The following is a 72,089-nucleotide window of genomic DNA, read 5'->3' as shown; positions in this document are numbered from 1 at the left end:
TATTACGCTTAGCAAATTTACAACACAAATGGTTTGGTCTAGACCAACGTTTGGGTCAAGTTTCGTCGAATTCTGAGACCGTTCAAAATTTAGTTGTTTTGCACGGTTTTATTAAATCAAATTTGTTTCCCTTTTATACTAACTTGTAGTATTATTACGATTAGCAAATTTACAACACAAATGCTTGGGTCTAGACCTGCGACTGGGTCAAGTTTCGTCGAATTCTAAGAACGTTCAAAAGTTAGTTGTTTTGCACGATTTTATTAAAACAAGTTTGTTTACCTTTTATACTAACTTGTAGTTATTATTACGATTATCAAATTTACAACACAAATGCTTGGGTCTAGACCTGCGAATGGGTCAAGATCTAATGAGGGACACTGTTGTAATATACTTCTCTTTTTTTTTTTAATGAAAATTACACTTACCCTAAAAAAAAAAAGTTTCGTCGAATTCTGAAAACGTTCATAAGTTAGCTGTTTTACACGGTTTTATTAAAACAAGTTTGTTTCCCTTTTATATTAACTTGTAGTTATTATTACACTTAGGAACTTTAACACACAAATTCTTGGGTCTAGACCTACGTTTGGATCAAGTTTAGTCGAATTCTGAGAATGCTCAAAATTTAGCTGTTTTGCACGGTTTTATTAAAACAAGTTTGTTTCCCTTTTATACTAACTTGTACTTATTATTACGCTTAGAAAATTTACCACAGATATTCTAGGGTCTAGACCTACGATTGGGTCAAGTTTCGTCGAATTTTGAGAACGTTCAAAAGTTAGCTGCTTTGGACGGTTTTATTGAAATAAGTTTTTTTCCTTTTTATACTAACTTGTAGTTATTATTACGCTTGGCAATTTTCCAATAAAAATGCTTGGGTGTAGACCTGGGATTGGGTCAAGTTTCGTTGAATTCTGAGAACGTTCAAATATTAGCTGTTTTCCTCGGTATTATTAAAACAAGTTTGTTTCCCTTTTACACTAACTTGTAGTTATTATTACGCTTAGAAAATTTACCACACAAATGCTTGTGTCTAGCTCAACGTTTGAGATAGGTTTCGTCGAATTCTGAGAACGTTCAAAATTTAGCTGTTTTGCACGGTTTTATTAAAACAAGTTTGTTTCCCTTTTATACTAACTTGTAGTTATTATTACACTTAGCAAATTTACAACACAAATGTTTTGGTCTAGACCAACGTTTGGGTCAAGTTTCGTCGAATTCTGAGACCGTTCAAAATTTAGCTGGTTTGCACGGGTTTATTAAAACAAGTTTGTTTTCCTTTTATACTAACTTGTAGTTATTATTACGATTAGCAAATTTACAACACAAATGCTTGGGTCTAGACCTGCGATTGGGTCAAGTTTCGTCGAATTCTGAGAACGTTCATTAGTTAGCGGTTTTACACGGTTTTATTAAAACAAGTTTGTTTCCCTTTTATATTAACTTGTTGTTATTATTACCCTTAGGAAATTTAACACACAATTCTTGGGTCTAGACCTACGTTTGGATCAATTTTCGTCGAATTCTGAGAATGCTCAAAATTTAGCTGTTTTGCACGGTTTTATTAAAACAAGTTTGTTCCCTTTTATACTAACTTGTAGTTATTATTACACTTAGCAAATTTACCACACAAATGCTTGGGTGTAGACCAACGTTTGGGACAGGCTATTCGAATTCTGAGAATGTTCAAAATTTAGCAGTTTTGCACGGTTTTATTAAAGCAAGTTTGTTTTCGTTTTATACTGACTTGTAGTTATTATAACACTTAGCAAATGTATAACACAAATGCTTGGGTCTAGATCTATGTTTGGTTCAAGTTTCGTAAAATTTTGAGAATGTTCAAAATTTAGCTGTTCTGCATGGTTTTATTAAAGTAAGTTTGTTTCCCTGTTATACTAACTTATAATTATTATTATACTTAGAAATTTAACACACAAATTCTTGGATCTAGACCTACGTTTGGGTCAAGTTTCGTCGAATTCTAAGAATGTTCAAAAGTTAGTTGTTTTGCACGATTTTATTATAACAAGTTTGTTTACCTTTTATACTAACTTGTAGTTATTATTACGATTAGCAAATTTACAACACAAATGCTTGGGTCTAGACCTGCGAATGGGTCAAGATCTAATGAGGGACACTGTTGTAATATACTTCTCTTTTTTTTTTTTAATGAAAATTACACTTACCCAAAAAAAAAAAAGTTTCGTCGAATTCTGAAAACGTTCATAAGTTAGCTATTTTACACGGTTTTATTAAAACAAGTTTGTTTCCCTTTTATATTAACTTGTAGTTATTATTACACTTAGGAAATTTAACACACAAATTCTTGGGTCTAGACCTACGTTTGGATCAAGTTTAGTTGAATTCTGAGAATGCTCAAAATTTAGCTGTTTTGCACGATTTTATTAAAACAAGTTTGTTTCCCTTTTATACTAACTTGTAGTTATTATTACGCTTAGAAAATTTACCACAGATATTCTAGGGTCTAGACCTACGATTGGGTCAAGTTTTGTCGAATTTTGAGAACGTTCAAAAGTTAGCTGTTTTGGACGGTTTTATTGAAATAAGTTTTCTTCCTTTTTATACTAACTTGTAGTTATTATTACGCTTGGCAATTTTCCAATAAAAATGCCTGGGTCTAGACCTGGGATTGGGTCAAGTTCGTTGAATTCTGAGAACGTTCAAATATTAGCTGTTTTCCTCGGTATTATTAAAACAAGTTTGTTTCCCTTTTACACTAACTTGTAGTTATTATTACGCTTAGAAAATTTACCACACAAATGCTTGTGTCTAGCTCAACGTTTGAGATAGGTTTCGTCGAATTCTAAGAACGTTCAAAATTTAGCTGTTTTGCACGGTTTTATTAAAACAATTTTGTTTCCCTTTTATACTAACTTGTAGTTATTATTACGCTTAGCAAATTTACAACACAAATGCTTTGGTCTAGACCAACGTTTGGGTCAAGTTTCGTCGAATTCTGAGACCGTTCAAAATTTAGCTGGTTTGCACGGGTTTATTAAAACAAGTTTGTTTTCCTTTTATACTAACTTGTAGTTATTATTAGGATTAGTAAATTTACAACACAAATGCTTGGGTCTAGACCTGCGATTGGGTCAAGTTTCGTCGAATTCTAAGAACGTTCAAAAGTTAGTTGTTTTGCATGGTTTTATTAAAACAAGTTTGTTTTCCTTTTATACTAACTTGTAGTTATTATTGCGATTAGCAAATTTACAACACAAATGCTTGGGTCTAGACCTGCGATTGGGTCAAGTTTCGTCGAATTCTGAGAACGTTCATTAGTTAGCGGTTTTACACGGTTTTATTAAAACAAGTTTGTTTCCCTTTTATATTAACTTGTTGTTATTATTACCCTTAGGAAATTTAACACACAATTCTTGGGTCTAGACCTACGTTTGGATCAATTTTCGTCGAATTCTGAGAATGCTCAAAATTTAGCTGTTTTGCACGGTTTTATTAAAACAAGTTTGTTCCCTTTTATACTAACTTGTAGTTATTATTACACTTAGCAAATTTACCACACAAAAGCTTGGGTGTAGACCAACGTTTGGGACAGGCTATTCGAATTCTAAGAACGTTCAAAATTTAGCAGTTTTGCACGGTTTTATTAAAGCAAGTTTGTTTTCGTTTTATACTGACTTGTAGTTATTATAACGCTTAGCAAATGTATAACACAAATGCTTGGGTCTAGTTCTATGTTTGGTTCAAGTTTCGTAAAATTTTGAGAATGTTCAAAATTTAGCTGTTCTGCATGGTTTTATTAAAGTAAGTTTGTTTCCCTGTTATACTAACTTATAATTATTATTATACTTAGAAATTTAACACACAAATTCTTGGATCTAGACCTACGTTTGGGTCAAGTTTCGTCGAATTCTGAGAATGCTCAAAATTTAGCTGTTTTGAACAGTTTTATTAAAACAATTTTGTTTCCCTTTTATACTAACTTGTAGTTATTATTACGCTTAGCAAATTTACAACACAAATGGTTTGGTCTAGACCAACGTTTGGGTCAAGTTTCGTCGAATTCTGAGACCGTTCAAAATTTAGTTGTTTTGCACGGTTTTATTAAATCAAGTTTGTTTCCCTTTTATACTAACTTGTACTATTATTACGATTAGCAAATTTACAACACAAATGCTTGGGTCTAGACCTGCGATTGGGTCAAGTTTCGTCGAATTCTAAGAACGTTCAAAAGTTAGTTGTTTTGCACGATTTTATTAAAACAAGTTTGTTTACCTTTTATACTAACTTGTAGTTATTATTACGATTAGCAAATTTACAACACAAATGCTTGGGTCTAGACCTGCGAATGGGTCAAGATCTAATGAGGGACACTGTTGTAATATACTTCTCTTTTTTTTTTTTAATGAAAATTACACTTACCCCAAAAAAAAAAGTTTCGTCGAATTCTGAAAACGTTCATAAGTTAGCTATTTTACACGGTTTTATTAAAACAAGTTTGTTTCCCTTTTATATTAACTTGTAGTTATTATTACACTTAGGAAATTTAACACACAAATTCTTGGGTCTAGACCTACGTTTGGATCAAGTTTAGTTGAATTCTGAGAATGCTCAAAATTTAGCTGTTTTGCACGGTTTTATTAAAACAAGTTTGTTTCCCTTTTATACTAACTTGTAGGTATTATTACGCTTAGAAAATTTACCACAGATATTCTAGGGTCTAGACCTACGATTGGGTCAAGTTTTGTCGAATTTTGAGAATGTTCAAAAGTTAGCTGTTTTGGACGGTTTTATTGAAATAAGTTTTCTTCCTTTTTATACTAACTTGTAGTTATTATTACGCTTGGCAATTTTCCAATAAAAATGCTTGGGTCTAGACCTGGGATTGGGTCAAGTTCGTTGAATTCTGAGAACGTTCAAATATTAGCTGTTTTACTCGGTATTATTAAAACAAGTTTGTTTCCCTTTTACACTAACTTGTAGTTATTATTACGCTTAGAAAATTTACCACACAAATGCTTGTGTCTAGCTCAACGTTTGAGATAGGTTTCGTCGAATTCTAAGAACGTTCAAAATTTAGCTGTTTTGCACGGTTTTATTAAAACAATTTTGTTTCCCTTTTATACTAACTTGTAGTTATTATTACGCTTAGCAAATTTACAACACAAATGCTTTGGTCTAGACCAACGTTTGGGTCAAGTTTCGTCGAATTCTGAGACCGTTCAAAATTTAGCTGGTTTGCACGGGTTTATTAAAACAAGTTTGTTTTCCTTTTATACTAACTTGTAGTTATTATTAGGATTAGCAAATTTACAACACAAATGCTTGGGTCTAGACCTGCGATTGGGTCAAGTTTCGTCGAATTCTAAGAACGTTCAAAAGTTAGTTGTTTTGCATGGTTTTATTAAAACAAGTTTGTTTTCCTTTTATACTAACTTGTAGTTATTATTACGATTAGCAAATTTACAACACAAAGGCTTGGTTCTAGACCTGCGATTGGGTCAAGTTTCGTCGAATTCTGAGAACGTTCATAAGTTAGCTGTTTTACACGGTTTTATTAAAACAAGTTTGTTTCCCTTTTATATTAACTTGTTGTTATTATTACATTTAGGAAATTTTACACACAATTCTTGGGTCTAGACCTACGTTTGGATCAATTTTCATCGAATTCTGTGAATGCTCAAAATGTAGCTGTTTTGCACGGTTTTATTAAAACAAGTTTGTTCCCTTTTATACTAACTTGTAGTTATTATTACACTTAGCAAATTTACCACACAAATGCTTGGGTGTAGACCAACGTTTGGGACAGGCTATTCGAATTCTGAGAATGTTCAAAATTTAGCTGTTCTGCACGGTTTTATTAAAGTAAGTTTGTTTCCCTGTTATACTAACTTATAATTATTATTATGCTTAGAAATTTTACACACAAATTCTTGGATCTAGACCTACGTTTGGGTCAAGTTTCGTCGAATTCTGAGAATGCTCAAAATTTAGCTGTTTTGAACAGTTTTATTAAAACAATTTTGTTTCCCTTTTATACTAACTTGTAGTTATTATTACGCTTAGCAAATTTACAACACAAATGGTTTGGTCTAGACCAACGTTTGGGTCAAGGTTCGTCGAATTCTGAGACCGTTCAAAATTTAGCTGTTTTGCACGGTTTTATTAAATCAAGTTTGTTTCCCTTTTATACTAACTTGTAGTATTATTACGATTAGCAAATTTACAACACAAATGCTTGGGTCTAGACCTGCGATTGGGTCAAGTTTCGTCGAATTCTAAGAACGTTCAAAAGTTAGTTGTTTTGCACGATTTTATTAAAACAAGTTTGTTTACCTTTTATACTAACTTGTAGTTATTATTACGATTAGCAAATTTACAACACAAATGCTTGGGTCTAGACCTGCGAATGGGTCAAGATCTAATGAGTGACACTGTTGTAATATACTTCTCTTTTTTTTTTTAATGAAAATTACACTTACCCCAAAAAAAAAAAGTTTCGTCGAATTCTGAAAACGTTTATAAGTTAGCTGTTTTACACGGTTTTATTAAAACCAGTTTGTTTCCCTTTTATATTAACTTGTAGTTATTATTACACTTAGGAAATTTAACACACAAATTCTTGAGTCTAGACCTACGTTTGGATCAAGTTTAGTCGAATTCTGAGAATGCTCAAAATTCAGCTGTTTTGCACGGTTTTATTAAAACAAGTTTGTTTCCCTTTTATACTAACTTGTAGTTATTATTACACTTAGAAAATTTACCACAGATATTCTAGGGTCTAGACCTACGATTGGGTCAAGTTTCGTCGAATTTTGAGAACGTTCAAAAGTTAGCTGTTTTGGACGGTTTTATTGAAATAAGTTTTTTTCCTTTTTATACTAACTTGTAGTTATTATTACGCTTGGCAATTTTCCAATAAAAATGCTTGGGTCTAGACCTGGGATTGGGTCAAGTTCGTTGAATTCTGAGAACGTTCAAATATTAGCTGTTTTCCTCGGTATTATTAAAACAAGTTTGTTTCCCTTTTACACTAACTTGTAGCTATTATTACGCTTAGAAAATTTACCACACAAATGCTTGTGTCTAGCTAAACGTTTGAGATAGGTTTCGTCAAATTCTGAGAACGTTCAAAATTTAGCTGTTTTGCATGGTTTTATTAAAATAAGTTTGTTTCCCTTTTATACTAACTTGTAGTTATTATTACGCTTAGCAAATTTACAACACAAATGCTTTGGTCTAGACCAACGTTTGGGTCAAGTTTCGTCGAATTCTGAGACCGTTCAAAATTTAGCTGGTTTGCACGGGTTTGTTAAAACAAGTTTGTTTTCATTTTATACTAACTTGTAGTTATTATTACGATTAGCAAATTTACAACACAAATGCTTGGGTTTAGACCTGCGATTGGGTCAAGTTTCGTCGAATTCTAAGAACGTTCAAAAGTTAGTTGTTTTGCATGGTTTTATTAAAACAAGTTTGTTTTCCTTTTATACTCACTTCTGTTATTATTACGATTAGCAAATTTACAACACAAAGGCTTGGTTCTAGACCTGCGATTGGGTCAAGTTTCGTCGAATTCTGAGAACGTTCATAAGTTAGCTGTTTTACACGGTTTTATTAAAACAAGTTTGTTTCCCTTTTATATTAACTTGTTGTTATTATTACACTTAGGAAATTTAACACACAATTCTTGGGTCTAGACCTACGTTTGGATCAATTTTCGTCGAATTCTGAGAACGTTCAAAATTTAGCTGTTTTGCATGGTTTTATTAAAGCAAGTTTGTTTTCGTTTTATACTGACCTGTAGTTATAATAACGCTTAGCAAATGTATAACACAAATGCTTGGGTCTAGATCTATGTTTGGTTCAAGTTTCGTAAAATTTTGAGAATGTTCAAAATTTAGCTGTTCTGCACGGTTTCATTAAAGTATGTTTGTTTCCCTGTTATACTAACTTATTATTATTATTATGCTTAGAAATTTAACACACAAATTCTTGGATCTAGACCTACGTTTGGGTCAAGTTTCGTAGAATTCTGAGAATGCTCAAAATTTAGCTGTTTTGAACAGTTTTATTAAAACAATTTTGTTTCCCTTTTATACTAACTTGTAGTTATTATTACGCTTAGCAAATTTACAACACAAATGCTTTGGTCTAGACCAACGTTTGGGTCAAGTTTCGTCGAATTCTGAGACCGTTCAAAATTTAGTTGTTTTGCACGGTTTTATTAAATCAAGTTTGTTTCCCTTTTATACTAACTTGTAGTATTATTACGATTAGCAAATTTACAACACAAATGCTTGGGTCTAGACCTGCGATTGGGTCAAGTTTCGTCGAATTCTAAGAACGTTCAAAAGTTAGTTGTTTTGCACGATTTTATTAAAACAAGTTTGTTTACCTTTTATACTAACTTGTAGTTTTTATTACGATTAGCAAATTTACAACACAAATGCTTGGGTCTAGACCTGCGAATGGGTCAAGATCTAATGAGGGACACTGTTGTAATATACTTCTCTTTTTTTTTTAATGAAAATTACACTTACCCCAAAAAATAAAAGTTTCGTCGAATTCTGAAAACGTTCATAAGTTAGCTATTTTACACGGTTTTATTAAAACAAGTTTGTTTCCCTTTTATATTAACTTGTAGTTATTATTACACTTAGGAAATTTAACACACAAATTCTTGGGTCTAGACCTACGTTTGGATCAAGTTTAGTTGAATTCTGAGAATGCTTAAAATTTAGCTGTTTTGCACGGTTTTATTAAAACAAGTTTGTTTCCCTTTTATACTAACTTGTAGTTATTATTACGCTTAGAAAATTTACCACAGATATTCTAGGGTCTAGACCTACGATTGGGTCAAGTTTTGTCGAATTTTGAGAACGTTCAAAAGTTGGCTGTTTTGGACGGTTTTATTGAAATAAGTTTTCTTCCTTATTATACTAACATGTAGTTATTATTACGCTTGGCAATTTTCCAATAAAAATGCTTGGGTCTAGACCTGGGATAGGGTCAAGTTCGTTGAATTCTGAGAACGTTCAAATATTAGCTGTTTTCCTCGGTATTATTAAAACAAGTTTGTTTCCCTTTTACACTAACTTGTAGTTATTATTACGCTTAGAAAATTTACCACACAAATGCTTGTGTCTAGCTCAACGTTTGAGATAGGTTTCGTCGAATTCTAAGAACGTTCAAAATTTAGCTGTTTTGCACGGTTTTATTAAAACAATTTTGTTTCCCTTTTATACTAACTTGTAGTTATTATTACGCTTAGCAAATTTACAACACAAATGCTTTGGTCTAGACCAACGTTTGGGTCAAGTTTCGTCGAATTCTGAGACCGTTCAAAATTTAGCTGGTTTGCACGGGTTTATTAAAACAAGTTTGTTTTCCTTTTATACTAACTTGTAGTTATTATTAGGATTAGCAAATTTACAACACAAATGCTTGGGTCTAGACCTGCGATCGAGTCAAGTTTCGTCGAATTCTAAGAACGTTCAAAAGTTAGTTGTTTTGCATGGTTTTATTAAAACAAGTTTGTTTTCCTTTTATACTAACTTGTAGTTATTATTACGATTAGCAAATTTACAACACAAAGGCTTGGTTCTAGACCTGCGATCGGGTCAAGTTTCGTCGAATTCTGAGAACGTTCATAAGTTAGCTGTTTTACACGGTTTTATTAAAACAAGTTTGTTTCCCTTTCATATTAACTTGTTGTTATTATTACATTTAGGAAATTTTACACACAATTCTTGGGTCTAGACCTACGTTTGGATTAATTTTCGTCGAATTCTGAGAATGCTCAAAATTTAGCTGTTTTGCACGGTTTTATTAAAACAAGTTTGTTCCCTTTTATACTAACTTGTAGTTATTATTACACTTAGCAAATTTACCACACAAATGCTTGGGTGTAGACCAACGTTTGGGACAGGCTATTCGAATTCTGAGAATGTTCAAAATTTAGCTGTTCTCCACGGTTTTGTTAAAGTAAGTTTGTTTCCCTGTTATACTAACTTATAATTATTATTATGCTTAGAAATTTAACACACAAATTCTTGGATCTAGACCTACGTTTGGGTCAAGTTTCGTCGAATTCTGAGAATGCTCAAAATTTAGCTGTTTTGAACAGTTTTATTAAAACAATTTTGTTTCCCTTTTATACTAACTTGTAGTTATTATTACGCTTAGCAAATTTACAACAAAAATGCTTTGGTCTAGACCAACGTTTGGGTCAAGTTTCGTCGAATTCTGAGACCGTTCAAAATTTAGCTGGTTTGCACGGGTTTATTAAAACAAGTTTGTTTTCCTTTTATACTAACTTGTAGTTATTATTACGATTAGTAAATTTACAACACAAATGCTTGGGTCTAGACCTGCGATTGGGTCAAGTTTCGTCGAATTCTAAGAACGTTCAAAAGTTAGTTGTTTTGCATGGTTTTATTAAAACAAGTTTGTTTTCCTTTTATACTAACTTGTAGTTATTATTACGATTAGCAAATTTACAACACAAAGGCTTGGTTCTAGACCTGCAATTGGGTCAAGTTTCGTCGAATTCTGAGAACGTTCATAAGTTAGCTGTTTTACACGGTTTTATTAAAACAAGTTTGTTTCCCTTTTATATTAACTTGTTGTTATTATTACACTTAGGAAATTTAACACACAATTCATGGGTCTAGACCTACGTTTGGATCAATTTTTGTCGAATTCTGAGAATGCTCAAAATTTAGCTGTTTTGCACGGTTTTATTAAAACAAGTTTGTTCCCTTTTATACTAACTTGTAGTTATTATTACACTCAGCAAATTTACCACACAAATGCTTGGGTGTAGACCAACGTTTGGGACAGGCTATTCGAATTCTGAGAACGTTAAAAATTTAGCTGTTTTGCACGGTTTTATTAAAGCAAGTTTGTTTTCGTTTTATACTGACTTGTAGTTATTATAACGCTTAGCAAATGTATAACACAAATGCTTGGGTCTAGATCTATGTTTGGTTCAAGTTTCGTAAAATTTTGAGAATGTTCAAAATTTAGCTGTTCTGCACGGTTTTATTATAGTAAGTTTGTTTCCCTGTTATACTAACTTATAATTATTATTATGCTTAGAAATTTTACACACAAATTCTTGGATCTAGACCTACGTTTGGGTCAAGTTTCGTCGAATTCTGAGAATGCTCAAAATTTAGCTGTTTTGAACAGTTTTATTAAAACAATTTTGTTTCCCTTTTATACTAACTTGTAGTTATTATTACGCTTAGCAAATTTACAACACAAATGCTTTGGTCTAGACCAACGTTTGGGTCAAGTTTCGTCGAATTCTGAGACCGTTCAAAATTTAGCTGTTTTGCACGGTTTTATTAAATAAAGTTTGTTTCCCTTTTATACTAACTTGTAGTATTATTACGATTAGCAAATTTACAACACAAATGCTTGGGTCTAGACCTGCAATTGGGTCAAGTTTCGTCGAATTCTAAGAACGTTCAAAAGTTAGTTGTTTTGCACGATTTTATTAAAACAAGTTTGTTTACCTTTTATACTAACTTGTAGTTATTATTACGATTAGCAAATTTACAACACAAATGCTTGGGTCTAGACCTGCGAATGGGTCAAGATCTAATGAGGGACACTGTTGTAATATACTTCTCTTTTTTTTTTTAATGAAAATTACACTTACCCCAAAAAAAAAAAGTTTCGTCGAATTCTGAAAACGTTCATAAGTTAGCTGTTTTACACGGTTTTATTAAAACAAGTTTGTTTTCCTTTTATATTAACTTGTAGTTATTATTACACTTAGGAAATTTAACACACAAATTCTTGGGTCTAGACCTACGTTTGGATCAAGTTTAGTCGAATTCTGAGAATGCTCAAAATTTAGCTGTTTTGCACGGTTTTATTAAAACAAGTTTGTTTCCCTTTTATACTAACTTGTAGTTATTATTACGCTTAGAAAATTTACCACAGATATTCTAGGGTCTAGACCTACGATTGGGTCAAGTTTCGTCGAATTTTGAGAACGTTCAAAAGTTAGCTGTTTTGGACGGTTTTATTGAAATAAGTTTTTTTCCTTTTTATACTAACTTGTAGTTATTATTACGCTTGGCAATTTTCCAATAAAAATGCTTGGGTCTAGACCTAGGATTGGGTCAAGTTTCGTTGAATTCTGAGAACGTTCAAATATTAGCTGTTTTCCTCGGTATTATTAAAACAAGTTTGTTTCCCTCTTATACTAACTTGTAGTTATTATTACGCTTAGAAAATTTACCACACAAATGCTTGTGTCTAGACCAACGTTTGAGATAGGTTTCGTCGAATTCTGAGAACGTTCAAAATTTAGCTGTTTTGCACGGTTTTATTAAAACAAGTTTGTTTCCCTTTTATACTAACTTGTAGTTATTATTACGCTTAGCAAATTTACAACACAAATGCTTTGGTCTAGACCAACGTTTGGGTCAAGTTTCGTCGAATTCTGAGACCGTTCAAAATTTAGCTGGTTTGCACGGGTTTATTAAAACAAGTTTGTTTTCCTTTTATACTAACTTGTAGTTATTATTACGATTAGCAAATTTACAACACAAATGCTTGGGTCTAGACCTGTGATTGGGTCAAGTTTCGTCAAATTCTAAGAACGTTCAAAAGTTAGTTGTTTTGCATGGTTTTATTAAAACAAGATTGTTTTCCTTTTATACTAACTTGTAGTTATTATTACGATTAGCAAATTTACAACACAAATGCTTGGTTCTAGACCTGCGATTGGGTCAAGTTTCGTCGAATTCTGAGAACGTTCATAAGTTAGCTGTTTTACACGGTTTTCTTAAAACAAGTTTGTTTCCCTTTTATATTAACTTGTTGTTATTATTACACTTAGGAAATTTAACACACAATTCATGGGTCTAGACCTACGTTTGGATCAATTTTTGTCGAATTCTGAGAATGCTCAAAATTTAGCTGTTTTGCACGGTTTTATTAAAATAAGTTTGTTCCCTTTTATACTAACTTGTAGTTATTATTACACTCAGCAAATTTACCACACAAATGCTTGGGTGTAGACCAACGTTTGGGACAGGCTATTCGAATTCTGAGAACGTTCAAAATTTAGCTGTTTTGCACGGTTTTATTAAAGCAAGTTTGTTTTCGTTTTATGCTGACTTGTAGTTATTATAACGCTTAGCAAATGTATAACACAAATTCTTGGGTCTAGACCTACGTTTGGATCAAGTTTAGTCGAATTATGAGAATGCTCAAAATTTAGCTGTTTTGCACGGTTTTATTAAAACAAGTTTGTTTCCCTTTTATACTAACTTGTAGTTATTATTACGCTTAGAAAATTTACCACAGATATTCTAGGGTCTAGACCTACGATTGGGTCAAGTTTCGTCGAATTTTGAGAACGTTCAAAAGTTAGCTGTTTTGGACGGTTTTATTGAAATAAGTTTTTTTCCTTTTTATACTAACTTGTAGTTATTATCATGCTTGGCAATTTTCCAATAAAAATGCTTGGGTCTAGACCTAGGATTGGGTCAAGTTTCGTTGAATTCTGAGAACGTTCAAATATTAGCTGTTTTCCTCGGTATTATTAAAACAAGTTTGTTTCCCTCTTATACTAACTTGTAGTTATTATTACGCTTAGAAAATTTACCACACAAATGCTTGTGTCTAGACCAACGTTTGAGATAGGTTTCGTCGAATTCTGAGAACGTTCAAAATTTAGCTGTTTTGCACGGTTTTATTAAAACAAGTTTGTTTCCCTTTTATACTAACTTGTAGTTATTATTACGCTTAGCAAATTTACAACACAAATGCTTTGGTCTAGACCAACGTTTGGGTCAAGTTTCGTCGAATTCTGAGACCGTTCAAAATTTAGCTGGTTTGCACGGGTTTATTAAAACAAGTTTATTTTCCTTTTATACTAACTTGTAGTTATTATTACGATTAGCAAATTTACAACACAAATGCTTGGGTCTAGACCTGTGATTGGGTCAAGTTTCGTCGAATTCTAAGAACGTTCAAAAGTTAGTTGTTTTGCATGGTTTTATTAAAACAAGTTTGTTTTCCTTTTATACTAACTTGTAGTTATTATTACGATTAGCAAATTTACAACACAAAGGCTTGGTTCTAGACCTGCGATTGGGTCAAGTTTCGTCGAATTCTGAGAACGTTCATAAGTTAGCTGTTTTACACGGTTTTCTTAAAACAAGTTTGTTTCCCTTTTATATTAACTTGTTGTTATTATTACACTTAGGAAATTTAACACACAATTCATGGGTCTAGACCTACGTTTGGATCAATTTTTGTCGAATTCTGAGAATGCTCAAAATTTAGCTGTTTTGCACGGTTTTATTAAAATAAGTTTGTTCCCTTTTATACTAACTTGTAGTTATTATTACACTCAGCAAATTTACCACACAAATGCTTGGGTGTAGACCAACGTTTGGGACAGGCTATTCGAATTCTGAGAACGTTCAAAATTTAGCTGTTTTGCACGGTTTTATTAAAGCAAGTTTGTTTTCGTTTTATACTGACTTGTAGTTATTATAACGCTTAGCAAATGTATAACACAAATTCTTGGGTCTAGACCTACGTTTGGATCAAGTTTAGTCGAATTCTGAGAATGCTCAAAATTTAGCTGTTTTGCACGGTTTTATTAAAACAAGTTTGTTTCCCTTTTATACTAACTTGTAGTTATTATTACGCTTAGAAAATTTACCACAGATATTCTAGGGTCTAGACCTACGATTGGGTCAAGTTTCGTCGAATTTTGAGAACGTTCAAAAGTTAGCTGTTTTGGACGGTTTTATTGAAATAAGTTTTTTTCCTTTTTATACTAAGTTGTAGTTATTATTACGCTTGGCAATTTTCCAATAAAAATGCTTGGGTCTAGACCTAGGATTGGGTCAAGTTTCGTTGAATTCTGAGAACGTTCAAATATTAGCTGTTTTCCTCGGTATTATTAAAACAAGTTTGTTTCCCTCTTATACTAACTTGTATTTATTATTACGCTTAGAAAATTTACCACACAAATGCTTGTGTCTAGACCAACGTTTGAGATAGGTTTCGTCGAATTCTGAGAACGTTCAAAATTTAGCTGTTTTGCACGGTTTTATTAAAACAAGTTTGTTTCCCTTTTATACTAACTTGTAGTTATTATTACGCTTAGCAAATTTACAACACAAATGCTTTGGTCTAGACCAACGTTTGGGTCAAGTTTCGTCGAATTCTGAGACCGTTCAAAATTTAGCTGGTTTGCACGGGTTTATTAAAACAAGTTTATTTTCCTTTTATACTAACTTGTAGTTATTATTACGATTAGCAAATTTACAACACAAATGCTTGGGTCTAGACCTGTGATTGGGTCAAGTTTCGTCGAATTCTAAGAACGTTCAAAAGTTAGTTGTTTTGCATGGTTTTATTAAAACAAGTTTGTTTTCCTTTTATACTAACTTGTAGTTATTATTACGATTAGCAAATTTACAACACAAAGGCTTGGTTCTAGACCTGCGATTGGGTCAAGTTTCGTCGAATTCTGAGAACGTTCATAAGTTAGCTGTTTTACACGGTTTTCTTAAAACAAGTTTGTTTCCCTTTTATATTAACTTGTTGTAATTATTACACTTAGGAAATTTAACACACAATTCTTGGGTCTAGACCTACGTTTGGATCAATTTTTGTCGAATTCTGAGAATGCTCAAAATTTAGCTGTTTTGCACGGTTTTATTAAAACAAGTTTGTTCCCTTTTATACTAACTTGTAGTTATTATTACACTCAGCAAATTTACGACACAAATGCTTGGGTGTAGACCAACGTTTGGGACAGGCTATTCGAATTCTGAGAACGTTCAAAATTTAGCTGTTTTGCACGGTTTTATTAAAGCAAGTTTGTTTTCGTTTTATACTAACTTGTAGTTATTATAACGCTTAGCAAATGTATAACACAAATTCTTGGGTCTAGACCTACGTTTGGATCAAGTTTAGTCGAATTCTGAGAATGCTCAAAATTTAGCTGTTTTGCACGGTTTTATTAAAACAAGTTTGTTTCCCTTTTATACTAACTTGTAGTTATTATTACGCTTAGAAAATTTACCACAGATATTCTAGGGTCTAGACCTACGATTGTGTCAAGTTTCGTCGAATTTTGAGAACGTTCAAAAGTTAGCTGTTTTGGACGGTTTTATTGAAATAAGTTTTTTTCCTTTTTATACTAACTTGTAGTTATTATTACGCTTGGCAATTTTCCAATAAAAATGCTTGGGTCTAGACCTAGGATTGGGTCAAGTTTCGTTGAATTCTGAGAACGTTCAAATATTAGCTGTTTTCCTCGGTATTATTAAAACAAGTTTGTTTCCCTCTTATACTAACTTGTAGTTATTATTACGCTTAGAAAATTTACCACACAAATGCTTGTGTCTAGACCAACGTTTGAGATAGGTTTCGTCGAATTCTGAGAACGTTCAAAATTTAGCTGTTTTGCACGGTTTTATTAAAACAAGTTTGTTTCCCTTTTATACTAACTTGTAGTTATTATTACGCTTAGCAAATTTACAACACAAATGCTTTGATCTAGACCAACGTTTGGGTCAAGTTTCGTCGAATTCTGAGACCGTTCAAAATTTAGCTGGTTTGCACGGGTTTATTAAAACAAGTTTATTTTCCTTTTATACTAACTTGTAGTTATTATTACGATTAGCAAATTTACAACACAAATGCTTGGGTCTAGACCTGTGATTGGGTCAAGTTTCGTCGAATTCTAAGAACGTTCAAAAGTTAGTTGTTTTGCATTGTTTTATTAAAACAAGTTTGTTTTCCTTTTATACTAACTTGTAGTTATTATTACGATTAGCAAATTTACAACACAAAGGCTTGGTTCTAGACCTGCGATTGGGTCAAGTTTCGTCGAATTCTGAGAACGTTCATAAGTTAGCTGTTTTACACGGTTTTCTTAAAACAAGTTTGTTTCCCTTTTATATTAACTTATTCTTATTATTACACATAGAAAATTTAACACACAATTCTTGGGTCTAGACCTACGTTTGGATCAATTTTTGTCGAATTCTGAGAATGCTCAAAATTTAGCTGTTTTGCACGGTTTTATTAAAACAAGTTTGTTCCCTTTTATAATAACTTGTAGTTATTATTACACTCAGCAAATTTACGACACAAATGCTTGGGTGTAGACCAACGTTTGGGACAGGCTATTCGAATTCTGAGAACGTTCAAAATTTAGCTGTTTTGCACGGTTTTATTAAAGCAAGTTTGTTTTCGTTTTATACTGACTTGTAGTTATTATAACGCTTAGCAAATGTATAACACAAATGCTTGGGTCTAGATCTATGTTTGGTTCAAGTTTCGTAAAATTTTGAGAATGTTCAAAATTTAGCTGTTCTGCACGGTTTTATTATAGTAAATTTGTTTCCCTGTTATACTAACTTATAATTATTATTATGCTTAGAAATTTTACACACAAATTCTTGGATCTAGACCTACGTTTGGGTCAAGTTTCGTCGAATTCTGAGAATGCTCAAAATTTAGCTGTTTTGAACAGTTTTATTAAAACAATTTTGTTTCCCTTTTATACTAACTTGTAGTTATTATTACGCTTAGCAAATTTACAACACAAATGCTTTGGTCTAGACCAACGTTTGGGTCAAGTTTCGTCGAATTCTGAGACCGTTCAAAATTTAGCTGTTTTGCACGGTTTTATTAAATAAAGTTTGTTTCCCTTTTATACTAACTTGTAGTATTATTACGATTAGCAAATTTACAACACAAATGCTTGGGTCTAGACCTGCAACTGGGTCAAGTTTCGTCGAATTCTAAAAACGTTCAAAAGTTAGTTGTTTTGCACGATTTTATTAAAACAAGTTTGTTTACCTTTTATACTAACTTGTAGTTATTATTACGATTAGCAAATTTACAACACAAATGCTTGGGTCTAGACCTGCGAATGGGTCAAGATCTAATGAGGGACACTGTTGTAATATACTTCTCTTTTTTTTTTTAATGAAAATTACACTTACCCCAAAAAAAAAAACTTTCGTCGAATTCTGAAAACGTTCATAAGTTAGCTGTTTTACACGGTTTTATTAAAACAAGTTTGTTTCCCTTTTATATTAACTTGTAGTTATTATTACACTTAGGAAATTTAACACACAAATTCTTGGGTCTAGACCTACGTTTGGATCAAGTTTAGTCGAATTCTGAGAATGCTCAAAATTTAGCTGTTTTGCACGGTTTTATTAAAACAAGTTTGTTTCCCTTTTATACTAACTTGTAGTTATTATTACGCTTAGAAAATTTACCACAGATATTCTAGGGTCTAGACCTACGATTGGGTCAAGTTTCGTCGAATTTTGAGAACGTTCAAAAGTTAGCTGTTTTGGACGGTTTTATTGAAATAAGTTTTTTTCCTTTTTATACTAACTTGTAGTTATTATTACGCTTGGCAATTTTCCAATAAAAATGCTTGGGTCTAGACCTAGGATTGGGTCAAGTTTCGTTGAATTCTGAGAACGTTCAAATATTAGCTGTTTTCCTCGGTATTATTAAAACAAGTTTGTTTCCCTCTTATACTAACTTGTAGTTATTATTACGCTTAGAAAATTTACCACACAAATGCTTGTGTCTAGACCAACGTTTGAGATAGGTTTCGTCGAATTCTGAGAACGTTCAAAATTTAGCTGTTTTGCACGGTTTTATTAAAACAAGTTTGTTTCCCTTTTATACTAACTTGTAGTTATTATTACCTTAGCAAATTTACAACACAAATGCTTTGGTCTAGACCAACGTTTGGGTCAAGTTTCGTCGAATTCTGAGACCGTTCAAAATTTAGCTGGTTTGCACGGGTTTATTAAAACAAGTTTGTTTTCCTTTTATACTAACTTGTAGTTATTATTACGATTAGCAAATTTACAACACAAATGCTTGGGTCTAGACCTGTGATTGGGTCAAGTTTCGTCAAATTCTAAGAACGTTTAAAAGTTAGTTGTTTTGCATGGTTTTATTAAAACAAGTTTGTTTTCCTTTTATACTAACTTGTAGTTATTATTACGATTAGCAAATTTACAACACAAAGGCTTGGTTCTAGACCTGCGATTGGGTCAAGTTTCGTCGAATTCTGAGAACGTTCATAAGTTAGCTGTTTTACACGGTTTTCTTAAAACAAGTTTGTTTCCCTTTTATATTAACTTGTTGTTATTATTACACTTAGGAAATTTAACACACAATTCATGGGTCTAGACCTACGTTTGGATCAATTTTTGTCGAATTCTGAGAATGCTCAAAATTTAGCTGTTTTGCACGGTTTTATTAAAATAAGTTTGTTCCCTTTTATACTAACTTGTAGTTATTATTACACTCAGCAAATTTACCACACAAATACTTGGGTGTAGACCAACGTTTGGGACAGGCTATTCGAATTCTGAGAACGTTCAAAATTTAGCTGTTTTGCACGGTTTTATTAAAGCAAGTTTGTTTTCGTTTTATACTGACTTGTAGTTATTATAACGCTTAGCAAATGTATAACACAAATTCTTGGGTCTAGACCTACGTTTGGATCAAGTTTAGTCGAATTCTGAGAATGCTCAAAATTTAGCTGTTTTGCACGGTTTTATTAAAACAAGTTTGTTTCCCTTTTATACTAACTTGTAGTTATTATTACGCTTAGAAAATTTACCACAGATATTCTAGGGTCTAGACCTACGATTGGGTCAAGTTTCGTCGAATTTTGAGAACGTTCAAAAGTTAGCTGTTTTGGACGGTTTTATTGAAATAAGTTTTTTTCCTTTTTATACTAACTTGTAGTTATTATTACGCTTGGCAATTTTCCAATAAAAATGCTTGGGTCTAGACCTAGGATTGGGTCAAGTTTCGTTGAATTCTGAGAACGTTCAAATATTAGCTGTTTTCCTCGGTATTATTAAAACAAGTTTGTTTCCCTCTTATACTAACTTGTATTTATTATTACGCTTAGAAAATTTACCACACAAATGCTTGTGTCTAGACCAACGTTTGAGATAGGTTTCGTCGAATTCTGAGAACGTTCAAAATTTAGCTGTTTTGCACGGTTTTATTAAAACAAGTTTGTTTCCCTTTTATACTAACTTGTAGTTATTATTACGCTTAGCAAATTTACAACACAAATGCTTTGGTCTAGACCAATGTTTGGGTCAAGTTTCGTCGAATTCTGAGACCGTTCAAAATTTAGCTGGTTTGCACGGGTTTATTAAAACAAGTTTATTTTCCTTTTATACTAACTTGTAGTTATTATTACGATTAGCAAATTTACAACACAAATGCTTGGGTCTAGACCTGTGATTGGGTCAAGTTTCGTCGAATTCTAAGAACGTTCAAAAGTTAGTTGTTTTGCATGGTTTTATTAAAACAAGTTTGTTTTCCTTTTATACTAACTTGTAGTTATTATTACGATTAGCAAATTTACAACACAAAGGCTTGGTTCTAGACCTGCGATTGGGTCAAGTTTCGTCGAATTCTGAGAACGTTCATAAGTTAGCTGTTTTACACGGTTTTCTTAAAACAAGTTTGTTTCCCTTTTATATTAACTTATTCTTATTATTACACTTAGGAAATTTAACACACAATTCTTGGGTCTAGACCTACGTTTGGATCAATTTTTGTCGAATTCTGAGAATGCTCAAAATTTAGCTGTTTTGCACGGTTTTATTAAAACAAGTTTGTTCCCTTTTATACTAACTTGTAGTTATTATTACACTCAGCAAATTTACGACACAAATGCTTGGGTGTAGACCAACGTTTGGGACAGGCTATTCGAATTCTGAGAACGTTCAAAATTTAGCTGTTTTGCACGGTTTTATTAAAGCAAGTTTGTTTTCGTTTTATACTAACTTGTAGTTATTATAACGCTTAGCAAATGTATAACACAAATGCTTGGGTCTAGATCTATGTTTGGTTCAAGTTTCGTAAAATTTTGAGAATGTTCAAAATTTAGCTGTTCTGCACGGTTTTATTATAGTAAATTTGTTTCCCTGTTATACTAACTTATAATTATTATTATGCTTAGAAATTTTACACACAAATTCTTGGATCTAGACCTACGTTTGGGTCAAGTTTCGTCGAATTCTGAGAATGCTCAAAATTTAGCTGTTTTGAACAGTTTTATTAAAACAATTTTGTTTCCCTTTTATACTAACTTGTAGTTATTATTACGCTTAGCAAATTTACAACACAAATGCTTTGGTCTAGACCAACGTTTGGGTCAAGTTTCGTCGAATTCTGAGACCGTTCAAAATTTAGCTGTTTTGCACGGTTTTATTAAATAAAGTTTGTTTCCCTTTTATACTAACTTGTAGTATTATTACGATTAGCAAATTTACAACACAAATGCTTGGGTCTAGACCTGCAACTGGGTCAAGTTTCGTCGAATTCTAAAAACGTTCAAAAGTTAGTTGTTTTGCACGATTTTATTAAAACAAGTTTGTTTACCTTTTATACTAACTTGTAGTTATTATTACGATTAGCAAATTTACAACACAAATGCTTGGGTCTAGACCTGCGAATGGGTCAAGATCTAATGAGGGACACTGTTGTAATATACTTCTCTTTTTTTTTTTAATGAAAATTACACTTACCCCAAAAAAAAAAACTTTCGTCGAATTCTGAAAACGTTCATAAGTTAGCTGTTTTACACGGTTTTATTAAAACAAGTTTGTTTCCCTTTTATATTAACTTGTAGTTATTATTACACTTAGGAAATTTAACACACAAATTCTTGGGTCTAGACCTACGTTTGGATCAAGTTTAGTCGAATTCTGAGAATGCTCAAAATTTAGCTGTTTTGCACGATTTTATTAAAACAAGTTTGTTTACCTTTTATACTAACTTGTAGTTATTATTACGATTAGCAAATTTACAACACAAATGCTTGGGTCTAGAACTGCGAATGGGTCAAGATCTAATGAGGGACACTGTTGTAATATACTTCTCTTTTTTTTTTTAATGAAAATTACACTTACCCCAAAAAAAAAAGTTTCGTCGAATTCTGAAAACGTTCATAAGTTAGCTGTTTTACACGGTTTTATTAAAACAAGTTTGTTTCCCTTTTATATTAACTTGTAGTTATTATTACACTTAGGAAATTTAACACACAAATTCTTGGGTCTAGACCTACGTTTGGATCAAGTTTAGTCGAATTCTGAGAATGCTCAAACTTTAGCTGTTTTGCACGGTTTTATTAAAACAAGTTTGTTTCCCTTTTATACTAACTTGTAGTTATTATTACGCTTAGAAAATTTACCACAGATATTCTAGGGTCTAGACCTACGATTGGGTCAAGTTTCGTCGAATTTTGAGAACGTTCAAAAGTTAGCTGTTTTGGACGGTTTTATTGAAATAAGTTTTTTTCCTTTTTATACTAACTTGTAGTTATTATTACGCTTGGCAATTTTCCAATAAAAATGCTTGGGTCTAGACCTGGGATTGGGTCAAGTTTCGTTGAATTCTGAGAACGTTCATATATTAGCTGTTTTCCTCGGTATTATTAAAACAAGTTTGTTTCCCTCTTATACTAACTTGTAGTTATTATTACGCTTAGAAAATTTACCACACAAATGCTTGTGTCTAGACCAACGTTTGAGATAGGTTTCGTCGAATTCTGAGAACGTTCAAAATTTAGCTGTTTTGCACGGGTTTATTAAAACAAGTTTGTTTTCCTTTTATACTAACTTGTAGTTATTATTACGATTAGCAAATTTACAACACAAATGCTTGGGTCTAGACCTGTGATTGGGTCAAGTTTCGTCGAATTCTAAGAACGTTCAAAAGTTAGTTGTTTTGCATGGTTTTATTAAAACAAGTTTGTTTTCCTTTTATACTAACTTGTAGTTATTATTACGATTAGCAAATTTACAACACAAAGGCTTGGTTCTAGACCTGCGATTGGGTCAAGTTTCGTCGAATTCTGAGAACGTTCATAAGTTAGCTGTTTTACACGGTTTTCTTAAAACAAGTTTGTTTCCCTTTTATATTAACTTGTTCTTATTATTACACTTAGGAAATTTAACACACAATTCTTGGGTCTAGACCTACGTTTGGATCAATTTTTGTCGAATTCTGAGAATGCTCAAAATTTAGCTGTTTTGCACGGTTTTATTAAAACAAGTTTGTTCCCTTTTATACTAACTTGTAGTTATTATTACACTCAGCAAATTTACCACACAAATGCTTGGGTGTAGACCAACGTTTGGGACAGGCTATTCGAATTGTGAGAACGTTCAAAATTTAGCTGTTTTGCACGGTTTTATTAAAGCAAGTTTGTTTTCGTTTTATACTGACTTGTAGTTATTATAACGCTTAGCAAATGTATAACACAAATGCTTGGGTCTAGATCTATGTTTGGTTCAAGTTTCGTAAAATTTTGAGAATGTTCAAAATTTAGCTGTTCTGCACGGTTTTATTATAGTAAGTTTGTTTCCCTGTTATACTAACTTATAATTATTATTATGCTTAGAAATTTTACACACAAATTCTTGGATCTAGACCTACGTTTGGGTCAAGTTTCGTCGAATTCTGAGAATGCTCAAAATTTAGCTGTTTTGAACAGTTTTATTAAAACACTTTTGTTTCCCTTTTATACTAACTTGTAGTTAATATTACGCTTAGCAAATTTACAACACAAATGCTTTGGTCTAGACCAACGTTTGGGTCAAGTTTCGTCGAATTCTGAGACCGTTCAAAATTTAGCTGTTTTGCACGGTTTTATTAAATAAAGTTTGTTTCCCTTTTATACTAACTTGTAGTATTATTACGATTAGCAAATTTACAACACAAATGCTTGGGTCTAGACCTGCAATTGGGTCAAGTTTCGTCGAATTCTAAGAACGTTCAAAAGTTAGTTGTTTTGCACGATTTTATTAAAACAAGTTTGTTTACCTTTTATACTAACTTGTAGTTATTATTACGATTAGCAAATTTACAACACAAATGCTTGGGTCTAGACCTGCGAATGGGTCAAGATCTAATGAGGGACACTGTTGTAATATACTTCTCTTTTTTTTTTTTAATGAAAATTACACTTACCCCAAAAAAAAAAAGTTTCGTCGAATTCTGAAAACGTTCATAAGTTAGCTGTTTTACACGGTTTTATTAAAACAAGTTTGTTTCCCTTTTATATTAACTTGTAGTTATTATTACACTTAGAAAATTTAACACACAAATTCTTGGGTCTAGACCTACGTTTGGATCAAGTTTAGTCGAATTCTGAGAATGCTCAAAATTTAGCTGTTTTGCACGGTTTTATTAAAATAAGTTTGTTTCCCTTTTATACTAACTTGTAGTTTTTATTACGCTTAAAAAATTTACCACAGATATTCTAGGGTCTAGACCTACGATTGGGTCAAGTTTCGTCGAATTTTGAGAACGTTCAAAAGTTAGCTGTTTTGGACGGTTTTATTGAAATAAGTTTTTTTTCCTTTTTATACTAACTTGTAGTTATTATTACGCTTGGCAATTTTCCAATAAAAATGCTTGGGTCTAGACCTAGGATTGGGTCAAGTTTCGGTTAATTCTGAGAACGTTCAAATATTAGCTGTTTTCCTCGGTATTATTAAAACAAGTTTGTTTCCCTCTTATACTAACTTGTAGTTATTATTACGCTTAGAAAATTTACCACACAAATGCTTGTGTCTAGACCAACGTTTGACATAGGTTTCGTCGAATTCTGAGAACGTTAAAAAATTAGCTGTTTTGCACGGTTTTATTAAAACAAGTTTGTTTCCCTTTTATACTAACTTGTAGTTATTATTACACTCAGCAAATTTACGACACAAATGCTTGGGTGTAGACCAACGTTTGGGACAGGCTATTCGAATTCTGAAAACGTTCAAAATTTAGCTGTTTTGCACGGTTTTATTAAAGCAAGTTTGTTTTCGTTTTATACTGACTTGTAGTTATTATAACGCTTAGCAAATGTATAACACAAATGCTTGGGTCTAGATCTATGTGGTTCAAGTTTCGTAAAATTTTGAGAATGTTCAAAATTTAGCTGTTCTGCACGGTTTTATTATAGTAAGTTTGTTTCCCTGTTATACTAACTTATAATTATTATTATGCTTAGAAATTTTACACACAAATTCTTGGATATAGACCTACGTTTGGGTCAAGTTTCGTCGAATTCTGAGAATGCTCAAAATTTAGCTGTTTTGAACAGTTTTATTAAAACAATTTTGTTTCCCTTTTATACTAACTTGTAGTTATTATTACGCTTAGCAAATTTACAACACAAATGCTTTGGTCTAGACCAACGTTTGGGTCAAGTTTCGTCGAATTCTGAGACCGTTCAAAATTTAGCTGTTTTGCACGGTTTTATTAAATAAAGTTTGTTTCCCTTTTATACTAACTTGTAGTATTATTACGATTAGCAAATTTACAACACAAATGCTTGGGTCTAGACCTGCAACTGGGTCAAGTTTCGTCGAATTCTAAAAACGTTCAAAAGTTAGTTGTTTTGCACGATTTTATTAAAACAAGTTTATTTACCTTTTATACTAACTTGTAGTTATTATTACGATTAGCAAATTTACAACACAAATGCTTGGGTCTAGACCTGCGAATGGGTCAAGATCTAATGAGGGACACTGTTGTAATATACTTCTCTTTTTTTTTTAATGAAAATTACACTTACCCCAAAAAAAAAAAGTTTCGTCGAATTCTGAAAACATTCATAAGTTAGCTGTTTTACACGGTTTTATTAAAACAAGTTTGTTTCCCTTTTATATTAACTTGTAGTTATTATTACACTTAGGAAATTTAACACACAAATTCTTGGGTCTAGACCTACGTTTGGATCAAGTTTAGTCAAATTCTGAGAATGCTCAGAATTTAGCTGTTTTGCACGGTTTTATTAAAACAAGTTTGTTTCCCTTTTATACTAACTTGTAGTTATTATTACGCTTAGAAAATTTACCACAGATATTCTAGGGTCTAGACCTACGATTGGGTCAAGTTTCGTCGAATTTTGAGAACGTTCAAAAGTTAGCTGTTTTGGACGGTTTTATTGAAATAAGTTTTTTTCCTTTTTATACTAACTTGTAGTTATTATTACGCTTGGCAATTTTCCAATAAAAATGCTTGGGTCTAGACCTAGGATTGGGTCAAGTTTCGTTGAATTCTGAGAACGTTCAAATATTAGCTGTTTTCCTCGGTATTATTAAAACAAGTTTGTTTCCCTCTTATACTAACTTGTAGTTATTATTACGCTTAGAAAATTTACCACACAAATGCTTGTGTCTAGACCAACGTTTGAGATAGGTTTCGTCGAATTCTGATAACGTTCAAAATTTAGCTGTTTTGCACGGTTTTATTAAAACAAGTTTGTTTCCCTTTTATACTAACTTGTAGTTATTATTACACTCAGCAAATTTACGACACAAATGCTTTGGTCTAGACCAACGTTTGGGTCAAGTTTCGTCGAATTCTGAGACCGTTCAAAATTTAGCTGGTTTGCACGGGTTTATTAAAACAAGTTTGTTTTCCTTTTATACTAACTTGTAGTTTTTATTACGATTAGCAAATTTACAACACAAATGCTTGGGTCTAGACCTGTGATTGGGTCAAGTTTCGTCGAATTCTAAGAACGTTCAAAAGTTAGTTGTTTTGCATGGTTTTATTAAAACAAGTTTGTTTTCCTTTTATACTAACTTGTAGTTATTATTACGATTAGCAAATTTACAACACAAAGGCTTGGTTCTAGACCTGCGATTGGGTCAAGTTTCGTCGAATTCTGAGAACGTTCATAAGTTAGCTGTTTTACACGGTTTTCTTAAAACAAGTTTGTTTCCCTTTTATATTAACTTATTCTTATTATTACACTTAGGAAATTTAACACACAATTCTTGGGTCTAGACCTACGTTTGGATCAATTTTTGTCGAATTCTGAGAATGCTCAAAATTTAGCTGTTTTGCACGGTTTTATTAAAACAAGTTTGTTCCCTTTTATACTAACTTGTAGTTATTATTACACTCAGCAAATTTACGACACAAATGCTTGGGTGTAGACCAACGTTTGGGACAGGCTATTCGAATTGTGAGAACGTTCAAAATTTAGCTGTTTTGCACGGTTTTATTAAAGCAAGTTTGTTTTCGTTTTATACTGACTTGTAGTTATTATAACGCTTAGCAAATGTATAACACAAATGCTTGGGTCTAGATCTATGTTTGGTTCAAGTTTCGTAAAATTTTGAGAATGTTCAAAATTTAGCTGTTCTGCACGGTTTTATTATAGTAAGTTTGTTTCCCTGTTATACTAACTTATAATTATTATTATGCTTAGAAATTTTACACACAAATTCTTGGATCTAGACCTACGTTTGGGTCAAGTTTCGTCGAATTCTGAGAATGCTCAAAATTTAGCTGTTTTGAACAGTTTTATTAAAACAATTTTGTTTCCCTTTTATACTAACTTGTAGTTATTATTACGCATAGCAAATTTACAACACAAATGCTTTGGTCTAGACCAACGTTTGGGTCAAGTTTCGTCGAATTCTGAAACCGTTCAAAATTTAGCTGTTTTGCACGGTTTTATTAAATCAAGTTTGTTTCCCTTTTATACTAACTTGTAGTATTATTACGATTAGCAAATTTACAACACAAATCCTTGAGTCTAGACCTGCGATTGGGTCAAGTTTCGTCGAATTCTAAGAACGTTCAAAAGATAGTTGTTTTGCACGATTTTATTAAAACAAGTTTGTTTACCTTTTATACTAACTTGTAGTTATTATTACGATTAGCAAATTTACAACACAAATGCTTGGGTCTAGACCTGCGAATGGGTCAAGATCTAATGAGGGACACTGTTGTAATATACTTCTCTTTTTTTTTTTAATGAAAATTACACTTACCCCAAAAAAAAAAAGTTTCGTCGAATTCTGAAAACGTTCATAAGTTAGCTGTTTTACACGGTTTTATTAAAACAAGTTTGTTTCCCTTTTATATTAACTTGTAGTTATTATTACACTTAGGAAATTTAACACACAAATTCTTGGGTCTAGACCTACGTTTGGATCAAGTTTAGTCGAATTCTGAGAATGCTCAAAATTTAGCTGTTTTGCACGGTTTTATTAAAACAAGTTTGTTTCCCTTTTATACTAACTTGTAGTTATTATTACGCTTAGAAAATTTACCACAGATATTCTAGGGTCTAGACCTACGATTGGGTCAAGTTTCGTCGAATTTTGAGAACGTTCAAAAGTTAGCTGTTTTGGACGGTTTTATTGAAATAAGTTTTTTTCCTTTTTATACTAACTTGTAGTTATTATTACGCTTGGCAATTTTCCAATAAAAATGCTTGGGTCTAGACCTAGGATTGGGTCAAGTTTCGGTTAATTCTGAGAACGTTCAAATATTAGCTGTTTTCCTCGGTATTATTAAAACAAGTTTGTTTCCCTCTTATACTAACTTGTAGTTATTATTACGCTTAGAAAATTTACCACACAAATGCTTGTGTCTAGACCAACGTTTGAGATAGGTTTCGTCGAATTCTGAGAACGTTAAAAAATTAGCTGTTTTGCACGGTTTTATTAAAACAAGTTTGTTTCCCTTTTATACTAACTTGTAGTTATTATTACACTCACCAAATTTACGACACAAATGCTTGGGTGTAGACCAACGTTTGGGACAGGCTATTCGAATTCTGAGAACGTTCAAAATTTAGCTGTTTTGCACGGTTTTATTAAAGCAAGTTTGTTTTCGTTTTATACTGACTTGTAGTTATTATAACGCTTAGCAAATGTATAACACAAATGCTTGGGTCTAGATCTATGTGGTTCAAGTTTCGTAAAATTTTGAGAATGTTCAAAATTTAGCTGTTCTGCACGGTTTTATTATAGTAAGTTTGTTTCCCTGTTATACTAACTTATAATTATTATTATGCTTAGAAATTTTACACACAAATTCTTGGATATAGACCTACGTTTGGGTCAAGTTTCGTCGAATTCTGAGAATGCTCAAAATTTAGCTGTTTTGAACAGTTTTATTAAAACAATTTTGTTTCACTTTTATACTAACTTGTAGTTATTATTACGCTTAGCAAATTTACAACACAAATGCTTTGGTCTAGACCAACGTTTGGGTCAAGTTTCGTCGAATTCTGAGACCGTTCAAAATTTAGCTGTTTTGCACGGTTTTATTAAATAAAGTTTGTTTCCCTTTTATACTAACTTGTAGTATTATTACGATTAGCAAATTTACAACACAAATGTTTGGGTCTAGACCTGCAATTGGGTCAAGTTTCGTCGAATTCTAAGAACGTTCAAAAGTTAGTTGTTTTGCACGATTTTATTAAAACAAGTTTGTTTACCTTTTATACTAACTTGTAGTTATTATTACGATTAGCAAATTTACAACACAAATGCTTGGGTCTAGACCTGCGAATGGGTCAAGATCTAATGAGGGACACTGTTGTAATATACTTCTCTTTTTTTTTTAATGAAAATTACACTTACCCCAAAAAAAAAAAGTTTCGTCGAATTCTGAAAACGTTCATAAGTTAGCTGTTTTACACGGTTTTATTAAAACAAGTTTGTTTCCCTTTTATATTAACTTGTAGTTATTATTACACTTAGGAAATTTAACACACAAATTCTTGGGTCTAGACCTACGTTTGGATCAAGTTTAGTCAAATTCTGAGAATGCTCAAAATTTAGCTGTTTTGCACGGTTTTATTAAAACAAGTTTGTTTCCCTTTTATACTAACTTGTAGTTATTATTACGCTTAGAAAATTTACCACAGATATTCTAGGGTCTAGACCTACGATTGGGTCAAGTTTCGTCGAATTTTGAGAACGTTCAAAAGTTAGCTGTTTTGGACGGTTTTATTGAAATAAGTTTTTTTCCTTTTTATACTAACTTGTAGTTATTATTACGCTTGGCAATTTTCCAATAAAAATGCTTGGGTCTAGACCTAGGATTGGGTCAAGTTTCGTTGAATTCTGAGAACGTTCAAATATTAGCTGTTTTCCTCGGTATTATTAAAACAAGTTTGTTTCCCTCTTATACTAACTTGTAGTTATTATTACACTCAGCAAATTTACCACACAAATGCTTGGGTGTAGACCAACGTTTGGGACAGGCTATTCGAATTCTGAGAACGTTCAAAATTTAGCTGTTTTGCACGGTTTTATTAAAGCAAGTTTGTTTTCGTTTTATACTGACTTGTAGTTATTATAACGCTTAGCAAATGTATAACACAAATGCTTGGGTCTAGATCTATGTTTGGTTCAAGTTTCGTAAAATTTTGAGAATGTTCAAAATTTAGCTGTTCTGCACGGTTTTATTATAGTAAGTTTGTTTCCCTGTTATACTAACTTATAATTATTATTATGCTTAGAAATTTTACACACAAATTCTTGGATCTAGACCTACGTTTGGGTCAAGTTTCGTCGAATTCTGAGAATGCTCAAAATTTAGTTGTTTTGAACAGTTTTATTAAAACAATTTTGTTTCCCTTTTATACTAACTTGTAGTTATTATTACGCATAGCAAATTTACAACACAAATGCTTTGGTCTAGACCAACGTTTGGGTCAAGTTTCGTCGAATTCTGAAACCGTTCAAAATTTAGCTGTTTTGCACGGTTTTATTAAATCAAGTTTGTTTCCCTTTTATACTAACTTGTAGTATTATTACGATTAGCAAATTTACAACACAAATCCTTGAGTCTAGACCTGCGATTGGGTCAAGTTTCGTCGAATTCTAAGAACGTTCAAAAGATAGTTGTTTTGCACGATTTTATTAAAACAAGTTTGTTTACCTTTTATACTAACTTGTAGTTATTATTACGATTAGCAAATTTACAACACAAATGCTTGGGTCTAGACCTGCGAATGGGTCAAGATCTAATGAGGGACACTGTTGTAATATACTTCTCTTTTTTTTTTTAATGAAAATTACACTTACCCAAAAAAAAAAAAGTTTCGTCGAATTCTGAAAACGTTCATAAGTTAGCTGTTTTACACGGTTTTATTAAAACAAGTTTGTTTCCCTTTTATATTAACTTGTAGTTATTATTACACTTAGGAAATTTAACACACAAATTCTTGGGTCTAGACCTACGTTTGGATCAAGTTTAGTCGAATTCTGAGAATGCTCAAAATTTAGCTGTTTTGCACGGTTTTATTAAAACAAGTTTGTTTCCCTTTTATACTAACTTGTAGTTATTATTACGCTTAGAAAATTTACCACAGATATTCTAGGGTCTAGACCTACGATTGGGTCAAGTTTCGTCGAATTTTGAGAACGTTCAAAAGTTAGCTGTTTTGGACGGTTTTATTGAAATAAGTTTTTTTCCTTTTTATACTAACTTGTAGTTATTATTACGCTTGGCAATTTTCCAATAAAAATGCTTGGGTCTAGACCTAGGATTGGGTCAAGTTTCGTTGAATTCTGAGAACGTTCAAATATTAGCTGTTTTCCTCGGTATTATTAAAACAAGTTTGTTTCCCTCTTATACTAACTTGTAGTTATTATTACGCTTAGAAAATTTACCACACAAATGCTTGTGTCTAGACCAACGTTTGAGATAGGTTTCGTCGAATTCTGAGAACGTTACAAAATTAGCTGTTTTGCACGGTTTTATTAAAACAAGTTTGTTTCCCTTTTATACTAACTTGTAGTTATTATTACGCTTAGCAAATTTACAACACAAATGCTTTGGTCTAGACCAACGTTTGGGTCAAGTTTCGTCGAATTCTGAGACCGTTCAAAATTTAGCTGGTTTGCATGGGTTTATTAAAACAAGTTTGTTTTCCTTTTATACTAACTTGTAGTTATTATTACGATTAGCAAATTTACAACACAAATGCTTGGGTCCAGACCTGTGATTGGGTCAAGTTTCGTCGAATTCTTAGAACGTTCAAAAGTTAGTTGTTTTGCATGGTTTTATTAAAACAAGTTTGTTTTCCTTTTATACTAACTTGTAGTTATTATTACGATTAGCAAATTTACAACACAAAGGCTTGGTTCTAGACCTGCGATTGGGTCAAGTTTCGTCGAATTCTGAGAACGTTCATAAGTTAGCTGTTTTACACGGTTTTCTTAAAACAAGTTTGTTTCCCTTTTATATTAACTTGTTGTTATTATTACACTTAGGAAATTTAACACACAATTCTTGGGTCTAGACCTACGTTTGGATCAATTTTTGTCGAATTCTGAGAATGCTCAAAATTTAGCTGTTTTGCACGGTTTTATTAAAACAAGTTTGTTCCCTTTTATACTAACTTGTAGTTATTATTACACTCAGCAAATTTACCACACAAATGCTTCGGTGTAGACCAACGTTTGGGACAGGCTATTCGAATTCTGAGAACGTTCAAAATTTAGCTGTTTTGCACGGTTTTATTAAAGCAAGTTTGTTTTCGTTTTATACTGACTTGTAGTTATTATAACGCTTAGCAAATGTATAACACAAATGCTTGGGTCTAGATCTATGTTTGGTTCAAGTTTCGTAAAATTTTAAGAATGTTCAAAATTTAGCTGTTCTGCACGGTTTTATTATAGTAAGTTTGTTTCCCTGTTATACTAACTTATAATTATTATTATGCTTAGAAATTTTACACACAAATTCTTGGATCTAGACCTACGTTTGGGTCAAGTTTCGTCGAATTCTGAGAATGCTCAAAATTTAGCTGTTTTGAACAGTTTTATTAAAACAATTTTGTTTCCCTTTTATACTAACTTGTAGTTATTATTACGCATAGCAAATTTACAACACAAATGCTTTGGTCTAGACCAACGTTTGGGTCAAGTTTCGTCGAATTCTGAAACCGTTCAAAATTTAGCTGTTTTGCACGGTTTTATTAAATCAAGTTTGTTTCCCTTTTATACTAACTTGTAGTATTATTACGATTAGCAAATTTACAACACAAATGCTTGAGTCTAGACCTACGATTGGGTCAAGTTTCGTCGAATTCTAAGAACGTTCAAAACATAGTTGTTTTGCACGATTTTATTAAAACAAGTTTGTTTACCTTTTATACTAACTTGTAGTTATTATTACGATTAGCAAATTTACAACACAAATGCTTGGGTCTAGACCTGCGAATGGGTCAAGATCTAATGAGGGACACTGTTGTAATATACTTCTCTTTTTTTTTTTAATGAAAATTACACTTACCCCAAAAAAAAAAAGTTTCGTCGAATTCTGAAAACGTTCATAAGTTAGCTGTTTTACACGGTTTTATTAAAACAAGTTTGTTTCCCTTTTATATTAACTTGTAGTTATTATTACACTTAGGAAATTTAACACACAAATTCTTGGGTCTAGACCTACCTTTGGATCAAGTTTAGTCGAATTCTGAGCATGCTCAAAATTTAGCTGTTTTGCACGGTTTTATTAAAACAAGTTTGTTTCCCTTTTATACTAACTTGTAGTTATTATTACGCTTAGAAAATTTACCACAGATATTCTAGGGTCTACACCTACGATTGGGTCAAGTTTCGTCGAATTTTGAGAACGTTCAAAAGTTAGCTGTTTTGGACGGTTTTATTGAAATAAGTTTTTTTCCTTTTTATACTAACTTGTAGTTATTATTACGCTTGGCAAGTTTCCAATAAAAATGCTTGGGTCTAGACCTGGGATTGGGTCAAGTTTCATTGATTTCTGAGAACGTTCAAATATTAGCTGTTTTCCTCGGTATTATTAAAACAAGTTTGTTTCCCTCTTACACTAACTTGTAGTTATTATTACGCTTAGAAAATTTACCACACAAATGCTTGTGTCTAGACCAACGTTTGAGATAGGTTTCGTCGAATTCTGAGAACGTTCAAAATTTAGCTGTTTTGCACGGTTTTATTAAAACAAGTTTGTTACCCTTTTATACTAACTTGTAGTTATTATTACGCTTAGCAAATTTACAACAGAAATGCTTTGGTCTAGACCAACGTTTGGGTCAAGTTTCGTCGAATTATGAGACCGTTCAAAATTTAGCTGGTTTGCACGAGTTTATTAAAACAAGTTTGTTTTCCTTTTATACTAACTTGTAGTTGTTATTACGATTAGCAAATTTACAACACAAATGCTTGGGTCTAGACCTGCGATTGGGTCAAGTTTCGTCGAATTCTAAGAACGTTCAAAAGTTAGTTGTTTTGCATGGTTTTATTAAAACAAGTTTGTTTTCCTTTTATACTAACTTGTAGTTATTATTACGATTAGCAAATTTACAACACAAAGGCTTGGTTCTAGACCTGCGATTGGGTCAAGTTTCGTCGAATTTTGAGAACGTTCTTAAGTTAGCTGTTTTACACGGTTTTATTAAAACAAGTTTGTTTCCCTTTTATATTAACTTGTTGTTATTATTACACTTAGAAAATTTAACACACAATTCCAAGTCTAGACCTACGTTTGGATCAATTTTCGTCGAATTCTGAAAATGCTCAAAATTTAGCTGTTTTGCACGGTTTTATTAAAACAAGTTTGTTCCCTTTTATACTAACTTGTAGTTATTATTACACTTAGCAAATTTACCACACAAATGCTTGGGTGTAGACCAACGTTTGGGACAGGCTATTCGAATTCTGAGAACGTTCAAAATTTAGCTGTTTTGCACGGTTTTATTAAAGCAAGTTTGTTTTCTTTTTATACTGACTTGTAGTTATTATAACGCTTATCAAATGTATAACACAAATGCTTGGGTCTAGATCTATGTTTGGTTCAAGTTTCGTAAAATTTTGAGAATGTACAAAATTTAGCTGTTCTGCACGTTTTTATTAAAGTAAGTTTGTTTCCCTGTTATACTAACTTATAATTATTATTATGCTTAGAAATTTTACACACAAATTCTTGGATCTAGACCTACGTTTGGGTCAAGTTTCGTCGAATTATGAGAATGCTCAAAATTTAGCTGTTTTGAACAGCTTTATTAAAACAATTTTGTTTCCCTTTTATACTAACTTGTAGTTATTATTACGCTTAGCAAATTTACAACACAAATGCTTTGGTCTAGACCAACGTTTGGGTCAAGTTTCGTCGAATTCAGAGACCGTTCAAAATTTAGCTGTTTTGCACGGTTTTATTAAATCAAGTTTGTTTCCCTTTTATACTAACTTGTAGTATTATTACGATTAGCAAATTTACAACACAAATGCTTGGGTCTAGACCTGCGATTGGGTCAAGTTTCGTCGAATTCTAAGAACGTTCAAAAGTTAGTTGTTTTGCACGATTTTATTAAAACAAGTTTGTTTACCTTTTATACTAACTTGTAGTTATTATTACGATTAGCAAATTTACAACACAAATGCTTGGGTCTAGACCTGCGAATGGGTCAAGATCTAATGAGGGACACTTTTGTAATATACTTCTCTTTTTTTGTTTTAATCAAAATTACACTTACCCCAAAAAAAAAAAGTTTCGTCGAATTCTGAAAACGTTCATAAGTTAGCTGTTTTACACGGTTTTATTAAAACAAGTTTGTTTCCCTTTTATATTAACTTGTAGTTATTATTACACTTAGGAAATTTAACACACAAATTCTTGGGTCTAGACCTACGTTTGGATCAAGTTTAGTCGAATTCTGAGAATGCTCAAAATTTAGCTGTTTTGCACGGTTTTATTAAAACAAGTTTGTTTCCCTTTTATACTAACTTGTAGTTATTATTACGCTTAGAAAATTTACCACAGATATTCTAGGGTCTAGACCTACGATTGGGTCAAGTTTCGTCGAATTTTGAGAACGTTCAAAAGTTAGCTGTTTTGGACGGTTTTATTGAAATAAGTTTTTTTCCTTTTTATACTAACTTGTAGTTATTATTACGCTTGGCAATTTTCCAATAAAAATGCTTGGGTCTAGACCTGGGATTGGGTCAAGTTTCGTTGAATTCTGAGAACGTTCATATATTAGCTGTTTTCCTCGGTATTATTAAAACAAGTTTGTTTCCCTCTTACACTAACTTGTAGTTATTATTACGCTTAGAAAATTTACCACACAAATGCTTGTGTCTAGACCAACGTTTGAGATAGGTTTCGTCGAATTCTGAGAACGTTCAAAATTTAGCTGTTTTGCACGGTTTTATTAAAACAAGTTTGTTTCCCTTTTATACTAACTTGTAGTTATTATTACGCTTAGCAAATTTACAACAGAAATGCTTTGATCTAGACCAACGTTTGGGTCAAGTTTCGTCGAATTATGAGACCGTTCAAAATTTAGCTGGTTTGCACGGGTTTATTAAAACAAGTTTGTTTTCCTTTTATACTAACTTGTAGTTGTTATTACGATTAGCAAATTTACAACACAAATGCTTGGGTCTAGACCTGCGATTGGGTCAAGTTTCGTCGAATTCTAAGAACGTTCAAAAGTTAGTTGTTTTGCATGGTTTTATTAAAACAAGTTTGTTTTCCTTTTATACTAACTTGTAGTTATTATTACGATTAGCAAATTTACAACACAAAGGCTTGGTTCTAGACCTGCGATTGGGTCAAGTTTCGTCGAATTCTGAGAACGTTCTTAAGTTAGCTGTTTTACACGGTTTTATTAAAACAAGTTTGTTTCCCTTTTATATTAACTTGTTGTTATTATTACACTTAGAAAATTTAACACACAATTCCAAGTCTAGACCTACGTTTGGATCAATTTTCGTCGAATTCTGAAAATGCTCAAAATTTAGCTGTTTTGCACGGTTTTATTAAAACAAGTTTGTTCCCTTTTATACTAACTTGTAGTTATTATTACACTTAGCAAATTTACCACACAAATGCTTGGGTGTAGACCAACGTTTGGGACAGGCTATTCGAATTCTGAGAACGTTCAAAATTTAGCTGTTTTGCACGGTTTTATTAAAGCAAGTTTGTTTTCTTTTTATACTGACTTGTAGTTATTATAACGCTTAGCAAATGTATAACACAAATGCTTGGGTCTAGATCTATGTTTGGTTCAAGTTTCGTAAAATTTTGAGAATGTACAAAATTTAGCTGTTCTGCACGTTTTTATTAAAGTAAGTTTGTTTCCCTGTTATACTAACTTATAATTATTATTATGCTTAGAAATTTTACACACAAATTCTTGGATCTAGACCTACGTTTGGGTCAAGTTTCGTCGAATTATGAGAATGCTCAAAATTTAGCTGTTTTGAACAGCTTTATTAAAACAATTTTGTTTCCCTTTTATACTAACTTGTAGTTATTATTACGCTTAGCAAATTTACAACACAAATGCTTTGGTCTAGACCAACGTTTGGGTCAAGTTTCGTCGAATTCAGAGACCGTTCAAAATTTAGCTGTTCTGCACGGTTTTATTAAATCAAGTTTGTTTCCCTTTTATACTAACTTGTAGTATTATTACGATTAGCAAATTTACAACACAAATGCTTGGGTCTAGACCTGCGATTGGGTCAAGTTTCGTCGAATTCTAAGAACGTTCAAAAGTTAGTTGTTTTGCACGATTTTATTAAAACAAGTTTGTTTACCTTTTATACTAACTTGTAGTTATTATTACGATTAGCAAATTTACAACACAAATGCTTGGGTCTAGACCTGCGAATGGGTCAAGATCTAATGAGGGACACTTTTGTAATATACTTCTCTTTTTTTGTTTTAATCAAAATTACACTTACCCCAAAAAAAAAAAGTTTCGTCGAATTCTGAAAACGTTCATAAGTTAGCTGTTTTACACGGTTTTATTAAAACAAGTTTGTTTCCCTTTTATATTAACTTGTAGTTATTATTACACTTAGGAAATTTAACACACAAATTCTTGGGTCTAGACCTACGTTTGGATCAAGTTTAGTCGAATTCTGAGAATGCTCAAAATTTAGCTGTTTTGCACGGTTTTATTAAAACAAGTTTGTTTCCCTTTTATACTAACTTGTAGTTATTATTACGCTTAGAAAATTTACCACAGATATTCTAGGGTCTAGACCTACGATTGGGTCAAGTTTCGTCGAATTTTGAGAACGTTCAAAAGTTAGCTGTTTTGGACGGTTTTATTGAAATAAGTTTTTTTCCTTTTTATACTAACTTGTAGTTATTATTACGCTTGGCAATTTTTCAATAAAAATGCTTGGGTCTAGACCTGGGATTGGGTCAAGTTTCGTTGAATTCTGAGAACGTTCAAATATTAGCTGTTTTCCTCGGTATTATTAAAACAAGTTTGTTTCCCTCTTACACTAACTTGTAGTTATTATTACGCTTAGAAAATTTACCACACAAATGCTTGTGTCTAGACCAACGTTTGAGATAGGTTTCGTCGAATTTTGAGAACGTTCAAAATTTAGCTGTTTTGCACGGTTTTATTAAAACAAGTTTGTTACCCTTTTATACTAACTTGTAGTTATTATTACGCATAGCAAATTTACAACACAAATGCTTTGGTCTAGACCAACGTTTGGGTCAAGTTTCGTCGAATTCTTAGACCGTTCAAAATTTAGCTGGTTTGCACGGGTTTATTAAACCAAGTTTGTTTTCCTTTTATACTAACTTGTAGTTATTATTACGATTAGCAAATTTACAACACAAATGCTTGGGTCTAGACCTGCGATTGGGTCAAGTTTCGTCGAATTCTAAGAACGTTCAAAAGTTAGTTGTTTTGCATGGTTTTATTAAAATAAGTTTGTTTTCCTTATATACTAACTTGTAGTTATTATTACGATTAGCAAATTTACAACACAAAGGCTTGGTTCTAGACCTGCGATTGGGTCAAGTTTCGTCGAATTCTGAGAACGTTCATAAGTTAGCTGTTTTACACGGTTTTATTAAAACAAGTTTGTTTCCCTTTTATATTAACTTGTTGTTATTATTACACTTAGGAAATTTAACACACAATTCTTGGGTTTAGACCTACGTTTGGATCAATTTTCATCGAATTCTGAGAATGCTCAAAATTTAGCTGTTTTGCACGGTTTTATTAAAACAAGTTTGTTCCCTTTTATACTAACTTGTAATTATTATTATACTTAGCAAATTTACCACACAAATGCTTGGGTGTAGACTAACGTTTGGGACAGGCTATTCGAATTCTGAGAACGTTCAAAATTTAGCTGTTTTGCACGGTTTTATTAAAGCAAGTTTGTTTTCGTTTTATACTGACTTGTAGTTAATATAACGCTTAGCAAATGTATAACACAAATGCTTGGGTCTAGATCTATGTTTGGTTCAAGTTTCGTAAAATTTTGAGAATGTACAAAATTTAGCTGTTCTGCACGGTTTTATTAAAGTAAGTTTGTTTCCCTGTTATACTAACTTATAATTATTATTATGCTTAGAAATTGAACACACAAATTCTTGGATCTAGACCTACGTTTGGGTCAAGTTTCGTCGAATTCTGAGAATGCTCAAAATTTAGCTGTTTTGAACAGTTTTATTAAAACAATTTTGTTTCCCTTTTATACTAACTTGTAGTTATTATTACGCTTAGCAAATTTACAACACAAATGCTTTGGTCTAGACCAACGTTTGGGTCAAGTTTCGTCGAATTCTGAGACCGTTCAAAATTTAGCTGTTTTGCACGGTTTTATTAAATCAATTTTTTTTTCCTTTTATACTAACTTGTAGTATTATTACGATTAGCAAATTTACAACACAAATGCTTGGGTCTAGACCTGCGATTGGGTCAAGTTTCGTCGAATTCTAAGAACGTTCAAAAGTTAGTTGTTTTGCAGGATTTTATTAAAACAAGTTTGTTTACCTTTTATACTAACTTGTAGTTATTATTACGATTAGCAAATTTACAACACAAAGGCTTGGTTCTAGACCTGCGATTGGGTCAAGTTTCGTCGAATTCTGAGAACGTTCATAAGTTAGCTGTTTTACACGGTTTTATTAAAACAAGTTTGTTTCCCTTTTATATTAACTTGTTGTTATTATTACACTTAGAAAATTTAACACACAATTCCAAGTCTAGACCTACGTTTGGATCAATTTTCGTCGAATTCTGAAAATGCTCAAAATTTAGCTGTTTTGCACGGTTTTATTAAAACAAGTTTGTTCCCTTTTATACTAACTTGTAGTTATTATTACACTTAGCAAATTTACCACACAAATGCTTGGGTGTAGACCAACGTTTGGGACAGGCTATTCGAATTCTGAGAACGTTCAATATTTAGCTGTTTTGCACGGTTTTATTAAAGCAAGTTTGTTTTCTTTTTATACTGACTTGTAGTTATTATAACGCTTAGCAAATGTATAACACAAATGCTTGGGTCTAGATCTATGTTTGGTTCAAGTTTCGTAAAATTTTGAGAATGTACAAAATTTAGCTGTTCTGCACGTTTTTATTAAAGTAAGTTTGTTTCCCTGTTATACTAACTTATAATTATTATTATGCTTAGAAATTTTACACACAAATTCTTGGATCTAGACCTACGTTTGGGTCAAGTTTCGTCGAATTATGAGAATGCTCAAAATTTAGCTGTTTTGAACAGCTTTATTAAAACAATTTTGTTTCCCTTTTATACTAACTTGTAGTTATTATTACGCTTAGCAAATTTACAACACAAATGCTTTGGTCTAGACCAACGTTTGGGTCAAGTTTCGTCGAATTCTGAGACCGTTCAAAATTTAGCTGTTTTGCACGGTTTTATTAAATCAAGTTTGTTTCCCTTTTATACTAACTTGTAGTATTATTACGATTAGCAAATTTACAACACAAATGCTTGGGTCTAGACCTGCGATTGGGTCAAGTTTCGTCGAATTCTAAAAACGTTCAAAAGTTAGTTGTTTTGCACGATTTTATTAAAACAAGTTTGTTTACCTTTTATACTAACTTGTAGTTATTATTACGATTAGCAAATTTACAACACAAATGCTTGGGTCTAGACCTGCGAATGGGTCAAGATCTAATGAGGGACACTGTTGTAATATACTTCTCTTTTTTTTTTTAATGAAAATTACACTTACCCCAAAAAAAAAAAAGTTTCGTCGAATTCTGAAAACGTTCATAAGTTAGCTGTTTTACACGGTTTTATTAAAACAAGTTGTAGTTATATTAACTTGTAGTTATTATTACACTTAGGAAATTTAACTCACAAATTCTTGGGTCTAGACCTACCTTTGGATCAAGTTTAGTCGAATTCTGAGCATGCTCAAAATTTAGCTGTTTTGCACGGTTTTATTAAAACAAGTTTGTTTCCCTTTTATACTAACTTGTAGTTATTATTACGCTTAGAAAATTTACCACAGATATTCTAGGGTCTACACCTACGATTGGGTCAAGTTTCGTCGAATTTTGAGAACGTTCAAAAGTTAGCTGTTTTGGACGGTTTTATTGAAATAAGTTTTTTTCCTTTTTATACTAACTTGTAGTTATTATTACGCTTGGCAATTTTCCAATAAAAATGCTTGCGTCTAGACCTGGGATTGGGTCAAGTTTCGTTGAATTCTGAGAACGTTCAAATATTAGCTGTTTTCCTCGGTATTATTAAAACAAGTTTGTTTCCCTCTTACACTAACTTGTAGTTATTATTACGCTTAGAAAATTTACCACACAAATGCTTGTGTCTAGACCAACGTTTGAGATAGGTTTCGTCGAATTTTGAGAACGTTCAAAATTTAGCTGTTTTGCACGGTTTTATTAAAACAAGTTTGTTACCCTTTTATACTAACTTGTAGTTATTTATTACGCATAGCAAATTTACAACACAAATGCTTTGGTCTAGACCAACGTTTGGGTCAAGTTTCGTCGAATTCTGAGACCGTTCAAAATTTAGCTGGTTTGCACGGGTTTATTAAACCAAGTTTGTTTTCCTTTTATACTAACTTGTAGTTATTATTACGATTAGCAAATTTACAACACAAATGCTTGGGTCTAGACCTGCGATTGGGTCAAGTTTCGTCGAATTCTAAGAACGTTCAAAAGTTAGTTGTTTTGCATGGTTTTATTAAAATAAGTTTGTTTTCCTTATATACTAACTTGTAGTTATTATTACGATTAGCAAATTTACAACACAAAGGCTTGGTTCTAGACCTGCGATTGGGTCAAGTTTCGTCGAATTCTGAGAACGTTCATAAGTTAGCTGTTTTACACGGTTTTATTAAAACAAGTTTGTTTCCCTTTTATATTAACTTGTTGTTATTATTATACTTAGGAAATTTAACACACAATTCTTGGGTTTAGACCTACGTTTGGATCAATTTTCATCGAATTCTGAGAATGTTCAAAATTTAGCTGTTTTGCACGGTTTTATTAAAACAAGTTTGTTCCCTTTTATACTAACTTGTAATTATTATTATACTTAGCAAATTTACCACACAAATGCTTGGGTGTAGACCAACGTTTGGGACAGGCTATTCGAATTCTGAGAACGTTCAAAATTTAGCTGTTTTGCACGGTTTTATTAAAGCAAGTTTGTTTTCGTTTTATACTGACTTGTAGTTAATATAACGCTTAGCAAATGTATAACACAAATGCTTGGGTCTAGATCTATGTTTGGTTCAAGTTTCGTAAAATTTTGAGAATGTACGGTTTTATTAAAGTAAGTTTGTTTCCCTGTTATACTAACTTATAATTATTATTATGCTTAGAAATTGAACACACAAATTCTTGGATCTAGACCTAGGTTTGGGTCAAGTTTCGTCGAATTCTGAGAATGCTCAAAATTTAGCTGTTTTGAACAGTTTTATTAAAACAATTTTGTTTCCCTTTTATACTAACTTGTAGTTATTATTACGCTTAGCAAATTTACAACACAAATGCTTTGGTCTAGACCAACGTTTGGGTCAAGTTTCGTCGAATTCTGAGACCGTTCAAAATTTAGTTGTTTTGCACGGTTTTATTAAATCAAGTTTTTTTTCCTTTTATACTAACTTGTAGTATTATTACGATTAGCAAATTTACAACACAAATGCTTGGGTCTAGACCTGCGATTGGGTCAAGTTTCGTCGAATTCTAAGAACGTTCAAAAGTTAGTTGTTTTGCAGGATTTTATTAAAACAAGTTTGTTTACCTTTTATACTAACTTGTAGTTATTATTACGATTAGCAAATTTACAACACAAAGGCTTGGTTCTAGACCTGCGATTGGGTCAAGTTTCGTCGAATTCTGAGAACGTTCATAAGTTAGCTGTTTTACACGGTTTTATTAAAACAAGTTTGTTTCCCTTTTATATTAACTTGTTGTTATTATTACACTTAGAAAATTTAACACACAATTCCAAGTCTAGACCTACGTTTGGATCAATTTTCGTCGAATTCTGAAAATGCTCAAAATTTAGCTGTTTTGCACGGTTTTATTAAAACAAGTTTGTTCCCTTTTATACTAACTTGTAGTTATTATTACACTTAGCAAATTTCCACACAAATGCTTGGGTGTAGACCAACGTTTGGGACAGGCTATTCGAATTCTGAGAACGTTCAAAATTTAGCTGTTTTGCACGGTTTTATTAAAGCAAGTTTGTTTTCTTTTTATACTGACTTGTAGTTATTATAACGCTTAGCAAATGTATAACACAAATGCTTGGGTCTAGATCTATGTTTGGTTCAAGTTTCGTAAAATTTTGAGAATGTACAAAATTTAGCTGTTCTGCACGTTTTTATTAAAGTAAGTTTGTTTCCCTGTTATACTAACTTATAATTATTATTATGCTTAGAAATTTTACACACAAATTCTTGGATCTAGACCTACGTTTGGGTCAAGTTTCGTCGAATTATGAGAATGCTCAAAATTTAGCTGTTTTGAACAGCTTTATTAAAACAATTTTGTTTCCCTTTTATACTAACTTGTAGTTATTATTACGCTTAGCAAATTTACAACACAAATGCTTTGGTCTAGACCAACGTTTGGGTCAAGTTTCGTCGAATTCTGAGACCGTTCAAAATTTAGCTGTTTTGCACGGTTTTATTAAATCAAGTTTGTTTCCCTTTTATACTAACTTGTAGTATTATTACGATTAGCAAATTTACAACACAAATGCTTGGGTCTAGACCTGCGATTGGGTCAAGTTTCGTCGAATTCTAAGAACGTTCAAAAGTTAGTTGTTTTGCACGATTTTATTAAAACAAGTTTGTTTACCTTTTATACTAACTTGTAGTTATTATTACGATTAGCAAATTTACAACACAAATGCTTGGGTCTAGACCTGCGAATGGGTCAAGATCTAATGAGGGACACTGTTGTAATATACTTCTCTTTTTTTTTTTTAATGAAAATTACACTTACCCCAAAAAAAAAAAGTTTCGTCGAATTCTGAAAACGTTCATAAGTTAGCTGTTTTACACGGTTTTATTAAAACAAGTTTGTTTCTCTTTTATATTAACTTGTAGTTATTATTACACTTAGGAAATTTAACACACAAATTCTTGGGTCTAGACCTACCTTTGGATCAAGTTTAGTCGAATTCTGAGCATGCTCAAAATTTAGCTGTTTTGCACGGTTTTATTAAAACAAGTTTGTTTCCCTTTTATACTAACTTGTAGTTATTATTACGCTTAGAAAATTTACCACAGATATTCTAGGGTCTACACCTACGATTGGGTCAAGTTTCGTCGAATTTTGAGAACGTTCAAAAGTTAGCTGTTTTGGACGGTTTTATTGAAATAAGTTTTTTTCCTTTTTATACTAACTTGTAGTTATTATTACGCTTGGCAATTTTCCAATAAAAATGCTTGGGTCTAGACCTGGGATTGGGTCAAGTTTCGTTGAATTCTGAGAACGTTCAAATATTAGCTGTTTTCCTCGGTATTATTAAAATAAGTTTGTTTCCCTCTTACACTAACTTGTAGTTATTATTACGCTTAGAAAATTTACCACACAAATGCTTGTGTCTAGACCAACGTTTGAGATAGGTTTCGTCGAATTTTGAGAACGTTCAAAATTTAGCTGTTTTGCACGGTTTTATTAAAACAAGTTTGTTACCCTTTTATACTAACTTGTAGTTATTATTACGCATAGCAAATTTACAACACAAATGCTTTGGTCTAGACCAACGTTTGGGTCAAGTTTCGTCGAATTCTGAGACCGTTCAAAATTTAGCTGGTTTGCACGGGTTTATTAAACCAAGTTTGTTTTCCTTTTATACTAACTTGTAGTTATTATTACGATTAGCAAATTTACAACACAAATGCTTGGGTCTAGACCTGCGATTGGGTCAAGTATCGTCGAATTCTAAGAACGTTCAAAAGTTAGTTGTTTTGCATGGTTTTATTAAAATAAGTTTGTTTTCCTTATATACTAACTTGTAGTTATTATTACGATTAGCAAATTTACAACACAAAGGCTTGGTTCTAGACCTGCGATTGGGTCAAGTTTCGTCGAATTCTGAGAACGTTCATAAGTTAGCTGTTTTACACGGTTTTATTAAAACAAGTTTGTTTCCCTTTTATATTAACTTGTTGTTATTATTACACTTAGGAAATTTAACACACAATTCTTGGGTTTAGACCTACGTTTGGATCAATTTTCATCGAATTCTGAGAATGCTCAAAATTTAGCTGTTTTGCACGGTTTTATTAAAACAAGTTTGTTCCCTTTTATACTAACTTGTAGTTATTATTATACTTAGCAAATTTACCACACAAATGCTTGGGTGTAGACCAACGTTTGGGACAGGCTATTCGAATTCTGAGAACGTTCAAAATTTAGCTGTTTTGCACGGTTTTATTAAAGCAAGTTTGTTTTCGTTTTATACTGACTTGTAGTTAATATAACGCTTAGCAAATGTATAACACAAATGCTTGGGTCTAGATCTATGTTTGGTTCAAGTTTCGTAAAATTTTGAGAATGTACAAAATTTAGCTGTTCTGCACGGTTTTATTAAAGTAAGTTTGTTTCCCTGTTATACTAACTTATAATTATTATTATGCTTAGAAATTTTACACACAAATTCTTGGATCTAGACCTACGTTTGGGTCAAGTTTCGTCGAATTATGAGAATGCTCAAAATTTAGCTGTTTTGAACAGCTTTATTAAAACAATTTTGTTTCCCTTTTATACTAACTTGTAGTTATTATTACGCTTAGCAAATTTACAACACAAATGCTTTGGTCTAGACCAACGTTTGGGTCAAGTTTCGTCGAATTCTGAGACCGTTCAAAATTTAGCTGTTTTGCACGGTTTTATTAAATCAAGTTTGTTTCCCTTTTATACTAACTTGTAGTATTATTACGATTAGCAAATTTACAACACAAATGCTTGGGTCTAGACCTGCGATTGGGTCAAGTTTCGTCGAATTCTAAGAACGTTCAAAAGTTAGTTGTTTTGCACGATTTTATTAAAACAAGTTTGTTTACCTTTTATACTAACTTGTAGTTATTATTACGATTAGCAAATTTACAACACAAATGCTTGGGTCTAGACCTGCGAATGGGTCAAGATCTAATGAGGGACACTGTTGTAATATACTTCTCTTTTTTTTTTTTAATGAAAATTACACTTACCCCAAAAAAAAAAAGTTTCGTCGAATTCTGAAAACGTTCATAAGTTAGCTGTTTTACACGGTTTTATTAAAACAAGTTTGTTTCCCTTTTATATTAACTTGTAGTTATTATTACACTTAGGAAATTTAACACACAAATTCTTGGGTCTAGACCTACGTTTGGATCAAGTTTAGTCGAATTCTGAGAATGCTCAAAATTTAGCTGTTTTGCACGGTTTTATTAAAACAAGTTTGTTTTCCCTTTATACTAACTTGTAGTTATTATTACGCTTAGAAAATTTACCACAGATATTCTAGGGTCTAGACCTACGATTGGGTCAAGTTTCGTCGAATTTTGAGAACGTTCAAAAGTTAGCTGTTTTGGACGGTTTTATTGAAATAAGTTTTTTTCCTTTTTATACAAACTTGTAGTTATTATTACGCTTGGCAATTTTCCAATAAAAATGCTTGGGTCTAGACCTGGGATTGGGTCAAGTTTCGTTGAATTCTGAGAACGTTCAAATATTAGCTGTTTTCCTCGGTATTATTAAAACAAGTTTGTTTCCCTCTTACACTAACTTGTAGTTATTATTACGCTTAGAAAATTTACCACACAAATGCTTGTGTCTAGACCAACGTTTGAGATAGGTTTCGTCGAATTCTGAGAACGTTCAAAATTTAGCTGTTTTGCACGGTTTTATTAAAACAAGTTTGTTTCCCTTTTATACTAACTTGTAGTTATTATTACGCTTAGCAAATTTACAACACAAATGCTTGGGTCTAGACCTGCGATTGGGTCAAGTTTCGTCGAAGTCTAAGAACGTTCAAAAGTTAGTTGTTTTGCATGGTTTTATTAAAACAAGTTTGTTTTCCTTTTATACTAACTTGTAGTTATTATTACGATTAGCAAATTTACAACACAAATGCTTGGGTCTAGACCTGCGATTGGGTCAAGTTTCGTCGAATTCTAAGAACGTTCAAAAGTTAGTTGTTTTGCATGGTTTTATTAAAATAAGTTTGTTTTCCTTATATACTAACTTGTAGTTATTATTACGATTAGCAAATTTACAACACAAAGGCTTGGTTCTCGACCTGCGATTGGGTCAAGTTTCGTCGAATTCTGAGAACGTTCATAAGTTAGCTGTTTTACACGGTTTTATTAAAACAAGTTTGTTTCCCTTTTATATTAACTTGTTGTTATTATTACACTTAGGAAATTTAACACACAATTCTTGGGTTTAGACCTACGTTTGGATCAATTTTCATCGAATTCTGAGAATGCTCAAAATTTAGCTGTTTTGCACGGTTTTATTAAAACAAGTTTGTTCCCTTTTATACTAACTTGTAATTATTATTATACTTAGCAAATTTACCACACAAATGCTTGGGTGTAGACCAACGTTTGGGACAGGCTATTCGAATTCTGAGAACGTTCAAAATTTAGCTGTTTTGCACGGTTTTATTAAAGCAAGTTTGTTTTCGTTTTATACTGACTTGTAGTTAATATAACGCTTAGCAAATGTATAACACAAATGCTTGGGTCTAGATCTATGTTTGGTTCAAGTTTCGTAAAATTTTGAGAATGTACAAAATTTAGCTGTTCTGCACGGTTTTATTAAAGTAAGTTTGTTTCCCTGTTATACTAACTTATAATTATTATTATGCTTAGAAATTTTACACACAAATTCTTGGATCTAGACCTACATTTGGGTCAAGTTTCGTCGAATTATGAGAATGCTCAAAATTTAGCTGTTTTGAACAGCTTTATTAAAACAATTTTGTTTCCCTTTTATACTAACTTGTAGTTATTATTACGCTTAGCAAATTTACAACACAAATGCTTTGGTCTAGACCAACGTTTGGGTCAAGTTTCGTCGAATTCTGAGACCGTTCAAAATTTAGCTGTTTTGCACGGTTTTATTAAATCAAGTTTGTTTCCCTTTTATACTAACTTGTAGTATTATTACGATTAGCAAATTTACAACACAAATGCTTGGGTCTAGACCTGCGATTGGGTCAAGTTTCGTCGAATTCTAAGAACGTTCAAAAGTTAGTTGTTTTGCACGATTTTATTAAAACAAGTTTGTTTACCTTTTATACTAACTTGTAGTTATTATTACGATTAGCAAATTTACAACACAAATGCTTGGGTCTAGACCTGCGAATGGGTCAAGATCTAATGAGGGACACTGTTGTAATATACTTCTCTTTTTTTTTTTAATGAAAATTACACTTACCCCAAAAAAAAAAAGTTTCGTCGAATTCTGAAAACGTTCATAAGTTAGCTGTTTTACACGGTTTTATTAAAACAAGTTTGTTTCCCTTTTATATTAACTTGTAGTTATTATTACACTTAGGAAATTTAACACACAAATTCTTGGGTCTAGACCTACGTTTGGATCAAGTTTAGTCGAATTCTGAGCATGCTCAAAATTTAGCTGTTTTGCACGGTTTTATTAAAACAAGTTTGTTTCCCTTTTATACTAACTTGTAGTTATTATTACGCTTAGAAAATTTACCACAGATATTCTAGGGTCTACACCTACGATTGGGTCAAGTTTCGTCGAATTTTGAGAACGTTCAAAAGTTAGCTGTTTTGGACGGTTTTATTAAAATAAGTTTTTTTCCTTTTTATACTAACTTGTAGTTATTATTACGCTTGGCAATTTTCCAATAAAAATGCTTGGGTCTAGACCTAGGATTGGGTCAAGTTTCGTTGAATTCTGAGAACGTTCAAATATTAGTTGTTTTCCTCGGTATTATTAAAACAAGTTTATTTCCCTCTTACACTAACTTGTAGTTATTATTACGCTTAGAAAATTACCACACAAATGCTTGTGTCTAGACCAACGTTTGAGATAGGTTTCGTCGAATTTTGAGAACGTTCAAAATTTAGCTGTTTTGCACGGTTTTATTAAAACAAGTTTGTTTCCCTTTTATACTAACTTGTAGTTATTATTGCGCATAGCAAATTTACAACACAAATGCTTTGGTCTAGACCAACGTTTGGGTCAAGTTTCGTCGAATTCTGAGACCGTTCAAAATTTAGCTGGTTTGCACGGGTTTATTAAACCAAGTTTGTTTTCCTTTTATACTAACTTGTAGTTATTATTACGATTAGCAAATTTACAACACAAATGCTTGGGTCTAGACCTGCGATTGGGTCAAGTTTCGTCGAATTCTAAGAACGTTCAAAAGTTAGTTGTTTTGCATGGTTTTATTAAAATAAGTTTGTTTTCCTTATATACTAACTTGTAGTTATTATTACGATTAGCAAATTTACAACACAAAGGCTTGGTTCTAGACCTGCGATTGGGTCAAGTTTCGTCGAATTCTGAGAACGTTCATAAGTTAGCTGTTTTACACGGTTTTATTAAAACAAGTTTGTTTTCCTTTTATATTAACTTGTTGTTATTATTACACTTAGGAAATTTAACACACAATTCTTGGGTTTAGACCTACGTTTGGATCAATTTTCATCGAATTCTGAGAATGCTCAAAATTTAGCTGTTTTGCACGGTTTTATTAAAACAAGTTTGTTCCCTTTTATACTAATTTGTAATTATTATTATACTTAGCAAATTTACCACACAAATGCTTGGGTGTAGACCAACGTTTGGGACAGGCTATTCGAATTTTGAGAACGTTCAAAATTTAGCTGTTTTGCACGGTTTTATTAAAGCAAGTTTGTTTTCGTTTTATACTGACTTGTAGTTAATATAACGCTTAGCAAATGTATAACACAAATGCTTGGGTCTAGATCTATGTTTGGTTCAAGTTTCGTAAAATTTTGAGAATGTACAAAATTTAGCTGTTCTGCACGGTTTTATTAAAGTAAGTTTGTTTCCCTGTTATACTAACTTATAATTATTATTATGCTTAGAAATTGAACACACAAATTCTTGGATCTAGACCTACGTTTGGGTCAAGTTTCGTCGAATTATGAGAATGCTCAAAATTTAGCTGTTTTGAACAGTTTTATTAAAACAATTTTGTTTCCCTTTTATACTAACTTGTAGTTATTATTACGCTTAGCAAATTTACAACACAAATGCTTTGGTCTAGACCAACGTTTGGGTCAAGTTTCGTCGAATTCTGAGACCGTTCAAAATTTAGCTGTTTTGCACGGTTTTATTAAATCAAGTTTTTTTTCCTTTTATACTAACTTGTAGTATTATTACGATTAGCAAATTTACAACACAAATGCTTGGGTCTAGACCTGCGATTGGGTCAAGTTTCGTCGAATTCTAAGAACGTTCAAAAGTTAGTTGTTTTGCAGGATTTTATTAAAACAAGTTTGTTTACCTTTTATACTAACTTGTAGTTATTATTACGATTAGCAAATTTACAACACAAATGCTTGGGTCTAGACCTGCGAATGGGTCAAGATCTAATGAGGGACACTGTTGTAATATACTTCTCTTTTTTTTTTTAATGAAAATTACACTTACCCCAAAAAAAAAAGTTTCGTCGAATTCTGAAAACGTTCATAAGTTAGCTGTTTTACACGGTTTTATTAAAACAAGTTTGTTTCCCTTTTATATTAACTTGTAGTTATTATTACACTTAGAAAATTTAACACACAAATTCTTGGGTCTAGACCAACGTTTGGATCAAGTTTAGTCGAATTCTGAGAATGCTCAAAATTTAGCTGTTTTGCACAGTTTTATTAAAACAAGTTTGTTTCCCTTTTATACTAACTTGTAGTTATTATTACGCTTAGAAAATTTACCATAGATATTCAAGGGTCTACACCTACGATTGGGTCAAGTTTCGTCGAATTTTGAGAACGTTCAAAAGTTAGCTGTTTTGGACGGTTTTATTGAAATAAGTTTTTTTCCTTTTTATACTAACTTGTAGTTATTATTACGCTTGTCAATTTTCCAATAAAAATGCTTGGGTCTAGACCTGGGATTGGGTCAAGTTTCGTTGAATTATGAGAACGTTCAAATATTAGCTGTTTTCCTCGGTATTATTAAAACAAGTTTGTTTCCCTCTTACACTAACTTGTAGTTATTATTACGCTTAGAAAATTTACCACACAAATGCTTGTGTCTAGACCAACGTTTGAGATAGGTTTCGTCGAATTTTGAAAAATGTTCAAAATTTAGCTGTTTTGCACGGTTTTATTAAAACAAGTTTGTTTCCCTTTTATACTAACTTTTAGTTATTATTACGCTTAGCAAATTTACAACACAAATGCTTTGGTCTAGACCAACGTTTGGGTCAAGTTTCGTCGAATTCTGAGACCGTTCAAAATTTAGCTGGTTTGCACGGGTTTATTAAAACAAGTTTGTTTTCCTTTTATACTAACTTGTAGTTATTATTACGCTTAGCAAATTTACAACACAAATGCTTTGGTCTAGACCAACGTTTGGGTCAAGTTTCGTCGAATTCTGAGACCGTTCAAAATTTAGCTGTTTTGCACGGTTTTATTAAATCAAGTTTGTTTCCCTTTTATACTAACTTGTAGTATTATTACGATTAGCAAATTTACAACACAAATGCTTGGGTCTAGACCTGCGATTGGGTCAAGTTTCGTCGAATTCTAAGAACGTTCAAAAGTAGGTTGTTTTGCACGATTTTATTAAAACAAGTTTGTTTACCTTTTATACTAACTTGTAGTTATTATTACGATTAGCAAATTTACAACACAAATGCTTGGGTCAAGATCTAATGAGGGACACTGTTGTAATATACTTCTCTTTTTTTTTTAATGAAAATTACACTTACCCCAAAAAAAAAAAGTTTCGTCGAATTCTGAAAACGTTCATAAGTTAGCTGTTTTACACGGTTTTATTAAAACAAGTTTGTTTCCCTTTTATATTAACTTGTAGTTATTATTACACTTAGGAAATTTAACACACAAATTCTTGGGTCTAGACCTACGTTTGGATCAAGTTTAGTCGAATTCTGAGAATGCTCAAAATTTAGCTGTTTTGCACGGTTTTATTAAAACAAGTTTGTTTCCCTTTTATACTAACTTGTAGTTATTATTACGCTTAGCAAATTTACAACACAAATGCTTTGGTCTAGACCAACGTTTGGGTCAAGTTTCGTCGAATTCTGAGACCGTTCAAAATTTAGCTGGTTTGCACGGGTTTATTAAAAAAGTTTGTTTTCCTTTTATACTAACTTGTAGTTATTATTACGATTAGCAAATTTACAACACAAATGCTTGGGTCTAGACCTGCGATTGGGTCAAGTTTCGTCGAATTCTAAGAACGTTCAAAAGTTAGTTGTTTTGCATTGTTTTATTAAAACAAGTTTGTTTTCCTTTTATACTAACTTGTAGTTATTATTACGATTAGCAAATTTACAACACAAAGGCTTGGTTCTAGACCTGCGATTGGGTCAAGTTTCGTCGAATTCTGAGAACGTCATAAGTTAGCTGTTTTACACGGTTTTATTAAAACAAGTTTGTTTCCCTTTTATATTAACTTGTTGTTATTATTACACTTAGAAAATTTAACACACAATTCCAAGTCTAGACCTACGTTTGGATCAATTTTCGTCGAATTCTGAAAATGCTCAAAATTTAGCTGTTTTGCACGGTTTTATTAAAACAAGTTTGTTCCCTTTTATACTAACTTGTAGTTATTATTACACTTACCAAATTTACCACACAAATGCTTGGGTGTAGACCAACGTTTGGGACAGGCTATTCGAATTCTGAGAACGTTCAAAATTTAGCTGTTTTGCACGGTTTTATTAAAGCAAGTTTGTTTTCGTTTTATACTGACTTGTAGTTATTATAACGCTTAGCAAATGTATAACACAAATGCTTGGGTCTAGATCTATGTTTGGTTCAAGTTTCGTAAAATTTTGAGAATGTACAAAATTTAGCTGTTCTGCACGGTTTTATTAAAGTAAGTTTGCTTCCCTGTTATACTAACTTATAATTATTATTATGCTTAGAAATTTAACACACAAATTCTTGGATCTAGACCTACGTTTGGGTCAAGTTTCGTCGAATTATGAGAATGCTCAAAATTTAGCTGTTTTGAACAGCTTTATTAAAACAATTTTTTTCCCTTTTATACTAACTTGTAGTTATTATTACGCTTAGCAAATTTACAACACAAATGCTTTGGTCTAGACCAACGTTTGGGTCAAGTTTCGTCGAATTCTGAGACCGTTCAAAATTTAGCTGTTTTGCACGGTTTTATTAAATCAAGTTTGTTTCCCTTTTATACTAACTTGTAGTATTATTACGATTAGCAAATTTACAACACAAATGCTTGGGTCTAGACCTGCGATTGGGTCAAGTTTCGTCGAATTCTAAGAACGTTCAAAAGTTAGTTGTTTTGCACGATTTTATTAAAACAAGTTTGTTTACCTTTTATACTAACTTGTAGTTATTATTACGATTAGCAAATTTACAACACAAATGCTTGGGTCTAGACCTGCGAATGGGTCAAGATCTAATGAGGGACACTGTTGTAATATACTTCTCTTTTTTTTTTAATGAAAATTACACTTACCCCAAAAAAAAAAAGTTTCGTCGAATTCTGAAAACGTTCATAAGTTAGCTGTTTTACACGGTTTTATTAAAACAAGTTTGTTTCCCTTTTATATTAACTTGTAGTTATTATTAAACTTAGGAAATTTAACACACAATTCTTGGGTCTAGACCTACGTTTGGATCAAGTTTAGTCGAATTCTGAGAATGCTCAAAATTTAGCTGTTTTGCACGGTTTTATTAAAACAAGTTTGTTTCCCTTTTATACTAACTTGTAGTTATTATTACGCTTAAAAAATTTACCACAGATATTCTAGGGTCTACACCTACGATTGGGTCAAGTTTCGCCGAATTTTGAGAACGTTCAAAAGTTAGCTGTTTTGGACGGTTTTATTGAAATAAGTTTTTTTCCTTTTTATACTAACTTGTAGTTATTATTACGCTTGGCAATTTTCCAATAAAAATGATTGGGTCTAGACCTGGGATTGGGTCAAGTTTCGTTGAATTCTGAGAACATTCAAATATTAGCTGTGTTCCTCGGTATTATTAAAACAAGTTTGTTTCCCTCTTACACTAACTTGTAGTTATTATTACGCTTAGAAAATTTACCACACAAATGCTTGTGTCTAGACCAACGTTTGAGATAGGTTTCGTCGAATTTTGAGAACGTTCAAAATTTAGTTGTTTTGCACGGTTTTATTAAAACAAGTTTGTTTCCCTTTTATACTAACTTGTAGTTATTATTACGCATAGCAAATTTACAACACAAATGCTTTGGTCTAGACCAACGTTTGGGTCAAGTTTCGTCGAATTCTGAGACCGTTCAAAATTTAGCTGGTTTGCACGGGTTTATTAAAACAAGTTTGTTTTCCTTTTATACTAACTTGTAGTTATTATTACGATTAGCAAATTTACAACACAAATGCTTGGGTCTAGATCTGCGATTGGGTCAAGTTTCGTCGAATTCTAAGAACGTTCAAAAGTTAGTTGTTTTGCATGGTTTTATTAAAATAAGTTTGTTTTCCTTTTATACTAACTTGTAGTTATTATTACGATTAGCAAATTTACAACACAAAGGCTTGGTTCTAGACCTGCGATTGGGTCAAGTTTCGTCGAATTCTGAGAACGTTCATAAGTTAGCTGTTTTACACGGTTTTATTAAAACAAGTTTGTTTCCCTTTTATATTAACTTGTTGTTATTATTACACTTAGGAAATTTAACACACAATTCTTGGGTCTAGACCTACGTTTGGATCAATTTTCATCGAATTCTGAGAATGCTCAAAATTTAGCTGTTTTGCACGATTTTATTAAAACAAGTTTGTTCCCTTTTATACTAACTTGTAATTATTATTACACTTAGCAAATTTACCACACAAATGCTTGGGTGTAGACCAACGTTTGGGACAGGCTATTCGAATTCTGAGAACGTTCAAAATTTAGCTGTTTTGCACGGTTTTATTAAAGCAAGTTTGTTTTCGTTTTATACTGACTTGTAGTTATTATAACGCTTAGCAAATGTATAACACAAATGCTTGGGTCTAGATCTATGTTTGGTTCAAGTTTCGTAAAATTTTGAGAATGTACAAAATTTAGCTGTTCTGCACGGTTTTATTAAAGTAAGTTTGTTTCCCTGTTATACTAACTTATAATTATTATTATGCTTAGAAATTTAACACACAAATTCTTGGATCTAGACCTACGTTTGGGTCAAGTTTCGTCGAATGATGAGAATGCTCAAAATTTAGCTGTTTTGAACAGCTTTATTAAAACAATTTTGTTTCCCTTTTATACTAACTTGTAGTTATTATTACGCTTAGCAAATTTACAACACAAATGCTTTGGTCTAGACCAACGTTTGGGTCAAGTTTCGTCGAATTCTGAGACCGTTCAAAATTTAGCTGTTTTGCACGGTTTTATTAAATCAAGTTTGTTTCCCTTTTATACTAACTTGTAGTATTATTACGATTAGCAAATTTATAACACAAATGCTTGGGTCTAGACCTGCGATTGGGTCAAGTTTCGTCGAATTCTAAAAACGTTCAAAAGTTAGTTGTTTTGCACGATTTTATTAAAACAAGTTTGTTCACCTTTTATACTAACTTGTAGTTATTATTACGATTAGCAAATTTACAACACAAATGCTTGGGTCTAGACCTGCAAATGGGTCAAGATCTAATGAGGGACACTGTTGTAATATACTTCTCTTTTTTTTTTTTAATGAAAATTACACTTACCCCAAAAAAAAAAAGTTTCGTCGAATTCTGAAAACGTTCATAAGTTAGTTGTTTTACACGGTTTTATTAAAACAAGTTTGTTTCCCTTTTATATTAACTTGTAGTTATTATTACACTTAGAAAATTTAACACACAAATTCTTGGGTCTAGACCAACGTTTGAATCAAGTTTAGTCGAATTCTGAGAATGCTCAAAATTTAGCTGTTTTGCACGGTTTTATTAAAACAAGTTTGTTTCCCTTTTATACTAACTTGTAGTTATTATTACGCTTAGAAAATTTACCTTAGATATTCTAGGGTCTACACCTACAATTGGGTCAAGTTTCGTCGAATTTTGAGAACGTTCAAAAGTTAGCTGTTTTGGACGGTTTTATTGAAATAAGTTTTTTTCCTTTTTATACTATCTTGTAGTTATTATTACGCTTGGCAATTTTCCAATAAAAATGCTTGGGTCTAGACCTGGGATTGGGTCAAGTTTCGTTGAATTATGAGAACGTTCAAATATTAGCTGTTTTCCTCGGTATTATTAAAACAAGTTTGTTTCCCTCTTACACTAACTTGTAGTTATTATTACGCTTAGAAATTTTACCACACAAATGCTTGTGTCTAGACCAACTTTTGAGATAGGTTTCGTCGAATTTTGAGAATGTTCAAAATTTAGCTGTTTTGCACGGTTTTATTAAAACAAGTTTGTTTCCCTTTTATACTAACTTGTAGTTATTATTACGCTTAGCAAATTTACAACACAAATGCTTTGGTCTAGACCAACGTTTGGGTCAAGTTTCGTCGAATTCTGAGACCGTTCAAAATTTAGCTGGTTTGCACGGGTTTATTAAAACAAGTTTGTTTTCCTTTTATACTAACTTATAGTTATTATTACGCTTAGCAAATTTACAACACAAATGCTTTGGTCTAGACCAACGTTTGGGTCAAGTTTCGTCGAATTCTGAGACCGTTCAAAATTTAGCTGTTTTGCACGGTTTTATTAAATCAAGTTTTTTTTCCTTTTATACTAACTTGTAGTATTATTACGATTAGCAAATTTACAACACAAATGCTTGGGTCTAGACCTGCGATTGGGTCAAGTTTCGTCGAATTCTAAGAACGTTCAAAAGTTAGTTGTTTTGCACGATTTTATTAAAACAAGTTTGTTTACCTTTTATACTAACTTGTAGTTATTATTACGATTAGCAAATTTACAACACAAATGCTTGGGTCTAGACCTGCGATTGGGTCAAGTTTCGTCGAATTCTAAAAACGTTCAAAAGTTAGTTGTTTTGCACGATTTTATTAAAACAAGTTTGTTTACCTTTTATACTAACTTGTAGTTATTATTACGATTAGCAAATTTACAACACAAATGCTTGGGTCTAGACCTGCGAATGGGTCAAGAGCTAATGAGGGACACTGTTGTAATATACTTCTCTTTTTTTTTTTAATGAAAATTACACTTACCCCAAAAAAAAAAGTTTCGTCGAATTCTGAAAACTTTCATAAGTTAGCTGTTTTACACGGTTTTATTAAAACAAGTTTGTTTCCCTTTTATATTAACTTGTAATTATTATTACACTTAGGAAATTTAACACACAAATTCTTGGGTCATGACCTACGTTTGGATCAAGTTTAGTCGAATTCTGAGAATGCTCAAAATTTAGCTGTTTTGCACGGTTTTATTAAAACAAGTTTGTTTCCCTTTTATATTAACTTGTAGTTATTATTACGCTTAGAAAATTTACCACAGATATTCTAGGGTCTAGACCTACGATTGGGTCAAGTTTTGTCGAATTTTGAGAACGTTCAAAAGTTAGCTGTTTTGGACGGTTTTATTGAAATAAGTTTTTTTCCTTTTTATACTAACTTGTAGTTATTATTACGCTTGACAATTTTCCAATAAAAATGCTTGGGTCTAGACCTGGGATTGGGTCAAGTTTCGTTGAATTCTGAGAACGTTCAAATATTAGCTGTTTTCCTCGTTATTATTAAAACAAGTTTGTTTCCCTCTTACACTAACTTGTAGTTATTATTACGCTTAGAAAATTTACCACACAAATGCTTGTGTCTAGACCAACGTTTGAGATAGGTTTCGTCGAATTCTGAGAACGTTCAAAATTTAGCTGTTTTGCACGGTTTTATTAAAACAAGTTTGTTTCCCTTTTATACTAACTTGTAGTTATTATTACGCTTAGCAAATTTACAACACAAATGCTTTGGTCTAGACCAACGTTTGGGTCAAGTTTCGTCGAATTCTGAGACCGTTCAAAATTTAGCTGGTTTGCACGGGTTTATTAAAACAAGTTTGTTTTCCTTTTATACTAACTTGTAGTTATCATTATGATTAGCAAATTTACAACACAAATGCTTGGGTCTAGACCTGCGATTGGGTCAAGTTTTGTCGAATTCTAAGAACGTTCAAAAGTTAGTTATTTTGCATGGTTTTATTAGAACAAGTTTGTTTCCCTTTTATATTAACTTGTTGTTATTATTACACTTAGGAAATTTAACACACAATTCTTGGGTCTAGACCTACGTTTGGATCAATTTTCGTCGAATTCTGAGAATGCTCAAAATTTAGCTGTTTTGCACGGTTTTATTAAAACAAGTTTGTTCCCTTTTATACTAACTTGTAATTATTATTACACTTAGCAAATTTACCACACAAATGCTTGGGTGTAGACCAACGTTTGGGACAGGCTATTCGAATTCTGAGAACGTTCAAAATTTAGCTGTTTTGCACGGTTTTATTAAAGCAAGTTTATTTTCGTTTTATACTGACTTGTAGTTATTATAACGCTTAGCAAATGTATAACACAAATGCTTGGGTCTAGATCTATGTTTGGTTCAAGTTTCGTAAAATTTTGAGAATGTTCAAAATTTAGCTGTTCTGCACGGTTTTATTAAAGTAAGTTTGTTTCCCTGTTATACTAACTTATAATTATTATTATGCTTAGAAATTTAACACACATATTCTTGGATCTAGACCTACGTTTGGGTCAAGTTTCGTCGAATTCTGAGAATGCTCAAAATTTAGTTGTTTTGAACAGTTTTATTAAAACAATTTTGTTTCCCTTTTATACTAACTTGTAGTTATTATTACGCTTAGCAAATTTACAACACAAATGCTTTGGTCTAGACCAACATTTGGGTCAAGTTTCGTCGAATTCTGAGACCGTTCAAAATTTAGCTGTTTTGCACGATTTTTATTAAATCAAGTTGTTTCCCTTTTATACTAACTTGTAGTATTATTACGATTAGCAAATTTACAACACAAATGCTTGGGTCTAGACCTGCGATTGGGTCAAGTTTCGTCGAATTCTAAGAACGTTCAAAAGTTAGTTGTTTTGCACGATTTTATTAAAACAAGTTTGTTTACCTTTTATACTAACTTGTAGTTATTATTACGATTAGCAAATTTACAACACAAATGCTTGGGTCTAGACCTGCGAATGGGTCAAGATCTAATGAGGGACACTGTTGTAATATACTTCTCTTTTTTTTTTAATGAAAATTACACTTACCCCAAAAAAAAAAAGTTTCGTCGAATTCTGAAAACGTTCATAAGTTAGCTGTTTTACACGGTTTTATTAAAACAAGTTTGTTTCCCTTTTATATTAACTTGTAGTTATTATTACACTTAGGAAATTTAACACACAAATTATTGGGTCTAGACCTACGCTTGGATCAAGTTTAGTCGAATTCTGAGAATGCTCAAAATTTAGCTGTTTTGCACGGTTTTATTAAAACAAGTTTGTTTCCCTTTTATACTAATTTGTAGTTATTATTACGCCTAGAAAATTTACCACAGATATTCTAGGGTCTACACCTACGATTGGGTCAAGTTTCGTCGAATTTTGAGAACGTTCAAAAGTTAGCTGTTTTGGACGGTTTTATTGAAATAAGTTTTTTTCCTTTTTATACTAACTTGTAGTTATTATTACGCTTGGCAATTTTCCAATAAAAATGCTTGGGTCTAGACCTGGGATTGGGTCAAGTTTCGTTGAATTCTGAGAACGTTCAAATATTAGCTGTTTTCCTCGGTATTATTAAAACAAGTTTGTTTCCCTCTTTCACTAACTTGTAGTTATTATTACGCTTAGAAAATTTACCACACAAATGCTTGTGTCCAGACCAACGTTTGAGATAGGTTTCGTCGAATTTTGAGAACGTTCAAAATTTAGCTGTTTTGCACGGTTTTATTAAAACAAGTTTGTTTCCCTTTTATACTAACTTGTAGTTATTATTACGCTTAGCAAATTTACAACACAAATGCTTTGGTCTAGACCAACGTTTGGGTCAAGTTTCGTCGAATTCTGAGACCGTTCAAAATTTAGCTGGTTTGCACGGGTTTATTAAAACAAGTTTGTTTTCCTTTTATACTAACTTGTAGTTATCATTATGATTAGCAAATTTACAACACAAATGCTTGGGTCTAGACCTGCGATTGGGTCAAGTTTCGTCGAATTCTAAGAACGTTCAAAAGTTAGTTATTTTGCATGGTTTTATTAGAACAAGTTTGTTTTCCTTTTATACTAACTTGTAGTTATTATTACGATTAGCAAATTTACAACACAAAGGCTTGGTTCTAGACCTGCGATTGGGTCAAGTTTCGTCGAATTCTGAGAACGTTCATAAGTTAGCTGTTTTACACGGTTTTATTAGAACAAGTTTGTTTCCCTTTTATATTAACTTGTTGTTATTATTACACTTAGGAAATTTAACACACAATTCTTGGGTCTAGACCTACGTTTGGATCAATTTTCGTCGAATTCTGAGAATGCTCAAAATTTAGCTGTTTTGCACGGTTTTATTAAAACAAGTTTGTTCCCTTTTATACTAACTTGTAATTATTATTACACTTAGCAAATTTACCACACAAATGCTTGGGTGTAGACCAACGTTTGGGACAGGCTATTCGAATTCTGAGAACGTTCAAAATTTAGCTGTTTTGCACGGTTTTATTAAAGCAAGTTTATTTTCGTTTTATACTGACTTGTAGTTATTATAACGCTTAGCAAATGTATAACACAAATGCTTGGGTCTAGATCTATGTTTGGTTCAAGTTTCGTAAAATTTTGAGAATGTTCAAAATTTAGCTGTTCTGCACGGTTTTATTAAAGTAAGTTTGTTTCCCTGTTATACTAACTTATAATTATTATTATGCTTAGAAATTTAACACACATATTCTTGGATCTAGACCTACGTTTGGGTCAAGTTTCGTCGAATTCTGAGAATGCTCAAAATTTAGTTGTTTTGAACAGTTTTATTAAAACAATTTTGTTTCCCTTTTATACTAACTTGTAGTTATTATTACGCTTAGCAAATTTACAACACAAATGCTTTGGTCTAGACCAACATTTGGGTCAAGTTTCGTCGAATTCTGAGACCGTTCAAAATTTAGCTGTTTTGCACGATTTTTATTAAATCAAGTTGTTTCCCTTTTATACTAACTTGTAGTATTATTACGATTAGCAAATTTACAACACAAATGCTTGGGTCTAGACCTGCGATTGGGTCAAGTTTCGTCGAATTCTAAGAACGTTCAAAAGTTAGTTGTTTTGCACGATTTTATTAAAACAAGTTTGTTTACCTTTTATACTAACTTGTAGTTATTATTACGATTAGCAAATTTACAACACAAATGCTTGGGTCTAGACCTGCGAATGGGTCAAGATCTAATGAGGGACACTGTTGTAATATACTTCTCTTTTTTTTTTAATGAAAATTACACTTACCCCAAAAAAAAAAAGTTTCGTCGAATTCTGAAAACGTTCATAAGTTAGCTGTTTTACACGGTTTTATTAAAACAAGTTTGTTTCCCTTTTATATTAACTTGTAGTTATTATTACACTTAGGAAATTTAACACACAAATTATTGGGTCTAGACCTACGCTTGGATCAAGTTTAGTCGAATTCTGAGAATGCTCAAAATTTAGCTGTTTTGCACGGTTTTATTAAAACAAGTTTGTTTCCCTTTTATACTAATTTGTAGTTATTATTACGCCTAGAAAATTTACCACAGATATTCTAGGGTCTACACCTACGATTGGGTCAAGTTTCGTCGAATTTTGAGAACGTTCAAAAGTTAGCTGTTTTGGACGGTTTTATTGAAATAAGTTTTTTTCCTTTTTATACTAACTTGTAGTTATTATTACGCTTGGCAATTTTCCAATAAAAATGCTTGGGTCTAGACCTGGGATTGGGTCAAGTTTCGTTGAATTCTGAGAACGTTCAAATATTAGCTGTTTTCCTCGGTATTATTAAAACAAGTTTGTTTCCCTCTTTCACTAACTTGTAGTTATTATTACGCTTAGAAAATTTACCACACAAATGCTTGTGTCCAGACCAACGTTTGAGATAGGTTTCGTCGAATTTTGAGAACGTTCAAAATTTAGCTGTTTTGCACGGTTTTATTAAAACAAGTTTGTTTCCCTTTTATACTAACTTGTAGTTATTATTACGCTTAGCAAATTTACAACACAAATGCTTTGGTCTAGACCAACGTTTGGGTCAAGTTTCGTCGAATTCTGAGACCGTTCAAAATTTAGCTGGTTTGCACGGGTTTATTAAAACAAGTTTGTTTTCCTTTTATACTAACTTGTAGTTATTATTACGATTAGCAAATTTACAACACAAATGCTTGGGTCTAGACCTGCGATTGGGTCAAGTTTCGTCGAATTCTAAGAATGTTCAAAAGTTAGTTGTTTTGCATGGTTTTATTAAAATAAGTTTGTTTTCCTTATATACTAACTTGTAGTTATTATTACGATTAGCAAATTTACAACACAAAGGCTTGGTTCTAGACCTGCGATTGGGTCAAGTTTCGTCGAATTCTGAGAACGTTCATAAGTTAGCTGTTTTACACGGTTTTATTAAAACAAGTTTGTTTCCCTTTTATATTAACTTGTTGTTATTATTACACTTAGGAAATTTAACACACAATTCTTGGGTCTAGACCTACGTTTGGATCAATTTTCGTCGAATTCTGAGAATGGTCAAAATTTAGCTGTTTTGCACGGTTTTATTAAAACAAGTTTGTTCCCTTTTATACTAACTTGTAATTATTATTACACTTAGCAAATTTACCACACAAATGCTTGGGTGTAGACCAACGTTTGGGACAGGCTATTCGAATTCTGAGAACGTTCAAAATTTAGCTGTTTTGCACGGTTTTATTAAAGCAAGTTTATTTTCGTTTTATACTGACTTGTAGTTATTATAACGCTTAGCAAATGTATAACACAAATGCTTGGGTCTAGATCTATGTTTGGTTCAAGTTTCGTAAAATTTTGAGAATGTTCAAAATTTAGCTGTTCTGCACGGTTTTATTAAAGTAAGTTTGTTTCCCTGTTATACTAACTTATAATTATTATTATGCTTAGAAATTTAACACACAAATTCTTGGATCTAGACCTACGTTTGGGTCAAGTTTCGTCGAATTCTGAGAATGCTCAAAATTTAGTTGTTTTGAACAGTTTTATTAAAACAATTTTGTTTCCCTTTTATACTAACTTGTAGTTATTATTACGCTTAGCAAATTTACAACACAAATGCTTTGGTCTAGACCAACATTTGGGTCAAGTTTCGTCGAATTCTGAGACCGTTCAAAATTTAGCTGTTTTGCACGATTTTTATTAAATCAAGTTGTTTCCCTTTTATACTAACTTGTAGTATTATTACGATTAGCAAATTTACAACACAAATGCTTGGGTCTAGACCTGCGATTGGGTCAAGTTTCGTCGAATTCTAAGAACGTTCAAAAGTTAGTTGTTTTGCACGATTTTATTAAAACAAGTTTGTTTACCTTTTATACTAACTTGTAGTTATTATTACGATTAGCAAATTTACAACACAAATGCTTGGGTCTAGACCTGCGAATGGGTCAAGATCTAATGAGGGACACTGTTGTAATATACTTCTCTTTTTTTTTTTAATGAAAATTACACTTACCCCAAAAAAAAAAAGTTTCGTCGAATTCTGAAAACGTTCATAAGTTAGCTGTTTTACACGGTTTTATTAAAACAAGTTTGTTTCCCTTTTATATTAACTTGTAGTTATTATTACACTTAGGAAATTTAACACACAAATTATTGGGTCTAGACCTACGCTTGGATCAAGTTTAGTCGAATTCTGAGAATGCTCAAAATTTAGCTGTTTTGCACGGTTTTATTAAAACAAGTTTGTTTCCCTTTTATACTAATTTGTAGTTATTATTACGCCTAGAAAATTTACCACAGATATTCTAGGGTCTACACCTACGATTGGGTCAAGTTTCGTCGAATTTTGAGAACGTTCAAAAGTTAGCTGTTTTGGACGGTTTTATTGAAATAAGTTTTTTTCCTTTTTATACTAACTTGTAGTTATTATTACGCTTGGCAATTTTCCAATAAAAATGCTTGGGTCTAGACCTGGGATTGGGTCAAGTTTCGTTGAATTCTGAGAACGTTCAAATATTAGCTGTTTTCCTCGGTATTATTAAAACAAGTTTGTTTCCCTCTTTCACTAACTTGTAGTTATTATTACGCTTAGAAAATTTACCACACAAATGCTTGTGTCCAGACCAACGTTTGAGATAGGTTTCGTCGAATTTTGAGAACGTTCAAAATTTAGCTGTTTTGCACGGTTTTATTAAAACAAGTTTGTTTCCCTTTTATACTAACTTGTAGTTATTATTACGCTTAGCAAATTTACAACACAAATGCTTTGGTCTAGACCAACGTTTGGGTCAAGTTTCGTCGAATTCTGAGACCGTTCAAAATTTAGCTGGTTTGCACGGGTTTATTAAAACAAGTTTGTTTTCCTTTTATACTAACTTGTAGTTATTATTACGATTAGCAAATTTACAACACAAATGCTTGGGTCTAGACCTGCGATTGGGTCAAGTTTCGTCGAATTCTAAGAATGTTCAAAAGTTAGTTGTTTTGCATGGTTTTATTAAAATAAGTTTGTTTTCCTTATATACTAACTTGTAGTTATTATTACGATTAGCAAATTTACAACACAAAGGCTTGGTTCTAGACCTGCGATTGGGTCAAGTTTCGTCGAATTCTGAGAACGTTCATAAGTTAGCTGTTTTACACGGTTTTATTAAAACAAGTTTGTTTCCCTTTTATATTAACTTGTTGTTATTATTACACTTAGGAAATTTAACACACAATTCTTGGGTCTAGACCTACGTTTGGATCAATTTTCGTCGAATTCTGAGAATGGTCAAAATTTAGCTGTTTTGCACGGTTTTATTAAAACAAGTTTGTTCCCTTTTATACTAACTTGTAATTATTATTACACTTAGCAAATTTACCACACAAATGCTTGGGTGTAGACCAACGTTTGGGACAGGCTATTCGAATTCTGAGAACGTTCAAAATTTAGCTGTTTTGCACGGTTTTATTAAAGCAAATTTGTTTTCGTTTTATACTGACTTGTAGTTATTATAACGCTTAGCAAATGTATAACACAAATGCTTGGGTCTAGATCTATGTTTGGTTCAAGTTTCGTAAAATTTTGAGAATGTACAAAATTTAGCTGTTCTGCACGGTTTTATTAAAGTAAGTTTGTTTCCCTGTTATACTAACTTATAATTATTATTATGCTTAGAAATTTAACACACAAATTCTTGGATCTAGACCTACGTTTGGGTCAAGTTTCGTCGAATTCTGAGAATGCTCAAAATTTAGCTGTTTTGAACAGTTTTATTAAAACAATTTTGTTTCCCTTTTATACTAACTTCTAGTTATTATTACGCTTAGCAAATTTACAACACAAATGCTTTGGTCTAGACCAACGTTTGGGTCAAGTTTCGTCGAATTCTGAGACCGTTCAAAATTTAGCTGTTTTGCACGGTTTTATTAAATCAATTTTTTTTCCTTTTATACTAACTTGTAGTATTATTACGATTAGCAAATTTACAACACAAATGCTTGGGTCTAGACCTGCGATTGGGTCAAGTTTCGTCGAATTCTAAGAACGTTCAAAAGTTAGTTGTTTTGCACGATTTTATTAAAACAAGTTTGTTTACCTTTTATACAAACTTGTAGTTATTATTACGATTAGCAAATTTACAACACAAATGCTTGGGTCTAGACCTGCGAATGGGTCAAGATCTAATGAGGGACACTGTTGTAATATACTTCTCTTTTTTTTTTTAATGAAAATTACACTTACCCCAAAAAAAAAAAGTTTCGTCGAATTCTGAAAACGTTCATAAGTTAGCTGTTTTACACGGTTTTATTAAAACAAGTTTGTTTCCCTTTTATATTAACTTGTAGGTATTATTACACTTAGAAAATTTAACACACAAATTCTTGGGTCTAGACCAACGTTTGGATCAAGTTTAGTCTAATTCTGAGAATGCTCAAAATTTAGCTGTTTTGCACGGTTTTATTAAAACAAGTTTGTTTCCCTTTTATACTAACTTGTAGTTATTATTACGCTTAGAAAATTTACCACAGATATTCTAGGGTCTAGACCTACGATTGGGTCAAGTTTCGTCGAATTTTGAGAACGTTCAAAAGTTAGCTGTTTTGGACGGTTTTATTGAAATAAGTTTTTTTTCTTTTTATACTAACTTGTAGTTATTATTACGCTTGGCAATTTTCCAATAAAAATGCTTGGGTCTAGACCTGGGATTGGGTCAAGTTTCGTTGAATTCTGAGAACGTTCGAATATTAGCTGTTTTCCTCGGTATTATTAGAACAAGTTTGTTTCCCTCTTACACTAACTTGTAGTTATTATTACGCTTAGAAAATTTACCACACAAATGCTTGTGTCTAGACCAACGTTTGAGATAGGTTTCGTCGAATTCTGAGAACGTTCAAAATTTAGCTGTTTTGCACGGTTTTATTAAAACAAGTTTGTTTCCCTTTTATATACTAACTTGTAGTTATTATTACGCTTAGCAAATTTACAACACAAATGCTTTGGTCTAGACCAACGTATAGGTCAAGTTTCGTCGAATTCTGAGACCGTTCAAAATTTAGCTGGTTTGCACGGGTTTATTAAAACAAGTTTGTTTTCCTTTTATACTAACTTGTAGTTATTATTACGATTAGCAAATTTACAACACAAATGCTTGGGTCTAGACCTGCGATTGGGTCAAGTTTCGTCGAATTCTAAGAACGTTCAAAAGTTAGTTGTTTTGCATGGTTTTATTAAAACAAGTTTGTTTTCCTTTTATACTAACTTGTAGTTATTATTACGATTAGCAAATTTACAACACAAAGGCTTGGTTCTAGACCTGCGATTGGGTCAAGTTTCGTCGAATTCTGAGAACGTTCATAAGTTAGCTGTTTTACACGGTTTTATTAGAACAAGTTTGTTTCCCTTTTATATTAACTTGTTGTTATTATTACACTTAGAAAATTTAACACACAAATTCTTGGGTCTAGACCTACGTTTGGATCAAGTTTAGTCGAATTCTGAGAATGCTCAAAATTTAGCTGTTTTGCACGGTTTTATTAAAACAAGTTTGTTTCCCTTTTATACTAACTTGTAGTTATTATTACGCTTAGCAAATTTACAACACAAATGCTTTGGTCTAGACCAACGTTTGGGTCAAGTTTCGTCGAATTCTAAGACCGTTCAAAATTTAGCTGGTTTGCACGGGTTTATTAAAACAAGTTTGTTTTCCCTTTATACTAACTTATAGTTATTATTACGCTTAGCAAATTTACAACACAAATGCTTTGGTCTAGACCAACGTTTGGGTCAAGTTTCGTCGAATTCTGAGACCGTTCAAAATTTAGCTGTTTTGCACGGTTTTATTAAATCAAGTTTTTTTTCCTTTTATACTAACTTGTAGTATTATTACGATTAGCAAATTTACAACACAAATGCTTGGGTCTAGACCTGCGATTGGGTCAAGTTTCGTCGAATTCTAAGAACGTTCAAAAGTTAGTTGTTTTGCACGATTTTATTAAAACAAGTTTGTTTACCTTTTATACTAACTTGTAGTTATTATTACGATTAGCAAATTTACAACACAAATGCTTGGGTCTAGACCTGCGAATGGGTCAAGATCTAATGAGGGACACTGTTGTAATATACTTCTCTTTTTTTTTTTTAATGAAAATTACACTTACCCCAAAAAAAAAAAGTTTCGTCGAATTCTAAAAACGTTCATAAGTTAGTTGTTTTACACGGTTTTATTAAAACAAGTTTGTTTCCCTTTTATATTAACTTGTAGTTATTATTACACTTAGAAAATTTAACACACAAATTCTTGGGTCTAGACCAACGTTTGGATCAAGTTTAGTCGAATTCTGAGAATGCTCAAAATTTAGCTGTTTTGCACGGTTTTATTAAAACAAGTTTGTTTCCCTTTTATACTAACTTGTAGTTATTATTACGCTTAGAAAATTTACCATAGATATTCTAGGGTCTACACCTACAATTGGGTCAAGTTTCGTCGAATTTTGAGAACGTTCAAAAGTTAGCTGTTTTGGACGGTTTTATTGAAATAAGTTTTTTTCCTTTTTATACTATCTTGTAGTTATTATTACGCTTGGCAATTTTCCAATAAAAATGCTTGGGTCTAGACCTGGGATTGGGTCAAGTTTCGTTGAATTATGAGAACGTTCAAATATTAGCTGTTTTCCTCGGTATTATTAAAACAAGTTTGTTTCCCTCTTACACTAACTTGTAGTTATTATTACGCTTAGAAATTTTACCACACAAATGCTTGTGTCTAGACCAACTTTTGAGATAGGTTTCGTCGAATTTTGAGAATGTTCAAAATTTAGCTGTTTTGCACGGTTTTATTAAAACAAGTTTGTTTCCCTTTTATACTAACTTGTAGTTATTATTACGCTTAGCAAATTTACAACACAAATGCTTTGGTCTAGACCAACGTTTGGGTCAAGTTTCGTCGAATTCTGAGACCGTTCAAAATTTAGCTGGTTTGCACGGGTTTATTAAAACAAGTTTGTTTTCCTTTTATATTAACTTATAGTTATTATTACGCTTAGCAAATTTACAACACAAATGCTTTGGTCTAGACCAACGTTTGGGTCAAGTTTCGTCGAATTCTGAGACCGTTCAAAATTTAGCTGTTTTGCACGGTTTTATTAAATCAAGTTTTTTTTCCTTTTATACTAACTTGTAGTATTATTACGATTAGCAAATTTACAACACAAATGCTTGGGTCTAGACCTGCGATTGGGTCAAGTTTCGTCGAATTCTAAGAACGTTCAAAAGTTAGTTGTTTTGCACGATTTTATTAAAACAAGTTTGTTTACCTTTTATACTAACTTGTAGTTATTATTACGATTAGCAAATTTACAACACAAATGCTTGGGTCTAGACCTGCGATTGGGTCAAGTTTCGTCGAATTCTAAGAACGTTCAAAAGTTAGTTGTTTTGCACGATTTTATTAAAACAAGTTTGTTTACCTTTTATACTAACTTGTAGTTATTATTACGATTAGCAAATTTACAACACAAATGCTTGGGTCTAGACCTGCGAATGGGTCAAGAGCTAATGAGGGACACTGTTGTAATATACTTCTCTTTTTTTTTTTAATGAAAATTACACTTACCCCAAAAAAAAAAGTTTCGTCGAATTCTGAAAACGTTCATAAGTTAGCTGTTTTACACGGTTTTATTAAAACAAGTTTGTTTCCCTTTTATATTAACTTGTAATTATTATTACACTTAGGAAATTTAACACACAAATTCTTGGGTCATGACCTACGTTTGGATCAAGTTTAGTCGAATTCTGAGAATGCTCAAAATTTAGCTGTTTTGCACGGTTTTATTAAAACAAGTTTGTTTCCCTTTTATATTAACTTGTAGTTATTATTACGCTTAGAAAATTTACCACAGATATTCTAGGGTCTAGACCTACGATTAGGTCAAGTTTTGTCGAATTTTGAGAACGTTCAAAAGTTAGCTGTTTTGGACGGTTTTATTGAAATAAGTTTTTTTCCTTTTTATACTAACTTGTAGTTATTATTACGGTTGACAATTTTCCAATAAAAATGCTTGGGTCTAGACCTGGGATTGGGTCAAGTTTCGTTGAATTCTGAGAACGTTCAAATATTAGCTGTTTTCCTCGTTATTATTAAAACAAGTTTGTTTCCCTCTTACACTAACTTGTAGTTATTATTACGCTTAGAAAATTTACCACACAAATGCTTGTGTCTAGACCAACGTTTGAGATAGGTTTCGTCGAATTCTGAGAACGTTCAAAATTTAGCTGTTTTGCACGGTTTTATTAAAACAAGTTTGTTTCCCTTTTATACTAACTTGTAGTTATTATTACGCTTAGCAAATTTACAACACAAATGCTTTGGTCTAGACCAACGTTTGGGTCAAGTTTCGTCGAATTCTGAGACCGTTCAAAATTTAGCTGGTTTGCACGGGTTTATTAAAACAAGTTTGTTTTCCTTTTATACTAACTTGTAGTTATCATTATGATTAGCAAATTTACAACACAAATGCTTGGGTCTAGACCTGCGATTGGGTCAAGTTTCGTCGAATTCTAAGAACGTTCAAAAGTTAGTTATTTTGCATGGTTTTATTAGAACAAGTTTGTTTTCCTTTTATACTAACTTGTAGTTATTATTACGATTAGCAAATTTACAACACAAAGGCTTGGTTCTAGACCTGCGATTGGGTCAAGTTTCGTCGAATTCTGAGAACGTTCATAAGTTAGCTGTTTTACACGGTTTTATTAGAACAAGTTTGTTTCCCTTTTATATTAACTTGTTGTTATTATTACACTTAGGAAATTTAACACACAATTCTTGGGTCTAGACCTACGTTTGGATCAATTTTCGTCGAATTCTGAGAATGCTCAAAATTTAGCTGTTTTGCACGGTTTTATTAAAACAAGTTTGTTCCCTTTTATACTAACTTGTAGTTATTATTACACTTAGCAAATTTACCACACAAATGCTTGGGTGTAGACCAACGTTTGGGACAGGCTATTCGAATTCTGAGAACGTTCAAAATTTAGCTGTTTTGCACGGTTTTATTAAAGCAAATTTGTTTTCGTTTTATACTGACTTGTAGTTATTATAACGCTTAGCAAATGTATAACACAAATGCTTGGGTCTAGATCTATGTTTGGTTCAAGTTTCGTAAAATTTTGAGAATGTACAAAATTTAGCTGTTCTGCACGGTTTTATTAAAGTAAGTTTGTTTCCCTGTTATACTAACTTATAATTATTATTATGCTTAGAAATTTAACACACAAATTCTTGGATCTAGACCTACGTTTGGGTCAAGTTTCGTCGAATTCTGAGAATGCTCAAAATTTAGCTGTTTTGAACAGTTTTATTAAAACAATTTTGTTTCCCTTTTATACTAACTTCTAGTTATTATTACGCTTAGCAAATTTACAACACAAATGCTTTGGTCTAGACCAACGTTTGGGTCAAGTTTCGTCGAATTCTGAGACCGTTCAAAATTTAGCTGTTTTGCACGGTTTTATTAAATCAATTTTTTTTCCTTTTATACTAACTTGTAGTATTATTACGATTAGCAAATTTACAACACAAATGCTTGGGTCTAGACCTGCGATTGGGTCAAGTTTCGTCGAATTCTAAGAACGTTCAAAAGTTAGTTGTTTTGCACGATTTTATTAAAACAAGTTTGTTTACCTTTTATACTAACTTGTAGTTATTATTACGATTAGCAAATTTACAACACAAATGCTTGGGTCTAGACCTGCGAATGGGTCAAGATCTAATGAGGGACACTGTTGTAATATACTTCTCTTTTTTTTTTTAATGAAAATTACACTTACCCCAAAAAAAAAAAGTTTCGTCGAATTCTGAAAACGTTCATAAGTTAGCTGTTTTACACGGTTTTATTAAAACAAGTTTGTTTCCCTTTTATATTAACTTGTAGGTATTATTACACTTAGAAAATTTAACACACAAATTCTTGGGTCTAGACCAACGTTTGGATCAAGTTTAGTCTAATTCTGAGAATGCTCAAAATTTAGCTGTTTTGCACGGTTTTATTAAAACAAGTTTGTTTCCCTTTTATACTAACTTGTAGTTATTATTACGCTTAGAAAATTTACCACAGATATTCTAGGGTCTAGACCTACGATTGGGTCAAGTTTCGTCGAATTTTGAGAACGTTCAAAAGTTAGCTGTTTTGGACGGTTTTATTGAAATAAG

Source organism: Sesamum indicum, linkage group LG8, assembly GCF_026168435.1.
Source record: "Sesamum indicum cultivar Baizhima isolate 11 linkage group LG8, ASM2616843v1, whole genome shotgun sequence".
NCBI lineage: Eukaryota > Viridiplantae > Streptophyta > Magnoliopsida > Lamiales > Pedaliaceae > Sesamum > Sesamum indicum.
Note: the sequence above shows the minus strand (reverse complement) of the source record.